Raw genomic sequence first — 72,089 nt, 5'->3', positions numbered from 1 at the left:
GTCACTTCAGCCAGGTGTGAGTTGTCATGTGTCCATGCCCTTCTATGCAAGTTGACTTCTTGATCCATTAAGTACATCAGGGTCCATGCTGTAAGCAGCAGGGCCAAGGTGGTAAGCAGAATAATCTTCATGGTGACCAGACACACCGATTTACTCTGGTGAGTAGACTACAGGCGAGAAGTAGAAGGCGGGATGTACCCAATCAGCCCTCCCTTCACCTTATAGATCACCAAAGAGTCGGGGTGGTGGTGTCTTTAGGTTGAGCTATCACTCACTTCCACCTTTTTGCAATGGCTCTGGTGGATCCAAGAGGGCCTCTCAGCGATTTTGCAAGCTGTTGGTGTCGTTAGGAGTACTTGGTATGGACCTTCCCATACCATCGAGACAAGTGGGAGGTCAATCTGTAAAATTTTAAGCCAAACTCTGGCCTGTTTTCTCCCAATTATTATTATTATTATTATTAACCTTTATTTTACCAGGAAAAGTCCCATTGAGATTAAAAACCTCTTTTTCAAGGGAGTCCTGGCCAAGAGGTGACAACATGTTAAAATTACAAAGTTACATACATGTTATAAGTAACAATTACATTTTAAAAAACATTTTTCTCTGGCTTTCTCAATTTGGACTTAAAAGCATTTAATGAAATAAGATCTGCTATCTTCCAGTCTTTTTTGCATCATGTTCCATGTAAAAGGGGCAGCATAAGAAAAAGCCCTCTTTCCCAGTTCAGTTCTGGCAAATGGAACATTGAGCAGAAGAAGATCGCTTGAACGCAGGCTATAAGAAACAGTACTCCTCCATGTGAGCAGATCGCAAATATAGGTGGGCATTTGTCCAAGCAGGGCCTTGTAAATAAAGATGCACCAGTGATCAAACCTCCTGGAGGACAACGAAGGCCATCCCACTCGAGCATACAGATCACAACAATGGGTCAAAGCCCTACAGTTTGTAATAAACCGTAAAGAGGCATGATAAACTGAGTCAATCTTATGAAGACACTGGGCGGAAGCATTCATGTAGAGCAGATCACCATAATCTAAAACAGATAAAAATGTGGCATTTACAAGACGCTTTTTTGTCTCAAAAGAAAAGCAAAATTTGTTTCGAAAGAAAAATCCTAATTTTAGTTTGAGTTTTTTCACAAGATTGTCTATGTGAGATTTAAAGGTCAGAGAATCATCAATTAAAAAGCCAAGATATTTATACGTGTGCACCACTTCTATGAGGTTTCCCTCAAGAATGGACACCAAAGGGACAGTTTGAGGAAGTCTCTTCATGTTTGAAAACAACATTAGCTTTGTCTTTTCAGCATTAAGAACCAATTTCAGCTCCAGAAGTGTGTGCTGAACCACATCAAAAGCTTTCTGCAAAGATTCTATTGCCTTTTCAAGGTTTGAGCCAAAGGAATAAATAAGATAAGATAAGATAAGATAAGATAACCTTTATTAGTCCCACACGTGGGAAATTTGTTTTGTCACAGCAGGAAGTGGACAGTGCAAAAGTTATGACGCAAAAATTAGAATACAATAAGAATAAATACAGTACACAGCTGTACAGAATAGAATCAGAGTCTAATTACTGATACGTTAGTTATAAAAAATTACGAGAAGAAAAGATAAGAAAGAAAGAAACTCAGAATGAGCAGAGCTGCTGTAACAGGCTGCCGCACACGGGGGGCGCCGGAAGTATGCCGGAAGTATGCATTTATTATTAAATAACTGTGTCATCAGCATAAAAATGCATACTAGCATTTGACACATTTTGTCCCAAATCATTTATATACATGATGAACAACAGAGGTCCTAAAATTGAACCCTGTGGCACCCCAGTGTGAATATTCAAAAATTCTGAGTACAGATTTTCACATTTAATGCATTGAGTCCTGTCACTCAAATAGTTAGTGAACCAGGAGACAGCATGTCTAGACAGCCCCAAAGAAAGAAGCCTATGCTTCAAAATAGCGTGATCCACAGTGTCGAAAGCTTTTGACAGGTCGATAAAGAGAGAAGCGCAGTGCTGTTTTTTATCCAGAGCAACAAGTATGTCATTTATCACTTTTGTGGCAGCCGTAACAGCACTATGCTGTTTTCTAAACCCAGACTGCATTTTTGAGAGAACTTCATTAGAGTACAAGAACTCTTTTAATTGCTCACTGATGAGAGACTCAAGGACTTTTGCCAAGACATACAAGTTTGATATTGGCCTGTAATTAGTCAGAATGGCCGGGTCGCCTCCTTTTAATATTGGCGTAACAAAAGCAGACTTCCAAACAAGTGGAATTTCTTTAGTTTGGATTGAAAGATTAAAAAGGATCATAAGAGGTTGTGCAATGTAATCAGCTGCTATTTTCAGAAAATAGGGCTCTATTAAGTCTGGCCCTGGGGGTTTCCTGTGATCTAAGGCTTTAAGAGCTTTATGCACTTCCTGGACAGAAAAAGGAGAAAAATCAAAAAGCTCCCCAAAATATGTTTGGGGTTCTGTACAGGGAGTCATGGGGGCTGCTCCAACAGAGTTAAATAAAAAACCAGTAGCTACGAAGTGCTTGTTAAAGCTATTTAAGACCTCAGTTCTGTCATAAACTGGGACAGAATCTTTTAAAATGAATTTTGGAAGAGCCTGTGATATTTTATTTATAGATAAGGACTTAATTACTTTCCAAAATTTCTGAGGGTTATTGAGGTTTTCTGTAGTAACAGATAAATAGTATTCTGACTTAGCCTTCTTGATAAGTGTCGTGCATTTGTTTCTTATTTTCCTAAAGTCTAACCAGTCAGTCAGGGAATCATTTTTCCTAGCTTTTGCCCATGCCACATTGCGCTGATGGATGGACTCTGATAATTCCGATGAAAACCAAGGGTTCTCCCATCCCTTGACCCTAAATTTTCTGGCAGGTGCATGCTTATTTAAAATCTTCATAAAAATTCCTTTAAAATAAGCCCAAGCCAGATGGATGTCTGGTATCAGACTCAAATTTTCCCAGTTTACCATGGACAAGTCATAATGAAACGCTTGCTCATTAAATGTTTTAAAATTTCTTTTACAAATGATACGCGGTTTACATTTAGGGATTTTAGTGTTCCTACAAGTAGCAACTACACAATGATCGCTTAAATCATTACAGAACACGCCTAGAGACAGGAACTTATGAGGGACATTTGTTAGAATTAGGTCAATCAAAGTAGATTTGTCAGGACTCTTTATATTTGGCCTTGTAGGTAGGTTGACCAACTGGCTAAGATTTACAGAGTCACAGAAGGATTTAAATTCATCAGAAGCTATATTCAGCCAGTCCCAGTTCAAGTCTCCAGCCAATAGAAGTTCATTATAATTTAATTTGGACAGAAGATGCTTTAAAGATAATAAAGTTTCCCTTACAGCAGACGGAGGCCTATAGCATCCAACAACTGTTATAGAGAGAGACTTTACTATTTTAATATTCAAAGCCAAGAATTCCATTTGTTTAGGAATAGATTCAGATAAAGCAATAGATACTTCATATCTTGATTTAACATAAATTGCTACGCCTCCACCTTTCCTAGGCCTATCTGTACGATAAAGATTGTATCCCGTTATGTTGATGTCCTCGTCTGTAATAGATTTGGACAACCAAGTTTCGGAGATAATCACAATATCCGCGTTTGTCGATTTCGCCCAAATTCTGACCAAGTCCATCTTATGTAATAAACTGCGTACGTTTAGATGAATACATTTTAACCCTGGCTGAGATTTAAAGTCGGCAGGGGTCTGAACACTTTTTAACTCAGGTCCAGGATTTGGTTTCACATCTCCGGATATAAGTAAAAGTAAAACAATCATCATTAACCTTCGTTTCATATTACATTTAAAAGCATTTTCGTACTTTGCAGATGTTAACGACAAATACTGCTTTTTCTTAAGTGAAAGTGAAAGATTATACAGAACAAGAGAACCTTGTAGTTTGGGTAATACTTCATATCGGTTTAAGCTTACAACCAAAGCCAAATGAATCGTTGGTGACTCCAGGTGCTCTGCTACAGTTGACCTAGTGCCACTAAAATAAGTCTCACCCATACTCAGCTCATATTTTGCAGTTCTCACCCAGGGAGCACCGCAATGTCCCAAGTCCCAAACCACGAATGCACACAATAAAGCTTCGATAAGTTATGTTATGTTAATCTATGGTTTTGCCACTGTACTCAAAATTCTAGGTTGAGAAAAGTCCACCTTTATTTATTTGTGACCTGTATTGACACACTAAACCATACCATTAATATCATTTTCATTTCTTTTCTTAAAACCTCCATTTGCTTCATCTGTGTACGTGACAAATAAAGATTTGAATTTGAAATTTGAATTTGAATTTGGCTAGAGTCTGTTTCTTCTGTTTTTCTCTCTGGGTGCTCAGTTGTCACAGTGAGTCTCCTTTTATGGGCATGCAAAGTTCCTGTCACACACACTTCCTGTTACTCTCTTTTGTGTTTCTACAGGCTAATCAAACTCATTTTGTATTTACAATCTACAAACCCTCTGTAATTCTACTAACTTTTGATCTAAAATGTAGCATTATTCACACAATAATTTCATAATCCTCTCACACACACTGCCTTTTGAATAAACTAAACTCTTTGCATTTTTATCTATTTCAGGCATTTTCTGAGTCTCTGTTTTATGGTGCCGTTAGCCCTCTCTACTAACCCTGCACTCCGTGGGTGATAAGCACAATGGTTCTTATGCTGAATCCTAGTGCTTCAGAGACCTTACTGATCACATCATTGACAAAATGTGTCCCATTGTCTGATCTTCTCAGAGAAGGGATACCATATGATGGAATAAAATGATTACATAGACATTTTGCAACTGAGATTGCATCTGCTTTTTTCACTGGATAAATCTCTGGTCAGTTTAAAAACACATCTATGATCACTAAGGTATATTTTGATCCTTGACATTCATTCAACTCAATAAAATCCATGTGGATGGTATGGAATGGATGAGGTGGTGTGGGGAACTGGCCTCTCTTAGGTCTTAGGTTTCCTTGTGAGTTGTGTTTCTGACAGATTAGGCATGTTCTTACAAATTCTTTTGCTGAAATTTCAAAATTTATAGTGTAAAAGTGTGTATTGATTATCTATACCATCCCTCCTGTTGACACATGTGTTACTCTATGTGTCACTAAGGCTGCTGTCCTGTGTAACGACTCTGGTAATATTGATTTTCCATCACAGACCATTAAATCATCTTTCAGTTGTGCTCCACATTTCAGCCACCTGTTCTGTTCAGTGGTTGTTGCAGATTTTTTTGTTCGGTTTTTAGTACATCAAGTGGTATTTGTGGACAGTAGTCGGATACTAGTAGCTCTGCCGATTGTTGTGCAGCCTGTTTTGCTGCTTGATCTGCAAAATTATTTCCTTTTGTGACAATAGAGTTGTCTTTTTGATGTGCTGCACATTTGCAAAGTGCCAATTGTTTTGGCAAGGTGATCACTTCCAATAAGGTTTTTAATAAGCTTCCGTGTTGCATTGGGTTACCCGTAGAGGTGACCATACCTCTGTTATGCCAAATTTTTGCAAAGTGGTGCACTGCTGAAAAAACATACTGGCTGTCAGTGTATATATTTATATTTTGGCCTGCGTGCAATTCATATGCACGTATGGCTGCACACGTGCAGCTGACTTTTTTACTGCCTCTGCTGCGGCTACACAGGCTTGCACATGCAGGCAGGCCTGACGCAACAGAGTCTAATTTACACGAGTCTAAGTTTCACTAGGGAGGCTAACGGGCGTTGTTTTTCTCCAAATGCTTGTGTTAACACAGCTTTCACATAACCTGCTCCTCCATCTACACGTAAGTAGAAAGACTTATCATAGTCAGGCAATGCTAAAACTGTATTTGTCTGTAATGCCTATTTTTAAATAACTGAATGCTTCTTCTTTTTTCTTCTCTATAGATGCAACATTACATTTTCACTTAAGGCATTTTTAGATAATTTCTAGTTTTTCAAAGAATTCACACATCTCACACATCTTACATATTTCAAACTTTGAAGTTAGGGTTTCATATATATCTATATATATATATATATATATATATATATATATATATATATATATATATATATATATATAATAATAATAAGAGAACAGCACCACCAAGGCTGGAGATGGAGCAATACTGGAAGAGCATATGGGAGAAGGACGCAACCCATAACGGCAATGCTCAGTGGCTAGTGGATCTGAGGGCAGACCACAGCGACCTCCCTGAACAGGGTCCAGTAACCATCACAGTGGCAGATATCCAAGAAAGGGTCTCCAGTATGAAGAGTTGGACAGCACCAGGGCCCGACATGGTTCACGCCTACTGGCTGAAGAAGCTGACTGCACTCCACGAGCGTCTGGCAGCACAAATGAACCAGCTGCTAGTTAACGAGAGACACCCGGAATGGCTAACTGAAGGCCGGACGGTCCTGATCCCCAAGGACCCCAAGAAGGGACCGGTCCCCTCCAACTACCGACCAATAACCTGCCTCAGTACTACATGGAAGCTCCTGTCAGGCATCATATCGGCTAAGATGAACAGGCACATGGGTCAATACATGAGCGGGACACAGAAAGGAATTGGCAAGAATACCAGAGGTGCAAAACACCAGCTACTGGTAGACAGAACAATCAGCCGAGACTGCAAGACCAGACTGACCAACCTGTGCACTGCCTGGATTGATTACAAGAAGGCCTATGACTCAATGCCCCACAGCTGGATACTGGAATGCCTAGAATTGTACAAGATCAATGGGACCCTAAGAGCCTTCATCAGGAACTCAATGGGGATGTGGCGTACAACACTAGAGGCCAACTCCAAGCCCATAGCACAAGTCACCATCAAGTGCGGGATCTACCAAGGAGATGCTCTGTCCCCACTGCTGTTCTGCATAGGCCTGAACCCCCTCAGTGAGATCATTAACAAGACTGGCTACGGATACCGACTATGGAACGGAGCAGTTGTCAGCCACCTCCTGTACATGGATGACATCAAGCTGTATGCCAAGAGTGAACGAGACATCGATTCACTGATCCACACTACCAGGCTATACAGCAATGACATTGTAATGTCGTTCGGACTGGAGAAGTGTAGTCGGATGGTAACAAAGAGAGGGAAGGTAGTCAGAACTGAGGGGATTGAACTACCAGAAGGCAACATTGCAGACATAGAGGACAGTTACAAGTACCTGGGGATCCCGCAGGCAAATGGGAACCATGAAGAGGCCGCTAGAAAGGCTGCAACCACCAAGTACCTGCAGAGGGTCAGGCAAGTCCTGAGGAGTCAGCTGAATGGTAAGAACAAGATCCGGGCCATCAACACGTACGCCCTGCCCGTGATCAGGTACCCTGCTGGGGTAATAGGCTGGCCAAAGGAGGAGATAGAAGCCACTGACATAAAGACAAGAAAGCTCCTGACCATGCATGGAGGGTTTCACCCCAAGTCCAGCACCCTGAGGCTGTACGCTAAGCGGAAGGAAGGGGGCCGGGGACTGGTGAGTGTCAGCACCACAGTCCAGGATGAGACAAGGAACATCCAAGAATACATTGGGAAGATGGCCCCAACTGACCGAGTGCTCAGTGAATACCTCAGGCAGCAGAAACCCAAGAAAGAGGAGGGAGACGAGGAACCATCATGGAAGGACAGGCCCCTGCACGGTATGTACCACCGGCAGATAGAGGAGGTGGCTGATATCCAGAAATCCTACCAGTGGCTGGACAAAGCTGGACTGAAAGACAGCACAGAGGCACTAATCATGGCAGCACAAGAACAAGCTCTGAGCACAAGATCCATAGAGGCTGGGGTCTATCACACCAGGCAAGACCCCAGGTGCAGGCTGTGTAAAGATGCCCCAGAGACAATCCAGCACATAACAGCAGGGTGCAAGATGCTAGCAGGCAAGGCATACATGGAACGCCATAACCAAGTGGCCGGCATAGTGTACAGGAACATCTGTGCCGAGTATAACCTGGAAGTCCCGAGGTCAAAATGGGAGATGCCCCCAAGGGTGGTGGAGAATGACCGAGCTAAGATCCTGTGGGACTTCCAGATACAGACGGACAAAATGGTGGTGGCTAACCAACCGGACATAGTGGTGGTAGACAAACAGAAGAAGACGGCCGTAATGATCGATGTAGCGGTTCCGAATGACAGCAATATCAGGAAGAAGGAACACGAGAAGCTGGAGAAATACCAAGGGCTCAGAGAAGAGCTGGAGAGGATGTGGAGGGTGAAGGTAACGGTGGTCCCCGTGGTAATCGGAGCACTAGGTGCGGTGACTCCCAAGCTAGGCGAGTGGCTCCAGCAGATCCCGGGAATAACATCGGAGATCTCTGTCCAGAAGAGCGCAGTCCTGGGAACAGCTAAGATACTGCGCAGGACCCTCAAGCTCCCAGGCCTCTGGTAGAGGACCCGAGCTTGAAGGATAAACCGCCCGCAGGGGCGTGCTGGGTGTTTTTTTTTATATATATATATATATATATATATTAAACTTTGCATTACTCACAGCTCATAGCTCACAGCTCTAAAACTAGGCATTTGTAAATCATATGCCTAATCACTATGTGTCACTGTGATCCACAAGTATGGTCACAAATTTGTTTCCAAACCAACAAAATAAAATAATCAAACAAAAACAAAAAACATACATGAGTCAGGACACAAAAAGAAAAAGAAAAAATGCTGCCACTGAAACAAAGCAGAAGTGTGAGGGAAAAAACTGAACTCACAGACAGCTGCATGTGTTGGCTTTTAATAGTATGCAGCTTCTGCTCTAAAAAACAAATATTATCATCTTTTTTCTTTCTCTATAATAACAATAATATATTACAATTGTCATGATCCTGGGTCCTTTTGACCCAGCGTTTTGTGTTTTCTCTTCGCGATTTTGGTTCTGTTCTTCCTCTGGTTAGTGTTTACTCTGTTCTGCCCGTGTGTTCCTGTATCTAGTCCGCGTTTCTTAGTTTGTGTCCTTTCATGTGTAAGTTCCTGTTTTATTGTGAAGGTCTGTGTCTTATGTGAGTGTTTTCAGTTTGCCTCCCTAGTCTCGTCATGTTAATTACTCCCAGCTGTGTCCCCACCTGTATGTAATCCCCCTGTGTTCTCTGAGTGTATTTAAGTTGTGTCTTCTGTCATAGTAGTTGCTGGTTCGTCTGTGTTGTTTCCCCTCGGTCTCCCTGTATGTATTTCCCCGGATCTCCCTGCACCGTCATTCTTGGTTTGTGTTGTTAGTTTACCCAGTTTAGGTTTCAGTTTCATGTTCCTAGCGCCTTTGTTGTTTGCATTTTTGTTGTTAATAAACACTCACCTGCACCAGAGCTGCCGCCTTTTGGTCCTATATATATTCCACACGGCTTGCCCCCGCAAACCGTGACAGAACGAACCAGCCACCATGGACCCAGCGGCAGTAAATCCGTCCGAGGAGCTCCAGGACGACATCACATATAATGTGGAGATCCTTCTCAGCCTATGGCTGGAACATCCCCCGGAAGAGCTTCGCCGCGCAGCAGAAGACCGGCTGCAACGGCTCTTTTCCGGCCTGCCATGGCTATTGGACTCGCTTCCTCCGACCATGCAGGCTTTTCTCCGGCTCACACCGCACCTTCTCTCAGCCACTCCTGCCTCGCTGCCCGACTCGCCGGATGTGATCTTGCCCGGCCCGTCGGAGCCGTCTGCGGGGAGGAGACGCCGATCGCGCCGCAAGCGCGCCACCCCACAGCTGGACGTTCGGACTTCTAATTCGCCGGCTGTGGTGAGTGAGGACTGTTTTCCATTTGCGGACTGTATGACTGTTCATTCAGGGGCGGTGTTCTGTGCGGCAGATGACTTTGTGAACAGCATATCACCTCCCCCGCAGCCTCTCTCAGCTCAGTTAGCTCCCCCGCAGCCTCTCTCAGCTCAGTTTCCAGAGCCTCCCTCAGTTCAGTTTCCAGAGCCTCCCTCAGTTCAGTTTCCAGAGCCTCCCTCAGTTCAGTTTCCAGAGCCTCCCTCAGTTCAGTTTCCAGAGCCTCCCTCAGTTCAGTTTCCAGTGCCGCCCGTAGCGCAGGCCCCAGTAGCTCCAGTGCCGCCTGTAGCGCAGGCCCCAGTAGCTCCAGTGCCGCCTGTAGCGCAGGCCCCAGTAGCTCCAGTGCCGCCTGTAGCGCAGGCCCCAGTAGCTCCAGTGCCGCCTGTAGCGCAGGCCCCAGTAGCTCCAGTGCCGCCTGTAGCGCAGGCCCCAGTAGCATCGGCTTCACTCATTCACTCCGTGCAGGGAGAAAGTTCAATTTCACCTCAAGGTGCTTTTCCTGGTTCAGCCGCCATTGGCACTGTTTGCCGCTCCAGGGCTTCCCCAGAGGCTAGGTCCCAGTCCTCAGCTGATTCTGGACCCCTGGAGTTTAAGCAGCCACCTGGGAAGTGCCCCGGGTCAGTGCTGTCTGAGCAGGGCCAGTGCTCAGCACAGCACCCATTTCCTTCATGTCTGCCAGTGGACTCCATGCCTGCTGGCTTTGTGATGGCTTCTGCTGGAGGGTCCAAGGGGTCCGTCCAGCCTTCGTCTCGTGTCTCCGCTGGAGGATCCGAGGGACTGCTCCAGCCTTCGTCTCGTGTCTCCGCTGGAGGGTCCGACGGACTGCTCCGGTCTTTGTTTCCTGTTTCCGCTGGAGGGTCCAAGGGACCGCTCCGGCCTTTGTCTCCTGTTTCAGCTGGGGGACCCGAGGAGCCCGTCCAGCAGCCTTCCTCATCAGCTGGTGGTTCCGGAGAACCACACCAGCCTCATGCCTCGTCGGCTGGAGGGTCCGAGGGGCCCGTTCAGCCTCCTGTCTCCGCTGGAGGGTCCGAGGGGCCCGTTCAGCAACCTTCCTCGTCAGCTGGGGGTTCAGGAGAACCGCACCAGCACCATGCCACATCAGCTGGAGGGCCCGAGGAGCCCATCCAGCCACCATCTGCTACGCCAGCTCCAGCCTGTGCTTCGTCAGCTGCAGCTCCAGCCTGTGCTTCGTCAGCTGCAGCTCCAGCCTGTGCTTCGTCTGCTGCAGCCTCAGAGCCTTCGTCTGCTGCAGCCTCAGAGCCTTCGTCTGCTGCAGCCTCAGAGCCTTCGTCTGCTGCAGCCTCAGAGCCTTCATCTGCTGCAGCCTCATCGCCTGCTGCAGCCTCATCGCCAGCTGCAGCCTCATCGCCAGCTGCAGCCTCATCGCCAGCTGCAGCCTCATCGCCAGCTGCAGCCTCGTCTGGTCCGGCTTCATCCGAGTCTTCATCCTCGTCTGGTCCGGCCTCTGCCTGTGCTTCTGTTACGCCTGGTCCAGCCTCTGCCTGTGCTTCTGTTACGCCTGGTCCTGCCTCTGCTTCAGCGTCGCCTGGTCCTGTGCCCTCCAAGCCTCGGCCGGTGCGCCTGACACTTGGGCGCCGCCGCTGCCTTCCGCGCGGCCGGCCCCCTGATCGCCATCGCCTGAGTGGCCGCCGTTGCCTTCCGCACGGCCGGCCCCCGGACCACCATCGCCTGAGTGGCCGCCGCTGCCTTCCGCACGGCCGGCCCCCGGACCGCCATCGCCTGAGTGGCCGCCGTTGCCGTCCGCACGGCCGGCCTCCCGAACTGTATCCGCGTCGCCGCCGTTGCCGTCCGCACGGTCGGCCCCCCCGAACTGTTTTGGACTCCTGTGCTGTCGGCCCCCTGGCCGGCCCCCCCGAACTGTTTTGGACTCCTGTGCTGTCGGCCCCCTGAACTCTTCTGTTTTGGACTCTGTTTTTTTTCCTGTGTTTTGGTGTGCTTCGTTTCTTTTGGTTTTGGGCTCGTTTTTTGTTTTTGTCTTTTGGCCTTCTGGTGCTCCGGTTTTGTTTTGCTTCGAGCCCTCCTTCCTGGGCCCCCGCCGCCCGCCCTGGTCGGGTTGTTTTCTGTTTTTTCTGGCTGTTTTGTTTCTTGTTGGGCTGTCTGGAGCCAGCCTTTGAGGGGGGGGTACTGTCATGATCCTGGGTCCTTTTGACCCAGCGTTTTGTGTTTTCTCTTCGCGATTTTGGTTCTGTTCTTCCTCTGGTTAGTGTTTACTCTGTTCTGCCCGTGTGTTCCTGTATCTAGTCCGCGTTTCTTAGTTTGTGTCCTTTCATGTGTAAGTTCCTGTTTTATTGTGAAGGTCTGTGTCTTATGTGAGTGTTTTCAGTTTGCCTCCCTAGTCTCGTCATGTTAATTACTCCCAGCTGTGTCCCCACCTGTATGTAATCCCCCTGTGTTCTCTGAGTGTATTTAAGTTGTGTCTTCTGTCATAGTAGTTGCTGGTTCGTCTGTGTTGTTTCCCCTCGGTCTCCCTGTATGTATTTCCCCGGATCTCCCTGCACCGTCATTCTTGGTTTGTGTTGTTAGTTTACCCAGTTTAGGTTTCAGTTTCATGTTCCTAGCGCCTTTGTTGTTTGCATTTTTGTTGTTAATAAACACTCACCTGCACCAGAGCTGCCGCCTTTTGGTCCTATATATATTCCACACGGCTTGCCCCCGCAAACCGTGACAACAATATTTTATTAGTGTATACCACTATACTACAACTGAGCCAATTTAATAGTTAGGATCATCTTACTCAGCAAAAAGATAATTTAGAATTCATCCAATCTGCACAGATTTGCTTTTTCTCTGAACAGGTTTGTGCCTACTTTTTTAGACTGGTCTTCTGTTTGCCTCATCTCAGATCCAACCTTCGGTCACATTCGTTCTCTCTGTTGCATGGCGAACCAGGCAGTTTATTATAATATATTATTTATATTTTATTTTGTATCCATCAAGGGCTTCGGGTGATCTGCAGTTTCACCATTTCCCAAGTTGGAGACATTTACCTTTTCACACACTTTCCTTGGCTGAACAATGACACAGCCTTAATGTACCTTATGCATCTCTCTGTTTTATTTAATAGGTTTTCGTGTGAATTATTTCCTTTTATTCATTCTATACATTCTGGGCATGGTCGTCATGCCAACTATGTTTCATTGTTAATATCAGTTTACAGGTGGTTATCCTTGCTATTATTAGTTTGAATATGTTAAAGATAAGTTCTAATGTAATTTTGCCTTTGTTTATTTTATTTTTATACTTCTTATATTTATATCTATTCGGTGGGGTCTGTTTCCAACCTTTTTAAACTACTTTAAACTACTTTAAACTACTTTGATCTCTAGTTTTCCCTTAATAAGGGATTTGTCAGTTGCTGCACTGTAGTGTGACCTGATGCTGATTTTACTATTAAAGTATCTTCTGAGAATTGTACTTCCTGTGGTTTTCTGTTCAAAACGGTTTTACATGCTCCTGTGTCACATAACATCTGCACTGGTTGGCCATTAACATATACTGTCAATGTAGGTTTGCCTTCTACTTCAGAAACTAATTGATGGATATTAAATACTTCTGCGTCACTTTTGTCCTTTTCTCATTTAGTCATTCATTTGAATATTGTCGTTTGTCTGTTTTATGTCTGCAATCTCTGGCGAAATGCCCTTCCTTGCCACAGTTCCAGCACTTATTATCTCTTTCTTTACTTCTTTTGCGTAAGTCTGTCTGTCCTACGTATCTCTGGCCCTTTCCTCTAAATCCTCCTCTGTCCCTATCTGTTACCTCTGCCTTTTTATTTTTCTTTTCTTGTTTCTTTTGTTTATTCTCACATCGTCTATCTGCCTCTCGCTTCCATACTTGGAAATATTCTAATTCTTGCGTGCATTTTCCTTTTTTCTTTAAATCTTTTGCTTCTCCTACTTCTTTTAGTAGGGCTTCTTTAAGTTGTGTTAGTGCAGATGGGCTACCACTTTCACTACTGCCTGCGATTGGATCCTCCTTTTTATTTCCACACGGCTCATCTCACTCGCCGTGACAGTTTTTGAGGGTTTCCACTGATATCGCACACAAGGTTTTGGGGGATACTGGGAGTCCCTAACAAGTTATTGTATGGGGTTTAGCACACCGCTAAACCGAGTTCGGGAGAAGCCGGAGGGTTTTTTCAGGAGTTTAACCTGCTTATTTGCCTAAAGGTTGGGTGGGAGCCGCAGTGAGCTTATGCTTGGGGGGATCGCAAGGGTTTGTGAATCAGATTTTGATTCTCATTTTCTTTGTTTGGATTAAACAAATGCAAATAAATTGAAATAAGTTTTCCAACGGGGCATGCAGCCTGTATGTCTCACCATACAGAACGTTACAAAAGCACAAGTTTAACTAAGCACTTTTACTCTGGTTTAAGGCATTTTTACACACACACACACACACACACACACACACACACACACACACACACACACACAGAGAGAGAGAGAAGGGGCCCAGACACAGGCGCACGCACACACGCACTGACCCACCACCAGATGGCGTTTTTTTTTTTTGCCCATAAAAAAAAGTAAACTTTTTTTTGGCTTGAAAATAAAAAATGCTATTTGATATATAAAAACGTTATTTTTTCTTATTTTTGGAAAATTAATGAGTTATGAAATATGATACTTTTATGAATATGATAATTTTATGAGTGTCACTTGTCTTTGAGTGAAGATTTAAGGTGATGGGAAATACAAATAACTGCAATTTGAATCTTTACTGAAGCTCAGTATTTGACACAGAGTTCAAGCTCATTGCTGTAATAACTAATAATGATTAATATAATATTAACTTTAATATCGGCCATATTATATTTACATTACCAAAGTGAGATAACTTTAGTCTCATGAACAATATTATCTAATTGTTATTTACTACCTAATCTTAAAATGACTGTCCAGTACAGAAATGAAGCCCAACAATCATGTTTTTACAGTCCTGTGGTCTCAGTCTCAGATACTTATCAAATCACACAAAGCTCATGTTGACACAAACAAACAAATGAACAAAAGATTTTCTCCTTCATTTCTGTCAAACAATGCTGTTAGAAATGTTTCCAGTGGTTAGTATCATGGTTGCTGGGCAACCTGGGCAGCGCGACGGAGGCTGGACTGTCCCATTTCACAGGCCTCGCACTTCCGGCCTTAGGGGTCTTTGAGTACGCAGCCCTTGTGGACCATTAAGGCTGCGTACTTTAAGGCTGCAGACCCTGAATTGGGATACAGCCACAGAGTGGCATGTGCTGCCAACCCCTGTTCCCAACCCCTGTTTTAATTGAAGAGTGTGTGTGGAAGTGAGGGGAAATCATCTTGCAGGTTTGTGATGGTCTTTAGAATTGCATACACCTGATCTGTCTTAGGCCATTTGTACCTTGCTCAGTTTTTATATTTGCTTTTATACTTTTATGACTGTTTATGTCTAAATGTTATCTTACCATGTCTGATATCTATACATTTTTCTTATGTTTTTAATGGTATTGTTTATGTGTTACTGTAAGGTGACCTTGAGGGCTGAAAGGCACCTATAAATAAAATGTATTATTATTATTATTAGTCCCTAAGGAAATTATGTGGGTTACAGTTGCTCCAAGACAGCAAAAGTAACAGACTAAACTATTTAAACAATACAATATGTTACAATTTTTAGAAATAGCAATAATATATACATACATTTTGGGATGAATATACTGTGTGGCATTATTAGTATGAGGTAATTTTTCCATTTCTGGGCTTACTGCTTTCCATAATATTTAATTTTATATTATAGATTTTATTATCAAAGGAATATAAATGGATGAGGTCAATGACACAATCTATAAGGCTGAAATCTTTATAAACATGCACATTTTTATTCCATTGCAACATCAGATCAATATCACCCCTGAGCCTGGGCATTAGAATAGAATAGAATAGAATAGAATAGAATTCAACTTTATTGTCATTGCACATGCACAGGTACAGGGCAACGAAATGCAGTTTGCATCCATCCAGAAGTGCTTTAGTGATATAGATATATTACAATATATATTAGCAATAGTATAGATATGTAAGTATATTACAGAAATGGGTCTATTATGGTATGTTATAATGTACACGGTATGAAGTATGTTGTGAATGTTCTATAACTATAAGTATGTACAGGCTGTAGTGAGTACAAGCTATGTACAGGCTATGAACAGGATATAAATATGAAAAACTATACAGAATATGAAATAAATAACTTTACAGAAATCTGAGATATACAGCTATACAGAAATGGGAACTATGCAAGTTGTAAACAGTTGTAGGATTAAGTTTCTACAGAGGCTATATAAAGTGCTAGTGGTTGTAAGTGGTGGTTCAGTCCATGTTATTATTGTGTGTTTGAGGGTACAGTTGTCCATTGTGGGTGTGTGTATGTTCAGTCCATGTGTTAACGTGGGTCAGACACAGTTTTAAAGCATGTTTTTAAGATTCAGTGGATTGCTTTCATATTAAAAGGTCTGTCTGCTGCTTTTCAGGTGTGCAACAAGCCAGGCCAGATACTAGTGATGTGCGGATCGATCCTGAAATATCGATTCCTCCAATACCAATCATTTATGTTCTAGAATCGATTCTCACATTAAAATATCGATATTTTAGTAATTTAGAGTAAATTTGTAGTTTATCATTAACAGTAACAGAGTGGAAAGAAACCATAACATTTGGATTGTCTACATTAAAAGGAACTACTTCCTCTTCCACCTTTCATAGTCATGTGCGAAATACGGCTGTATAAATGTCTCGCAGCCCCTTGGCGTGCGCAGCTGAGCGTAATTGGAGTCATGTGCGGACGTATTTTACCTCCACAAACAGCTGAGACGTGGTTTGCGATACATGTGGCAAAAAAGTGAGGTGTTGTGGCCATACTAGAGAGACATTCAAAAGGGCTGTTGGGGGGTGATAAATACATTTTACAGGGTTTATTTAAGGGATAAAATACGTTAAATGTCACCGTTATTATTGGCCGGCTCGGAAACAGCGGGGGTGTCCAAATTCAGAGGCTACTTCCACCTGAGGACCCGGCCTTCGCGGTCTAAAGAAAGCCGGGTAGTACGGCACGAGCTCCCTCGGTGGAGTGAAACTCAGCCGTCTGCTCCTTGCTATCTAAAATATAACTGGGCGCTTGCGTGAACTCTGGACTGTCTCACACTTTGTTTAATTAGTTTTCTGTTTGACGTTTATTCAGCTGTGTGAAAACCCCGGAGGAACCCTCCCGTTAAATTTTATTTAATCTCATAACTTTAATCTCAGCCAAACCGATTTACTCACAAACATATAAAACACCAAAAAGCCAAACAATAACATTTTTAAGTTATCAAAGTGACTTATATATCATGTTTAACCCGAGTAGCGAAATACCGCGGGGGTTTGAAGACGATGTGTCGGTCGGCTCAGATATTTGACGTTTACAGAGCTACATTTTCACCTCAAAATATGTTAAACGTTTTTTTGCGACCCAGAAAGAGAAATAAGAGTAATATTAAAACTAAGTAGGTGCCGTCATTGTTGGAAACTGGAATTGGCTGGGCTGCGCTATGAATTCTGCAATATGGTTTTTCAATTTTGTTGTCCGGTTGGAAAATCGGGAGAAATTCGGGAGAATGGTGGCTCCGGGAGATTTTCAGGAGGGGCACTGAAATTTGGGATTCTCCCGGAAAAATCGGGAGGGTTGGCATGTATGGTTGTGGCAACATCACTAACCTTGTCAAACACCTCAGAGTAAATCATATCACAGAATATGACGAGCATATGTTGAGGCGAACTGAAGAGGAGGAGAGGGACAGGTGCTGCTAGGGCAAGACACACGTCTCTCACAGAGTCCTTTAGTGCTGCAGGCAGGCAAGGTGTTCAAATAGCCACAACTTCAGTTTTTTATTTCTATATGATGAACTCTGCAACAAGTAATCTGATGTCCTGTAATCATTATGATGCTATAATTTGAGATACAATAAATAAAATAAGTTTTTGTACAAAGTATCGGTATCGGATCAGTATCGTCGATACCACCCTGAATATTACTTGGTATCGGATTGGAAAGGAAATCAGTGGTATCACACATCACTACCAGATACTACTCTGGAAAGATGTGTGAGAAGCTTAATATAGATAGAATCTTCCTGGCAGCTGTGACTGGTGGCATAACAGGAACAGTAGTGCTGACCCTGGTTATTGTATTCATTATCAGAAGACCACAGTAACTTTCACTTGAGTGGATGACATTTTCTCTGCATTTGTTCATTAATGAAATCAAAACTGTCATCAGTACTGGAGTGTAATGTAGCTGAAACTTTAACTTTGAAATGTAAATTTGTTATATTAGGGCTCATTTGGGAGGGAGATGGATTGTGAATGTTTCCACCTGCAAAGATTATTGTATCACATAAACCTTTCCATTGATTTTTGAAATAACAAGGACCTTCTATTAGGCATCAGGATTAGAAGCAATATAAGGACCAGGAGTAAATTGAGCCACTCCACTCAAAGGTGATGTCCCAACATAACATTATAAAAACAATGATTTGTCTATTTGTATGTGACAGTGATTTTTTTTAAAGGAAAATGTAAGGTTGGAATTCAATTTCACAACAAAAAAAGAATGTTATTTATTTTTATTTGAACAGATTTCAGATACATACAGTGGCCACACAGGGATAGTATACAGGTTATAGTTCACGCCAAACATAAATTTAAATATACAGTAATTCATCTTAAATACAACCATTAAACAAGTCCGGACTTGTTAAAGCATTTACTTTGTTCTATGCACAGTGAGCACTTGCACTCTTGGTCTACTTAACATCCAAAATCCAGTTAAGTCGAAGATGTACACAGTTAGTTATCTTTAATTTTACTTGGAATGGAAGAAAACAAATGATTGTTGCATCTACAAAGATAACTGACAAAATCTACCAACCTTAGCTAATAATAATAGCAAGAAGAATAGCTAGAAGTACTATGTGTCATGTACAAATATCATCGGAACCTTAGCGCTAATCATTGACAACAATGCTCTATTTAAAGGTATAGTATGCTACATTTTTTGGTTATTGCTAGCAAACACAATTTTCAAACTCACTACCAGATTCACTTCAGCCAAAGACAGTATAAAATATGTTCAATGTTACCCGCTGGTTCCTGAAATCTCATTTGAAGCTTTAAGATAATTCTTTTGAGTGGCATTTTGGTGTTTTGAAACCTGATGTGAAGAGTGAAGGGTAGAACTGACCATGAAACTTGTGTTGATGTAGATATCGTGGGAAATTCTCTTTTCTGGCAAGAAGAATGACCTAGATTTCCAAGATGACTGGAAACGAGTCACTGAAACCCTAACCCTTGCCATTCAGGCTGTCATTTATGTCAAGGACGGCATTTAGTAACGACTGCAAACAAAAGTATAAGACAAGCCTCACTTTTACATCTGGCAGGTACAGCCATGTTTTACACTACCTGTCAATGCAGCTGAAGTGCATTCTTCGTCCTGTTTGCTGTTATTGTCCTGTATATGTGTTACAGTCAAGAAACATCAGTTACATGGCAAAATAAGAATAAATAAGAAAGGCAGGGTCTCTGGAGATAAAGACACTGTCATGCACTTCTAATTGGTCATAAATAATAACTAGACAGGGGTTCTATTGCTTTTTAGGAAAACTACATATAACTATAGATAATGATATGATTATAAACAACATTTAGTTAAATCTCCTTAAACAACGCACTGTAAATGTCAATGAACTACATACTAACTTAATGCTAACTGTATTCTCCAGTAGAGGGGTAGTTGGACAGGCGAGTTGTTAGTTCAGGATTCACAGTCTGAAAAGCAAAAAAATAAAACTTTTAAGACTCAACTTTAATTCACAAAAGATCATTTCTGCTTCCATGTGGTGAAGAAGTAATTAATGCTGACCATATGGGTACTATAACTGTTTGACACGAGAGCCTCGTGAAAAACAGCACAACATTCAAATTGTGATCACAAAACCAGCAGAAAACAAGTATTCATATTGTTTCAACAGGTTCAGTGTGACCATGGTTTAATAACTCATTTTATTCAGTTTGGGTTACCCAGAAATCAAAATGTCAATTTCTGCTGCTTAAAAAAAAGCAAAACCTTGAGAAATGTGTCTTTTCCACACTGTAGATAAAGCAAATAAACAGGGTTCATAACTTTGGCAATCCATGAAATGTTTATCATCCAACATAATCAAGGCAAAATTACAATTTCTTTCTTGGCTAAATTGTTGCAATTATTTGTAATTACCTTATCCCTTATCCCTAAACATGATATCTGCTAAACACCAACGTTATCATTTTAAGCATGCTAGTATGTTGATATTACACAACCTATGCCGTTCCACCGGAGTACAAGTGCAACCCTGCTACTCAGCCTTGTTATAGATTACTTTGTAAACACAAAACAACTTGTATTTGTGTGGTGGTTTACAGCAGCCATCAACAGTTAATAGATATAACCCTGAAAATGCGAGTTTAGTTACTGAAGGATCTCTCATCACTCAGGATTGATCAGTTCAGTGGGCTACCAAGTTTCAAGATAGAAATTTGGCATTATTAAAGGAATATTGTTAAGGACAATAGATAGAACTGACCTACATCTTCAGTGGTCTTTTGTGTACGTAGTTGAAGTGAATTTCTTTGTGCTGTCATTTCCTTTTGATTTTCCCTGAGGGAAGAGACCAGAAGTATTATCAACCATGTTTCTATCACTTTATCAGGCAATTCTGTATGTATCTCATTGTTGTGCTTACAGTTATGAGCTTGAACAGTTCCTCTCTGACCTGATAGTAACAATGTAGACAAATTGTTTAATACATTAAGTACATGGCAAATACTAAACACTTTCTTCTAACCATCAATTTTTTTTTTTTTATAAATATATCTAGAGTGATATCTGTTCCACTAAAATGATTAAACCTACCTTCTGCTCTGCAAAACACCCTGTGATCAAAATAAAAAAACCCTGGAAGAGAGAAAAAATACGTAACATGTCTAAAAAGACACAATGGTTTTCCTTTTGAATCAGGTTTGCAGTTTTTTATCAGCAGAGACAAGAGTTTAAGGGAGTTATATGCCAATGGGAAAGTTAGATCTGTGCATTGCCATTGAATGAAGTTTTCTGATCATCATCAGAAACTTGGATATTGATAATTAACTCAACTTTAATACATGGCTTTATTTTTACTTTTAAACAATGAAATAATGAATGTTTTAAAATATGTTACTTCTACAATTGATCAACAATGAAAAGCAAAAAAATATAACTTTTAAAGAAAAAGAATTATAAAAAAAGACAATTATAATTTATAAACTATAATAGAGGGAAATGGAGATTTGTCCATTGTTGATTTTCTTATTCATATTTGTGAATGTTTTAGATCATCAAATACATTTTTTGAAATAATTATTACCTAAATTTGCTTGGTATGTGCTAACTGTGCATTCAAATTACCTGGAAGGTATTAAGGATGGTGAAAATGTAGGTGATAACGTTATAGATGGGGCTATCAGACATGATGAGTTGAATGAAGCCAACAATCCATGTCACTCCAAAGACAGGTGTTAGAACAATCACCACTTTGAGGATGCCTTTTGCCGTTTCCTTGTCATCGGCCTTGCTGCTGTCAGGGACTGAGGTCTTCATCAGTGTAACGATGACAACAATCATGGAAAAGAGATTTGCCAAAACAATGGTTCCCACAGGCAGGAGAAAAGCATGCATGGAGCCAACCAAGAGTTTTACATAAACTAGCCAGCATGTTTTGCTGTCGTAGTAGTCCTGGTTGGTGTATTTGCAGTACACATAGCTGGATCCCACCATTAGGATTGGGCAAACATAGCCTAAAATGCTGGAGAGGAACATGAAAACTCTTTTCCTCAGTGGGCTGAAGACAAAGATGAGCTGGTGGACAAGCATGATGCTCAGGCACAGCATCCAGCAGAACATAGCCAAGAAAAAGAGGTGTTTGCATATGGTCAGTACTAGACACCAGCTGTCAGTTAAAGTCTTGGGATTGCTAGAAGCCAAGAAACTGCAATATGCAAGCAAGAGGAATGTGGCAATGTTCACTATAGCTGTGTGCCGAAAATGAGAAAGGTTAGTCTTGACCACAGCTGACCACACCAGAGATTCAATGATGAGAAAGATCACCAAGGAGCAAATGGACACACCAAGGCCAATATTTGAAATAAGTTCAAGGATAGGATCTTGTTTTCCTCCATCACCCTTGGACATTAGGACAGAGAATGCAGTTAGGTGGTTGCACTCACATATTGTGTGGTTTTTATCAGAAATGCTGATATTGCATCCTTCATCTGACCATTGATTCCTTGTGGTGTTCCAGAAGACACAGTGAGGTTGAGTGGGGTTGGTTTTCCCACTGGGGAAGTCCAGTCTAATTTGTATAGTTGAATCACTATTATTGTCCAGTGTGGCTGATAATATGAGGTCGGTACGTTCAGGTTGTATGCCATTAAAGCTGTTATTTAATTTACTCATTAGATTTTTCACAGCTACAGTTTTCAGTATTCCATTGGTCTTGTTCATATTCACACCAATGTCAAACACAGACACATCACAGTCATTACTTCGACAGAATGTAAGGTCTAGATTTGTACTGTTGATTCCGTCGCTCTGGTTGACCTTAATGTTCTTCACTAGACCTTCCACAGACTCTAGGTAGTTTGATGACATTTTATAACGAATTGTGTCATTTACCCCACTCCAGGTGCCATTCAACATATTGCTTGCTGCACTAACAAAATCCTGAAAGACAGTAAAATAGAAAATAAACTTAAAAAATTTATTTGACTGAACAGTGACTTTTCACACTTTCTCAGTTGATGCTAGGACCCCTATTCAGGCGTAATCCGCTTGGGTGTACAGTCAAGGATCTTTAAGTACTGCATGGTCTGTTGTTGAAATTTAAAGTGGAAGAGAAACTACATGTATAAAGGGTCATTTCCACTACAGAGCCCTGTTTTGGTTAGTTGTTGCTAATAGACTTACATCATTTATGTTAGCTAATTAGTAACAGAACAAGTAACATGTTTAGAAAGAGTTATATGTTGCTGTATTGACAGTTAGCTGCATCACAGAGTCGTGAAGGACATTATTTTAGCAATTCTTTTGTTATTCTATTATTTCTTAAAGGTCTTACTGTAGATTAAAGAAAATGTAACATATTTAAACTGATGAAACTGATAATCTGCCATATTAATCCATATTATACAGTTGGTGGACATTTTTTCCTGCAGAATAGGTACTTGTACATTTTTATTGACTTATTTCCATTGTGTTGTATTATTGGTATTATTCCTCTAACTATCTTGACATGACATGAGTAGTAGAATGTAGAATGAGTATATGTTGAGGATTATTTGAATTTCTACTTCTAAAATGAAGTCTGAACTTTTATATTCAGAACTATGTATGTATAACAGAAAAGGTAGATGTGCTTACAGGAAAGATATCCTCTCCCAACACAGTTGTGTTTGATGCGTCGGCCATCATATTTAGAACACCGATGGAGGCGCTAATGTCAGCAATACTTTCACCAGATCCAGAACTTAATGTAGAGCTGTTCTTTAGCCCTTCAAATATATTCTTGGCCACCTCCGTGGTGGCCCCTAGTCCCTTCAGGAAGGCCTAGATAAAGGAATTAGTGTGTAAAGAAAAGAAAAATCCTATAATTCTATTTTATAGTTCACAACAGTAAGCACAACAGACACTTTATTTTAAAGTCTTGACATACTTTTACATTTGGATTTGTATGGGTTACATGCAAAACATTAAACAAAGCAGTAGTTTTACATATGCAATATGCTACGCTGTGTAATTGAAATCGCTCCAGATTTTACCATACTCCTTCTAAATGGTATGATCTATATAGCTTAGTTTTGGAGTTTATTAAATTTTACTTATAATGTTGGGTGAAAATGGTAACAAATTGCAACAAAAACCTCTTCGTGATTAGTTGCCAGCAGATATCTGTAGTTTACATGAAAAATGCCAACTTGTCTGTCAAACACTCACCATTTTATTCTCTTAGTCGTAGTGACAGTATGATGCAAACAGTAAACTGAAGACTGAGTTGAAATGTATTGGTTGCATTAGTAAGGAATACTTTATCAGTTTCTGGTTTGTGTAAGTGTATTTGGAGCCAAGTTAGCATCTATTCTGTAAACCACTGGTTATTGTGGGAACCTGCTGGTGACTAAAGCAATTCACTCTAGCTTCCGTCAGCAAACTTCCAGTTACTACTTAATACTGGAATACACTTTTTCCGTAGCAACTAGTGGTCACCGACCAGTCTCTAGGCCTGTGTGACTGAGACCTAGCCTCAGCAGAGAGCTGAGAGTATGAACTTTAAAGTCAAGGTGAACTAAGATGAAAATTTACAAACCTTTATCATTGCAGTTTCAGAAACTAAAAATACTGAAACACATACACAAATGCAAACGAGAGCAAACAAAAACGTATTATTGTAATGACAAATAAAGACACACTCACTTCAGCTGCATTTGAAATTTTGTTCAATTGTTCACTGACGCAGCTTGAGAACACTGCCTGCCAGGCTGGGCCGTTACAAGGTCGGGACTTATAGCCAACCGTGCCTGCTGGGCATGTTCGAATAATCACTGTGTCTCCAGCTGGGGTTTTTGGCCATGTATCTTTATCCAGTAGCTCCTCTTTACAAAATGGCTTCCCAGCTTAATAATAAAATAAAAAAAACATTAGGAAAAAGAAAATAATATTATTAATTATATTTATATCATTAGCTGGTGCAGCATAGGCCTTTGCAAACATATGCAATTCTAAAGCCTGAGAATATGTCATTATACTACACATGAAATTTACAATAAACAGATTAAAGTAGACCCATTATACATTTCAGGCATATATTGCTGAATATTGGGTAGCCAGTCAGTTGACAGTTGGCTTAAAAGAAAGGTGGTATTATTGGAACTGTTTTTCAGACAAGATTGCACCAGCCCCTGGCATAATAGTAGAATAGAAATCTGGAGCTGGACTGAGCATAATAAGGCCCCTTTAAACGTATTTAAAATAATAGACAATTTAAAGAATCCTTACCATAGATAACTGGGATGTTCAATTGTGCACTTTTAATTTGACCGATTACATTCTTAAAACTGATATTAACATATGGTTCAATCGTTTGTTCGCAGAGGATGGCAGGATTGAATGTGTAGTTGACGTAACTGCTTGAAGCTGTAACAGAAGATGACATTTTTTTTAACTGAATAAAGATTTTGTGCAGTAAGCTTTACACATATTTTGCATTACTGATTAATCTGAGTGTTTTTAATGACATAAATAAACAACAACAACAACAAAAAAAAAAACTATGTATTTGTTTCTGTTAGAATACTGAAAATTCAAGGAAAAAATCTTACTTGTCATTTTTACATCAGGAGACACTTTACCATTGTAGCCCCACGAAATGGCATAGGTTGTATTGCTTGCTGGGATTATGGCACTGACGGTAATGCTTACACTTCCCTGATTTTCTGAACAGTCCACAGTAAGAGGCATGCTACTCAGGGTAATTGTATCAGGTAGGAGGGCCACACTCAGATTAGTCCTGCCTATGTGCCTGATTGACCCAATGGTAAATCCACACTCATATGTGCCTGCAGGGAACATAAGACAGTTACAATTATAATGGAGGGTTGGCCCTTTACACATTAATTGACATTTCAGTTAACAACACATGCAGGAAATGACAGGAGCTGAGCCACCAGTTGCCATATTACTGACCATAGTGGAAACAGCGCTGAGAGTATAAACAATATATGTCAAAAATATTACAATGCAAGTTTATAAAAAATCAGATTCTTATTTGTTATGAACAGGTTCAGAGCAGAGCTGATCAAACAGTTTAAATCCATTGTGCCATTGTGCTACCCACACAAAGGATCAAACCAGTTTTTTTGACCTGTCCCCTCATCCCTGTTGAAAATCAATAAAATATCGATCACAAAAAAGAAAATAAATATTCAAACCTGTTCAGAGGAAGTGCTTCACAGGATTAATTCATTATACTATCTTGTTAGTGTGAGTTTATAACTAAGTGTATTTTGTATACTGATTTCATATCAGAGATGTTTTATCTCTAATCAAGAAAAAAGTGTAAACACTTGCCTTCCCAAGTGCCTGTCACCTTGTTGAGGGTAACACCAATACAAGATTGGAAGGTATTTGTGCTACAGGTCTTATTCAGCTGGACCACACTGCCGTCGTTGAGCTCAAAGCGCTGATTCCCTGTGGTTAGATTCCAGCCTGCGCTGTCTGTGGCCTCCTCAAGTTTGCATGCAAGTTGTGGCGTGGACTGATAGCAAACTTGAGTCCCTGGGGCCTCTACAATGACCATTCCTGTGTTAAGATAATACATGGAAATATAAATTATAAAAATGCTAAAAAGGTCACTTTAAACTTATCCAACTTTAAATTTAGCCAACAACATTGTTTTGGAACATTTATGAACATTTATTTTATTCATACTGAATGGTTAGAATAGATAATGTCACAGTTCTGGGTCATTTTGACCCAGCATTTTTTGTTTTTTATATTCTGGTGTTTATCTGTATTATGATTTATGTTCCGATTCTTGGCTGTGGCTCAGGTGGTAGAGCAGATCAGCTACTGATTGGAAGGTTTGTGGTTCGAGTCCTGGCTTCCCCAGTCTGCATGCCAAATATCCTTGGGCAAGTTACTAACCCCAAGTTGCTCTCCGATGCATTCATGAGTGTGAATGTTGGTTAAATTGCACTTGATCTTAGAAGTGATTGTGTGAATGAGGCATGTTGTATGCAGCGCTTTAAGTACTCAATAGCCCTAATTTCACCCAGCTGTCTCCCTCCTGTTTTTCATTCCCTGATTACTATGCCATTTATTTAAACCCTGTATTTGCCTTTGTCGCGTTGTACCCTCTAAATGCTGTGTGTTTGTGTTCCAGCTCCTTTGTTCTGAGTTGAGTTTTGTTTTGCTTTTGTGACTTTTATTTTATGAGGTTTTTCCAGCAATAAAAGCTGTGTTTTGAGTTCCAGTCCCATCGTTGAGTGTCCTGCATTTTGGGTCCTTTTTTTCCTTCCTGCCTGCACACAGCCTATCATGACAGATAAATTGTAATAACCATGCATTAGTGAAAACTAAAATTAATTGGCATGGAGACAAATAATGGGGATATGGTAAGCTAATGTTACTGCAGCTAAATTGGTATGGTTAAATATATGTGGGCATAATATTTCATTTTGTTTTGTTTTTCCAATTTTTTCACATGTAGTTTTATTGATTCTGAAAAGACAGATCGACATATTTGACATTACTGGAATTAACTGAAGAACTCAAACATTTTATAGACAATAAAGAGTGTGCAGTTGGAATACCTCTATCTAGGGATTGAGAGTAACGAAGTTTCTATTCTCTGTATGTCCTGTACATGTGGCAGAATTGACAATAAAGTTGACTTTGACTTTGACTCTAGATCTCAAAATGCTTTTGACACAATATATTATTAAACAAACTGGAAAAGTGTGGTATTAGATAGTTTGTGCTGAATTGGGTGATGAGACAGCAATTTGTAGATATAAATGAATACAAATCAACCTGCATGGATATACAATCTGGAGTTCCTCAAGGTCCGGTGCTAGGCCCGAAACATAAAATATTCATATGACATATGAGTCTCAAAAATAATAAAATGTTTAAGACTCATGCTACGTGTTCTCACTTTGTTGCACTTGTGGAAATATATGTTTTTCAGTGAGAGTTTACAGCAGCTTTGCTGAATGGTAAATGGCCTGTATTTGTAAAGCGCTTTACTAGTCCCTAATCAATCAATCAATCAATCTTTATTTATAAAGCACTTTTCATACAAAAAAAATGTAGCACAAAGTGCTTTACATAGTTAAAAGCAGCCCACCCCACCCTCCAACTCACTCCCCACACTCTCATTAACATAAATGATGTGAATACACACATATCCCCCCCCCCCCCCCCCCCGCACACACACACACATACACACACGCGCACACTTAAAGAGTAAAAATTGGGCTGGGCTCGCATGAGCCAAGTGAGGAAACACTATAACAGGGAGCCGTCTGCACCGGGAGCCGGTCACAGACCGCAGCCTCCAGGCTGGGCACACAGCAGGAGGGAGGCCAAGGAGCCCCCCAGCCAGGCTGAGAGGACCCCCAGAAACCCAGCAGCCACAGTCGATCACAGCCCCGGTGCAGAGAGCGCCCTCTGAGGAAATATGACACAATAGGATATATACAGGGTAAAATGATATATACAGGGTAAAATGATAAAATAAATAAGAACAGGATACAATATAAATATAAATATAAATAGAGTAAGAAGATTAAAAAATGAATAAGAATAAAATCAATAAATATTAGGTAAAGTCTAAATTAATAATAGAATAACAGGATAGAATAAATAAGCATAAAATAAATAAACGTTAGGTGAAAGCTAAATTAAAAAGGTGGGTCTTGAGCCTGTTCTTAAAAACATGTACGTTCTGTGCGGCCCTGAGCTCCTCCGGCAGGCTGTTCCACAGACGAGGACCATACCACTGAAAAGCTGCCTCTCCGTGAGTATGTGTCCTGACTTTAGGGACAGTCAAAAGGCCAGTACCAGAGGACCTCAGGGTCCGCGAGGGTTCATACGGTAAAAGCAGATCTGAGAGATAAGAAGGCCCAAGACCATTAAGACATTTAAAAACCAATAAAAGAACTTTAAAATCGATCCTGAAACACACGGGGAGCCAGTGCAGCGATTCTAAAACCGGTGTAATGTGGGCCCGCCCTCTGGTCTTCGTCAGCACACGAGCTGCCGAGTTTTGCAAAAGTTGTAAAGTTGAAATATTCTTCTTAGGAAGACCAGAGAGCAGGGCATTACAGTAATCAATGCGACTGGTAATAAAAGCATGCATCAGCATCTCCGTGTTGGCCCGAGAGAGAATTGGGCGGACTCTGGCTATATTTTTTAGATGATAAAATCCAATTTTGGTTACATGTTTAACATGTGGGATAAAACCAAGCTCAGAGTCAAAAATAACACCCAGGTTTTTCACTTGTAGCGAAGGACATAGTGAAAATGCCTCTAATTTAGACAAGAGTTTCTCTCTCTGAGCCTCAGGACCGACAATTAAAACTTCAGTCTTGTCCTGGTTAAGCTGTAAAAAGTTTTCTGCCATCCAAGGACCTTAAAGCGCTTTACACATTCAGTCATCCACCCATTCACACAAACATTCACACACTGTTAATTAAAAAAAGAAGTGAGTAAATTTGGCTTGATATGAAAACTTTATGTAGCCCTGGCTATATAAATAGGTCATTTATTTAGATAGTTCATTTATATTGATAGTTAAATGCAAATGTTCACTGTGTTCAATAATGTGTATACAAATGCCTGTAAGGTATGTGATGTGTGTCACTTAAATGCACAGCCTTTTTATTTGTATTTTGAGGTTTATGTCATTATTTTTGAAATGTTATTGATATGTACTACAGCTCCAGTGAACCCTGAAGTAGTCTCTGGTAGATGGGTGGGAGTAAGTGGGGAGTGCACTCTGCAGGAAGCGAGAGAGATGAGAGCTGAACAACAGTGTCGAGTGAACGCAGAGTTCATAGAAGGGCGACAGACGTATTTTCGGGTTGACGGGTAGTTAACTGTAGTGGAAAACTGTTGTACTCTACTGTGAGTAGGAGACGGACGTCTTGCTGGTGTGTCAGAGAGGTCCCTTCTGCTGGTGTGCTGAAGTTATGTGTTCACATGATAGCACGTGGAGACGACGACTGTGAGTGCTGCTGCCGCGGCCTGCTGGTAGCCTTGACCCAGTTTCCTCCACTATCCCCTTGAACTGCCTGGAGGTGTGAGTACTGTTGTTTGCACGTGCTTTTTATTTTACTACTTGGCAACAAGTGAAGCGACCATATTGTTTTAGGTCCCAAAGCACCCGAGCCACGACTCAGGCCTGCAACGAGGGGTTTGCTAGCAGAAAGACTGTAGCACTTGAGGTGTGTGTGTGTCGGTGAGAGTGCGTGTGGGCCCACAATATTATTTGATTATTTTGTTTCTGTTCAGGTAGACGGCTTACCATTGTTTATCAAACTTTATTAATTTTACTTATTTTCCTTTGTGTTGTTGTTAACCAATTATTCACTAAAGTGGAGTTAACTTTATAATTGACCTGCTTGTGTGTGGTTTATTTCCATATAGTGTAGTTTTATTGCATATTTTATACCATAAGCATTAAAAAGGGAGTATCAGTAGAAAAGTAACAACAGGAACCCAGGGCCCCTCTCAATAGAATGTGGGATGGGTGTTACATTTAACTTTGCATTAAATGTAAGCAAAACAAAGATCATGTGCTTTGGAAAATGAAAACTAACTCATTAAGCATTGTTGCTAATGTATGGATAGAAAATACACTTGGGGTGTGAACAAAAACAGCTGGACGGCTCATTTTAGACATAAAAGCAAAAGAGCAAAGACTGTTGCATTGTTGGAAACACAACATTCTGAACCATACTGCTTACTTATTTTGTCATAGTTGAATTAGTGTGTGGAAATATGGGGTAACATATACAAAAACACAATACCCATAATGCACATTCCAAAAAAAAGAGGTATGATACTTAATATAACTCCATATCTGGAGCACACAAACTCTATATTTTTAGGTCCAAACAAATGTCATAAATCTCTGGTACAGAGAAATATATAGATTAGAAGATCAAGTTGTACAGGAATTGAAAGAATAGTAAAAATAATTTTTTACTGACCTAAAGTGTCCACAAATATAGCTGTAGGTGTAAGCAGACTTGTAAGATTATTGACTATGTCTTGAAGTTTACTAGTCAGCACTCTGACACTGACAGCTACCTGAAAGTCAACATACTGCAGCGATGGGGATGTGGAGATGGTTCTGTAGAGAATGATGGAAAAATAACTTGTTATCGACATAAAAAAAACATTACAGTACAAACAGTAAGTTTTATTTACTGTGCATATCTAATAAATTACATATTGCAAGGTCTCCAAAAAGTATTTGGACAGTCTCTTTGGAATCCTAAGATTAATCTTTTTCGCAATCACTTTTGTGCACCATGAAATGCAGAAAAGAAAATTAATGAATGCAGTTTTCAAGTGCTGTCCCCTCTATTGCCAGGGAACAGCTATTGACACTAGTCATCAGGTATGCACAGAGTTACTGAAATGATGAGAGTTTTACATAGAATTCTTTGGCATGGTTTCAGGGTTTCCCATCTACCAATCAGCTTTGAAGCTCAGGTCTCTGAAACAGCCCTGAAGACATTAGCTAACTCAGGTAGAATCATTTACAAAAAACTCACCTATAATAACTAACAGTTTAGTTGGTGACTATAAGTGGTGTCACAATAATAAGTGATGTTGTTTAAAAAAAAATAACATTGACGAAAAACAAACACAAAACCAAAAAGGTAACTTATATAACATATTTCTTTGTAAAATACAGTACCTTGGACCAGTAACGTTCACATACTGAATAGCATTCAGTTTTTGAAATTGGTTTTGAAGCTAAGAAAAGAAAAAGCATGACATCGTTGATATTTTTGTACTATGTAACAATAGAAAACATATTTATATTTATAGTTTATTTATAGAATAGTACAAACGTGAGGATGAGACATACCGTTGTGGTCTTGGTTGAATCCCATGCTGCAGTCTGTACTGATCCATTGATGAAAACTGTGTTCATTGTAAATATTACAGTTTGTTATTACTTTGGGTTTTATTTTGGTTGTCAAAGACAAGCATGCATATCAGCATGGGGACTGCTTTGAATGCACAGACTGGGATATGTTTAGAGAAGCTGCTACATACTCAGACACCGTGGACCTGGAGGAGTACACAATCTCAGTGACCAGCTACATCAGCAAATGCATTGAGGATGTCACTGTCTCCAAGACCGTGATCTGCAAACTATAAACCCTGATTCTCTGCAAAGCCACGCAACCTGATGAAAATCAGAGACTCTGCCTTTAGGTCCAAAAATAGAGGAACTTACACTACAGCCAGAGCAGATGTATCACGGGCCATCAAAGACGCAAAGCGGCAGTATGCAGACAAGATCAACACACATTTCACAAGTACAAAGGACACTCGGCGAATGTGGCAGGGCATCCAAACAATCATGGGCTACAAGCCAACACCTCCAGCATGCAGCAGGGATCCCTCTCTGCCAGACCAACTAAATGACTTCTTTGCATGTTTTGAGGCAGAGAACAAAGAGCCAGAATAACAACCTGTCTCGCATTAGTCTTCTGAACATTTAGATGGTTGTTAACTTCAGGAAGACCTCAATGGCTCACACTCCACTGCACATCAACGGATCTGCTGTTGAGATGGTCAACAGTGTGAAGTTCCTCGGTGTGCACATCTCAGCTGACCTCTCCTGGAACCTGAACACCACCACCATCATGAAGAAAGCCCAACAACGTCTTCACTTTCTTAGGAAACTGAAGAAGGCCGGTCTCCTTCCTCCTATCCTCACATCATTTTACTGGGGAACCATTGAGAGCATCCTCTGCTGCTACATCACTATCTGGTACGGGAAATGCACCCTCGCTGAAAAGAAGTCTCAGCAGCAAATAGTGAGGAGAGCAGAGAGGATCATTGGAAGCCCTCTCACATCCATCTCCCAACTCTATGACAGACACATCATTCGACGTGCGAACAGCATAGTGAAGGACACTTTCCACTCCTCACATGCACTGTTCTCCCTCCTTCCATCTGGCAGACGGTTTCGCAGCATTAAAACTGTAATGACCAGACACTGCAAGAGCTTCTTCCCCCATTCAGTCATAGCCCTCAACTCACTACCACAAAAGGACTGATATAAACATACACCTCTACAAACACCTTACAATAATCATCAAAAGACTCAAAAACAACAAAAACTACCACAAATCCACTACAAACTGGTCCTGGGAACAATATTCTCATTTGCACACTCAGTCACATACTTCTGAACACACACCTAAATTCTTTAGGTGAAATCTTTACATTTTTGCATTTCGTACACGTCTTTGTCATGTCTCATCAATAATATCCTGACAATAGCTTGAAACTGGTATTCAATACCTACTGCACATTCTCTCAGTCCTGTCTTTGTTTATCTTTGTTTATCGTACAGGTAATATTGTATAGTTACCATTATAGTATTGTATAGAATTGTATAGTTAGTAATTAGCACCTTTTTATCCCTTAATTTTTAGCATTTCAGTACACTGTATACTGTGAATACTACTGTATTGACAATAAAGCTCTTGAATCTTGAAAAAGTAAAAGAGTGAAAAGCAAAGGATAAACATAGCTGTATTCAACAGATTTGTACACCACACTTATTATAGTTTATATTAATTTAGTTTCAACTGGAATCCAAGTACATTTTCTCATTTTAATTTAGGTGTAATTGTTCAAAATGTTCAAGTTGTTACATTACTTTCAGTGTATGCTTTGTTTTTGATTAATTTATTTGTAACATAGGTGCTTTTTTCATGGCAATATTTTGGAAATTCAAAACAGTATCTTAATACTATTCAACAAAACAGACACTGTTGTCAAATTTGACCAAAGACATGTTTGACTATTGTTATATATATTTTTTTAAATAAATAATATTGTTTATTTGCAAAAAAAGTACTTCTATTTTTAAGTACTTTTAATGCTTTCAACACTCATTTTAATGCAAATAGTTTAATTTTGCATTAGTTCTCTATAACACTGGTATACACTAAAACTTATTCCATATCATTAATCAACAGAATAGAAAAAATAAAATAAAAATAATAAACAAAAAAACAAACAAAAAAAGAGTTACACATTTCAGGAGATCTACCTTGAACTTTAGGAGAACAGAGGGGTGTGATGTAGGATACATTTTGTTTGCAAGTAGCATCCCCGCAGCAGCTGTAGTTGTAGCACACTTCATTGCTCCAAAGATAATTTGTAGAGCAGTTGCAGTTCGTGTCAGTTCCAACAATGAGGCATTCTAGAAATAAAAGAAAACATTCTTAATTCTCTGAGTTTTTTCTTTTTAGTTTTTTTATTTGAGGGTTAGGGCCACTCTGGATCATCAGAACTGTATGGGAAAATTTGACTGACACCTGCTTTCCTTCATAGTACAACAGTAGACAACATGTAATGTAAAAATATCTTGTCATGGTCCGTGGTCCTGTGTCTAAGGTGTCTGTGTGTGTGTGTGTTGGATGCCCTGGTGGCCACACCCCTGGGCTGGGCCATTACCGGCACACCTGCTTTCCATCCGGGGCGATTACCTTTTTTTTTTTATAAATTAGTGTGAAAATGAAAATCACTAAAATGACCATTTAAAGGTAATTTTTTAAACACACATCTACATCCCACTTCTGGTTTGGCAGAATCTGCAGATGCAGCTTGTAGCAATGCTCATGCAAATTCAGACCACACACCATTACTTCCACAGGCATGCTGAAATGATCTGTATGTAAACATGCCATGTTTTTTCTTGCAGTTTCAGTACAAAACTATCCAAGGCCTAAAAACTCTGTTTGCATTAGGAGTGTGTGTGTTATTTTGATAGTCTTGTGTTTCCTGTGCTTTGTATCGGCTTTTACTTCCCCTGTCTCATTTCCTGATTTGTTGCAGCTGTCTTCCTTGGTGTTTCCCATCTTCCTAATTATCTGGTGTGTATTTAAATTCTCAGCTTCCATATGCTCTTTGTTATGTCCTCTCTTGCAGTTTTTTTTTTGTTGAGTAGTTGTTGATTTGGTTTCCTTGTTCCTGTACCTGCATTATTTTGTATTATGATTAAAGGACATGGGAAGTAAGTAATGAAACTGCTTGCAAGTTTATTTCTTACTTTCCAAGTCCTGTGTTCCTGCCTGCTTGCCAGAATGGCAGGCAGGAGTCTGACCTCATAATTAGTTTGTGGGTTACTATGTTTTTTTTTCTGTTGTTTTTTCTGTTGTTGTTGTTTTTTTGTTGTTGTTTTTTTAACCCTGCAGTAGTTTTATGATTTAAGCTTTTTTTGTGTATTAAAGTCACCAGTGACCATCAAAAAAAAAAAAAAAAAAAAGATTCTAGCCAATCATTTTACGTTTCCGAGGATAATAGGCGGGGCCAGGTACGTGCGTTCTTTTAGAGCAGAGCTACAGATTAAAAATGGCCAAGGCGAAGCGGTCAAAAGTCTGGCTGTACTTCACAGCAAAATATGCAGACTCAGCAGCCTGCAACAAGTGCTTTAAGGTGATACTGTCAAAGGAGGTAACACCTGAAATCCGATGAAACACCTGGCGACGCATAGCGTTTTCTTTTAAAAGCCCAGAAATGCGCCGTATGATAGCTTGCTGCGAGACCTCACACCGAGCACATCTACTGTGCGTGGGTTGCCTGTTATCGGACCCGGAGTTAGCAATATCCCCCAAAAACCCCGAAGAGGAGAGTCCTGGCCCCTAGCCCTGCCAGTGTAGCAGAAATGATGATGGCAGCAGCAGCCGTTCTTCTCTGGGTGAGTAGCTTAATGTTGTTCATGTGTAATTTACGTTGCGTAGGCTAACCACGTTATTACATTAATGCATGTGAGGTGAACTAGCAAACACTATCATAGCTACATGCGGCTGTCTTCTTGTTTGATGGCAGATACTCCCTTCACCCTGGCCAAAAAGGCTAAAATGACCAAAGAAAAAGAGGGAAACAGATAAACATGAGAGTTTTTTGGACAAAGTGTTTTTTCCATTGATTAAGCACTGCTTCCAGCTAAGAGTGATACCATATATGCCCCATAGCTGCAGAAAAGGCTAACTTTGTTATCTTTTTACTCACCAGTGTGTGAATGTGTGTGTGAATGGGTGGATGACAGGTTGTGTAAAGCGCTTTGGGGTCCTTAGGGACTAGAAAGCGCTATATAAATACAGGCCATTTACCATTTTTACAAAAAACAAGCTGAACATGAGAGATTTTGGGACCAATTTTGTGTTCTCCATTCTTTAAGCACCGGTTTGAGCACCGTTTGAGCACCGGCACCGTTTCAAAAGTACCGGTTTGGCACTGGTATCGGATAAAACCTAAACGATACCCATCCCTAGTCTCCAAAGACGTTTCAGAGAATTTGGCAGTACATCCAACTGGCCTCACAACTGCAGATCATGTGTAACCACACCAGGCCAGGACCTTCACATCCAGCATGTTCACCTCCAGGATTGCCTGAGACCAGCCACACGGACAGCTGCAGCAACAATCGGTTTGCATAACCAAAGAATTTCTGCACAAACTGTCAGAAACCATCTCAGGGAAGCTTATCTGCATGTTTGTCGTGCTCATTGGGGTTTGAACCTCACTGCAGTTCGTCGTTGTAACTGACTTGAGTGGACAAACACTCAAATTCAGTGGCATCTGGCACGTTGGAGAGGTGTTTTGTTCACAGATGAGTCCTGGTTTTTACTGTTTAGGGCAGATGGCAGACAGCGTGTGTGGGTGAGCGGTTTGCTGATGTCAACATTGTGGATCAGGTGGCCCATGGTGGTGGTGGGGTTCTGGTATGGGCAGGCGTATGTTATGGACAATGAACACAGGTGCATTTTATTGATGGCATTTTGAATGCACAGAGGTACCGTGACGAGATCCTGAGGCCTATTGTTGTGCCACTCATCCACGACCATCACCTCATGTTGCAGCATGATAACGCATGGCCCCATATTGCAAGGATCTGTACACAATTGCTGGAAGCTGAAAACATCCCAGTTCTTGCATGACCAGCATACTCACTGGACATGTCACCCATTGAGCATGTTTGGGATGCTCTGGATTGGTGTATACGACAGCGTGTTCCAGTTTCTACCAATATTCAGCAACTTCACACAGCTATCGAAGAGGAGTGGATCAACATTCCACAGGCCATGATCAACAACCTGATCAACTCTATGCGACGAAGATGTGTTGCCCTGCATAAGGCAAATGGTGGGCACACCAGACGCTGACTGATTTCCCCCCCCCCCATAAAGCAAAACTGTGCACGTTTCAGAGTGGCCTGTTATTGTGGGCAGTCTAAGGCACAACTGAACATTATTTACGCTGTCTAATCAGTAGTGATGTGTGGATCGATCCTGAAATATCGATTCCTCCGATACCAGTCATTTATGTTCTAGAATCGATTCTCACATTAAAATATTGATATTTTAGTAATTTAGAGTAAATTTGTAGTTTATCATTAACAGTAACAGAGTGGAAAGAAACTATAACATTCGGATTGTCTACATCCAAAGGAACTACTTCCTCTTCCGCCTTTCATAGTCATGTGCGAAATACGGCTGTATAAATGTCTCGCAGCCCCTTGGCGTGCGCAGCTGAGCGTAATTGGAGTCATGTGCGGACGTATTTTACCTCCACAAACAGCTGAGACGTGGTTTGCGATACATGTGGCAAAAAAGTGAGGTGTTGTGGCCATACTAGAGAGACATTCAAAAGGGCTGTTGGGGGGTGATAAATACATTTTACAGGGTTTATTTATCGGATAAAGTACATTAAATGTCATCGTTTTTATTATCGGGTTGGAAACAGCGGTGGTGTCCAAATTCAGAGGCTGCTTCGCGGTCTAAAGAAAGCCGGGTAGTATGTCATGAGCTCCCTCGGTGGAGTGAAACTCTGCTGTCTGCTCCTTGCTATCTGAAATATAACCGGGTGCTTGCATAAACTCTGGACTGTCTCACACTTTGTTTAATTAGTTTTCTTTTTCGACGTTTATTTAGCTGTGTGAAAACCCCGGAGGAACCCTCCCGTTAAATTTTATTTAATCTAATAACTTTAATCTCAGCCAATTTACTCACAAATAAAACACTGAAAAAGCCAAACAATAACATTTTTAAGTTATCAAAGTGACTTATATATCATGTTTAACCCGAGTAGTGAAAGACCGCAGGGGTTTGAAGACGATGTGTCGGTCGGCTCAGATATTTGACGTTTACAGAGCTACATTCTCATTCTTGAGGCGAACTGAAGAGGAGGAGAGGGACAGGTGCTGCTAGGGCGAGACACACGTCTCTCACAGAGTCCTTTAGTGCTGCAGGCAGGCAAGGTGTTCAAATAGCACAACTTCAGTTTTTTTTATTTCTATATGATGAACTCTGCATTATTAAGTGATAAGAACAAGTAATCTGATGTCCTGTAATCATTATGATGCTATAATTTGAGATACAATAAATAAAATAAGTTTTTGTACAAAGTATCGGTATCGGATCAGTATCGTCGATACCACCCTGAATATTACTTGGTATCGGATCGGAAAGGAAATCAGTGGTATTGCACATCACTACTAATCAGCCCCTTGATATGCCACACCTGTGAGGTGGGATGGATTATCTTTGTAAAGGAAAAGTGCTCACTAACACATATTTATAAAGATTTGAGAACAATATTTGAGAGTCATGGGTCTTTTGTGTATGTAGAATAATTTTCAGATGTTTGCGTTCGGCTCGTGAAAAATGTGAGCAAAAACAAGTGTTGCGCTTATATATTTTTCCGTGCATTTATTCATCAATCTAAACTAGTAATCTCACATGAGTTTAGTAGAACTGACAAATGAGCACTTCCTGACAAAACCTGAAACAGTGCACATTGGTAATATTCTTTTATTAAAACAGAGTCCAGTCCAATAATTTTGACTCTTGTAAGAAAAACATCAGTTATAGACAAATTGCAGTTAATATTACTGCAGCTCTGTTATGTTGAAGATAATGTTTAAGTAATCACAGCCTGATGATCCTTTTTTTTTAAAGGTTAGATTACACAATTTTATTTACTTGGGGATGCAATAATAACAGCTCTTCACACAACCCTCACACACCTGGACATTAGTAACTCCTATGTTGGAATGCTATTGGTGGACTTCAGATCTGCCTTCAATGCAGTTCAACCCCACAAACTGGTTAAAAAACTAAGCAACCCATGACTCAGCAGCTCACTGTGCAGCTGGATATTGGACTTTCTGAGCAACAGACCCCAGAACATCAGAATGGGAGAACACACCTCCTCCACCCTCATTCTGAATGTAGGTGTCCCACAGTGGTGTGTCCTCAATCGCCTCTTATACTCACTTTTCACCCATGACTGTTCTCCAATCCACACCAGTAACACCATCATATAATTTGCTGACGACACCACCATCATAGGACTACAACAACGATGATTCAGCCTACAGAGAGGAGGTTCAGCATCTGAAGCAATGGTGTGACGACAACAACCTGCATCTGAACACAGCCAAGACCAGGGAGATGGTAATCGAGTTCAGAAGAACAAAGCGATCGGGGCACTCTACCCTCTACATTGATGGGGAGGAGGTAGAAAGGGTAGAAAGCTTTAAGTTCCTCGGAGTCCACATCTCGGCCAACCTTACCTGGTCCATAAACATTTCCCACCAGGCAGGAAAAGCACAACAAAGGCTATACTTCCTCAGGGAACTACGTCAGGCCCAATTACCCCAGAGACTGCTAGTAAACTTCTACTGCTCCACCATCGAGAGCCTTCTGACCTACTTCTGCACACTCTGTTTCAACTGCTGCACCGCAGAGGACAAGAGGAAACTGCAGCGGGTGGTGAGGGCAGCAGGCAATCGGCACTTCACTAACCCCCCTCAGAGACATTTATACTGGCAGACTTCAGCAGAAAGCCAGCATCGTCATCAAAGACCCCATGCATCCTGGACACTCACTTTTCCCCCCTTCCCTCTGGTAAATGCTACAGGTCCATCAGGTCGAAGACAAACAGACTCAACAGAAGTTTTACCCACATGCTGTCCAACATGCCCTACCTCCACCCTGATTGGAGGATAACTGCACTGCCAACGCTCATGGACATTATCGGGGCGATTGTGGCTCAAGAGATGGGAGTTCGCCGGTTCCAGCCCCGGCTTGGACAGTCTCGGTCGTTGTGTCCTTGGGCAAGACACTTCACCCGCTGCCTACTGGTGGTTGTCAGAGGGCCCGGTGGCGCCAGTGTTCGGCAGCCTCGCCTCTGTCAGTGCGCCCCAGGGTGGCTGTGGCTACAATGTAGCTTGCGATCACCAGTGTGTGAATGTATGCATGAATGGGTGGATGACTGGATATGTAAAGCGCTTTGGGATCCTTAGGGACTAGTAAAGCGCTATATAAATACAGGCCATTTACCATTACACCTTATTTATAAACCGTATTTCTATTTATACTTCGATGCAACCAACATCCCTACCTCTCTAAACTGTATTTATTATAACCTTATTTATTATAGTTGCAACAGCACCCCCCACTCGATGTGCAATATCACTGATCACACTGCACCTCTCAATGCACCTGCTCCTCAGATTATTCATTTATATATATATATATATATATATATATATATATATATATATATACCGCTTTACTAGTCCCTACATGAATAGGATGAGGGACCTATGGATTCTTCGATACCCAACATCCACAATGACGGCGAAACAACTAGTAGTTCAGTGTTCCAACATTCGAAAGAAGGGACTGCTCTCACAGCTAGAGATTGACGAGGTACAACACAAATGCTACGGCAAGGAGGAGTCAGGACGCCAGGTCAGGGAGGCGATATCATCACCCCCACCCGAGATTGGGTACATAGCCCCAAGTGCGATAGGAGAAGGATCGTTGAGTGCGAGAGGAACTGACCTGAAAAATAGGATCATGGCCAAGCTTGAAACCTGGATCCCCCGTAGCCGGTTACCAAGATTACGTGAAGTACCCTCAGAAGGTCTGCTAGATGATGTTAATGCAGCACTACGGGCAATACCTACAACCACGATTACCGACACTAACAAGCTGATCTACAATACGGCAGCAGTGATCAGTGAGATGCTTGGCTACAAGTTGAACAGCCACAAGGGGCAGTACCCTCCATGGAGAAGGAGGCTAGAGGGCAAGATCAAAGTAGCACGGAGGGAGGTTAGCCAACTAACGGAGTTGCAGCAAGGTGCGACAAATAAGGTGCCTAAGAAATACAGCAAGCTGTCCATACCTGAGGCCTTGGAAACTGCCAAGCAAAGACTCAGAGCCTTGGCCAGCCGCTTGAGGAGGTACACCAGAGAGATAGAAGGCAGGAGAATAAACCAGCTGTTCTCCACAGAACCAGCAAAGGTGTACTCTCAGTGGCAAGGGAACAATAAGAGAACAGCACCACCAAGGCTGGAGACGGAGCAATACTGGAAGCGCATATGGGAGAAGGATGCAACCCATAACGGCAATGCTCAGTGGCTAGAGGATCTGAGGGCAGACCACAGCGACCTCCCTGAACAGGGTCCAGTAACCATCACAGTGGCAGATATCCAAGAAAGGGTCTCCAGTATGAAGAGTTGGACAGCACCAGGGCCCGACATGGTTCACGCCTACTGGCTGAAGAAGCTGACTGCACTCCACGAGCGTCTGGCAGCACAAATGAACCAGCTGCTAGTTAACGAGAGACACCCGGAATGGCTAACCGAAGGTCGGACGGTCCTGATCCCCAAGGACCCCAAGAAGGGACCGGTCCCCTCCAACTACCGACCAATAACCTGCCTCAGTACTACATGGAAGCTCCTGTCAGGCATCATATCGGCTAAGATGAACAGGCACATGGGTCAATACATGAGCGGGACACAGAAAGGAATTGGCAAGAATACCAGAGGCGCAAAACACCAGCTACTGGTAGACAGAACAATCAGCCGAGACTGCAAGACCAGACTGACCAACCTGTGCACTGCCTGGATTGATTACAAGAAGGCCTATGACTCAATGCCCCACAGCTGGATACTGGAATGCCTAGAATTGTACAAGATAAATGGGACCCTAAGAGCCTTCATCAGGAACTCAATGGGGATGTGGCGTACAACACTAGAGGCCAACTCCAAGCCCATAGCACAAGTCACCATCAAGTGCGGGATCTACCAAGGAGATGCTCTGTCCCCACTGCTGTTCTGCATAGGCCTGAACCCCCTCAGTGAGATCATTAACAAGACTGGCTACGGATACCGACTACGGAACGGAGCAGTTGTCAGCCACCTCCTGTACATGGATGACATCAAGCTGTATGCCAAGAGTGAACGAGACATCGATTCACTGATCCACACTACCAGGCTATACAGCAATGACATTGTAATGTCGTTCGGACTGGAGAAGTGTAGTCGGATGGTATCAAAGAGAGGGAAGGTAGTCAGAACTGAGGGGATTGAACTACCAGAAGGCAACATTGCAGACATAGAGGACAGTTACAAGTACCTGGGGATCCCGCAGGCAAATGGGAACCATGAAGAGGCCGCTAGAAAGGCTGCAACCACCAAGTACCTGCAGAGGGTCAGGCAAGTCCTGAGGAGTCAGCTGAATGGTAAGAACAAGATCCGGGCCATCAACACGTACGCCCTGCCCGTGATCAGGTACCCTGCTGGGGTAATAGGCTGGCCAAAGGAGGAGATAGAAGCCACTGACATAAAGACAAGAAAGATCCTTACCATGCATGGAGGGTTTCACCCCAAGTCCAGCACCCTGAGGCTGTACGCTAAGCGGAAGGAAGGGGGCCGGGGACTGGTGAGTGTCAGCACCACAGTCCAGGATGAGACAAGGAACATCCAAGAATACATTGGGAAGATGGCCCCAACTGACCGAGTGCTCAGTGAATACCTCAGGCAGCAGAAACCCAAGAAAGAGGAGGGAGACGAGGAACCATCATGGAAGGACAGGCCCCTGCACGGTATGTACCACCGGCATATAGAGGAGGTGGCTGATATCCAGAAATCCTACCAGTGGCTGGACAAAGCTGGACTGAAAGACAGCACAGAGGCACTAATCATGGCAGCACAAGAACAAGCTCTGAGTACAAGATCCATAGAGGCTGGGGTCTATCACACCAGGCAAGACCCCAGGTGCAGGCTGTGTAAAGATGCCCCAGAGACAATCCAGCACATAACAGCAGGGTGCAAGATGCTAGCAGGCAAGGCATACATGGAACGCCATAACCAAGTGGCCGGCATAGTGTACAGGAACATCTGTGCCGAGTATAACCTGGAAGTCCCGAGGTCAAAATGGGAGATGCCCCCAAGGGTGGTGGAGAATGACCGAGCTAAGATCCTGTGGGACTTCCAAATACAGACGGACAAAATGGTGGTGGCTAACCAACCGGACATAGTGGTGGTAGACAAACAGAAGAAGACGGCCGTAGTGATCGATGTAGCGGTTCCGAATGACAGCAATATCAGGAAGAAGGAACACGAGAAGCTGGAGAAATACCAAGGGCTCAGAATAGAGCTCGAGAGGATGTGGAGGGTGAAGGTAATGGTGGTCCCCGTGGTAATCGGAGCACTAGGTGCGGTGACTCCCAAGCTAGGCGAGTGGCTCCAGCAGATCCCGGGAATAACATCGGAGATCTCTGTCCAGAAGAGCGCAGTCCTGGGAACAGCTAAGATACTGCGCAGGACCCTCAAGCTCCCAGGCCTCTGGTAGAGGACCCGAGCTTGAAGGATAAACCGCCCGCAGGGGCGTGCTGGGTGTTTTATATATATATAAACCTCATGTATGTATGAGGTACATATATATATATATATATATATATATATATATATACATACATATATATATATATATATATATATATATATATGTTTGTATATATGTGTGTGTGTGTATATATATATATGTATATATATGTGTGTGTATGTATGGTATGTACGCATGCATACATGTGTATAGATATATGTATGTTTGTGCGTGTATGGGTGTATCCGTATATTTGCAGGTGTATGTATAACTTGTACATATCTTTCTTGTGTAAATGTAAATTTGTCTGTTATTGTGTAAATACTTACGCTATTGTGTACTTCACATACATGGAAAAATGCCAAACAGCCTTTCACTATTCTTGTAACAGTGACTATAAAAGCTATTCTATTCTACTTCAAAAAAATTACAACTTAACAACAAATTCAAGAAAATGTTCCAGAAACATACCTGCTACCAGTTCAGTGTTTATGATTTGTACTGTTTGTTTGCTCAGTGGGAGGTTTGTTGAATTGATAGCTGACAGGACAGTTTGGGCATCCAGTGTGACATTACTCTCCACCATTATCTCAGCGCTGTAGATATCTTAAATAGGAATAAGATTTGATATATGTTATTATTTTGTGTGATTAGCAACTTATTTGAATAGAAGAGGTATTTGAGAAATAGAATAAATGTAAAAATTATATTAACTACATGATGAATTATTGTGTTCAATTTAGGAATTCAGATTTATTGGGATAGTAAAAGGTAGATTTTGGTTCTCATCATTACTTGTGAAATACCTAAGGCTTACTAATAAAATAAACTAAAATACATTATTAAATAAACTTAGCTTAATCAATGTGATCACCTTCAACTCCTCCTTTTTACCTTACTGGCTTACCTTGTGCAAGGACCTGCAATGGCAAAACCAGAAAAATGACAAAATAACGCATTCTCAAAAACTAACAATTCAATGTTAAGATAAATTAAAGTACACAAATCATATCTCTGTCCATAAACGTGAATATATGGATATACTGTGGAGTTGAGATTTGGAATAAAACAGGTTGAATTTTCTACATTAAACTAGTATATAACACACAAGAGTAAAATATAATTAACATTTAACTTGAACCTTGATTGGTAAACTGTACTCCTATACAAAAAAGTACCCCATTAGACTGAAGACGGTTCTCTACCTGGTAGTAGATGTACACAGCTCCGGTCAGAAAAATGAAAACCTTGGAATACATTTTCATCACCTGGAAAAAAACACAAGTTATGACAAGCTGAGAAGAGAGATACTCAATGAAGAACATACATAAAGTACACAATTTATCCAAGGTACAGCACATGGATGCATAAAGAAATACTGGTCCTATTTGTAAGGACATTAACACTCTCACAACTATTATTGTGATTTGCTATTATAAATAAAATGGAACTCAATTGAAAGTGTCAGAACTTAAAGTGTCGGGAAGTATAATCACTAAGCTAGAACTCTGTTTTCTGAAGCCAGTAAAAGCACCGGATTCAAAAGTGTGCAAAGGTAGAGGTTTTAAAACCAAAATACTGAGCTGAAATGCAGTATAAGACTTCACCTGTTTCTATTCCTACATGTGCTTATTGAAATCTCACTATAAAGTTTTGTCTTTTTATTAACTGTGTCAGCACTGGGTCTCCCATATATTTAACTATGAGTCTCAAACTATCTTGAACTATTTTTGTCTTTAGCTTCCATAATACTCTTATCAGCTGCTATCTGCTTTCCATTCCAAAGTACAGGAAGCTTGTATTTAGCTAGGAAAAACCTGTTTGCATCATTTTGCATGTTGGCTATGAATACAAACAACAAGTTGGTGGTTTTTCTTTTAACAGTGCACTGTTCATTCCTGTCCACACCAACGGTAGGATAGCACCACTGTGTACACAAAGCCCGGTGATGCGGTATAGCTTATGCCCACATTATTTTCTTGTTGAGTCAAAGACACGGCCGATGTGTTTGGTTCAGCAATCGTAATGTATCATAAATATTGATAATTTAAAAACACATTTTTTTTAAATCCAGAAACAGAAACGTATGCACCAAACCATGTTATAAACTAAAAAAAAAAAACCTAAACTAATCAGTGAACTGAATAGATATAAAACACAACTTGTTCACCTACTGTGATTCTACTCAACTTGATGAAATCACAAAGTATTTTCAGTTCTGTTATTTGGCTTGTGGAAGGGAAGATCCTGTTAACAAAACAGAGGTTAAAGGGTTTCTTATCATAGGAATAGCATATTGTGATACTGAATGGTAATGTATCTCATGACAGCCATAGCATGCTGGGGGCTTCTATAGCAGAAACATAAAGAGATTCACATTTAAAGGTTTAACTATTACAGGATTTATGACTTTTTAGATTATGTTAAACTATGATTATTTAACATCTTAAGAACCACAAAGGTCAGGGATAGTGTTTTGGTAATATGCATTTTTTAAAACTGATATATCCAGATGGAGACATTGAAAACATAAAACCTGAAAGGCTACAATATATGAAACTTAATTTGAAATGTCAGAAACTTTTAACTCCAATAATTTAATACAAGAGGCAGACTTGTGTGTAGTTCAGTCAGGTGGTAGTGAGAGCTCACCTCTGTTATTTTCCTTAAAAAGATACAACAATCTAAAGAAATACACAAATAAAACATTCTTACCTTTGCTGCACTCTACACAAAAATGATTGTTAACCCATTAACTTTGCTTCAATTAACAAACAACACTCCATGTCTATCAGACACCGATCAGATTTCCAGTCAAAGTGAGTGAGCAAATTGCTTATGAACACTAAGTTACACTGAACAGAGGGTGTGTGTTAAGGGTAGTGCGTATGCGTTTGGTTGGGAGGGGATGTGTTACGGGACACATTCCCTCACAGATAGTGCTGTTCTGGCTTTGGTTTTGAAAGACCATTTGCATTGATGGCATCTCTCCATATGTGTCGAGCCTTTTGACTTTCCATGAATATTTGTCTAACAAATCGAGCATTCTCCTTCAGGAGGTCAGAGCGCAACTGCCTGCCTCATAAAAAAGCTCAGTGTGTGTGTGTGTGTGTTGTGTGACAGGGGTGATTCTAATGTATATAATATAAAACAAGCATTGAACAAACTAATAAATGCTGTAGTGAGAAATGTCTTTTTTCAGCTATCTAGAGTTAAGCCTTTGATCTTTTGCCTTTGGCAAGAGATCAAAGAGATTTTTGCAATGCACTTTATGTTGGTGTTGATTCAAGCCACCACTTTAATGCTGCTCCCTATTTGATGCAGGGACACAGAAACATTACAGTGGTTTCCTGTATGGAGTACCATAATGTGAAAACAATATGTTAGAATATTACACAGTAGCACATTCTTTTGGGTTGTAAGAGACATAGTTCAGTTTTGGAGGATGGTTAATTTTGTCACCAATATCCATCGATTTACTCATCCATCCATCCTTCACTTATCCAGTTTTACATTGGTAAAAGATGTAAAGATATCACTCACAGACTGTGGTGTTATGGCAGCAGCAAAGTTTACTTACACTAAAAGGAAACTAGACTCACCAAACCCAAAAGGCTAACCCTTGAATGCAAAAACCCCCAGTATCATAGAAACATTTCAAAAATTGTACTATTGTATTATCCAGCTAGGGTTTACAAAGTTATCTATGTATTTAAAATCTATAAATGTTCACATTTATGGTTTTCTTCATTAAAAATCATTTAAATACATCTATTAAGCTTTTGCAGGGCAACAAACCATTTTACGTCATACCTGAAGAAGTGGGTGAAATTCATGGAAAGTTTCTTTTCAAGTGTGCACACAAGGTGCGTGCATACAGTCACACATCTGCTTTTTGCATTTTGTTAAGACTTCCTCACTTATTTAAATATTTCAAATTAAGTGGGAGCATCCATCATGCCAAGGGCGAGCCAGAGGATGATACACAAATTAAAGGTGATGATGTATCCAAAACAGGAAATACCTCTGATCTTATATCAAAAGCGTAAAGACCAGTCATAATCTGTCTTTTTCACTTTTTATATTTTCCCTGCTGTTCTTCAGGATTGCAAACTAATGCATATTGCGTATTTGCACATCAGCAAACATGATGTAATGAGCTTTGAGTCCCTTTTAGCACATTTGGGACAATTCCCAAAGAGATCCTAGCCTAAATCTTGCCAGAAAGAAATGACAGGAGTGTTTACATCATTTGCAGGAGATGAACCATGAATGAAAATCATGTGGTTGTGAAAATGCCATCTCCAAAGAAGGGAAACAGAGAGAAAAGACTAAGGCATGAAACATTTTAAAAAGAACTGCAGTATGGCCTTATGGACTGATTAAACCAAATTTGAAAATTTTGGAGTCTTTCTCAGTAAGTACAGTGGTGGTCAGGAGAACAGTAAGCCTAACTAAAGGCATCTGCTATGATGCTCACACCTCTGATAAGGTTTCACATGTATCAGTACTGATAAATGATCAGAATTATAATATTTCTGACTGTCTGAGGCAAAATTGAATCGAATCGGGACCTTGTGAATCGGAATCGAATGGCTTGTAGAAATCAGTGATGATACCCAGCCCTAGTGAGCAGCCTAGGCCCAACAGAAGTGGATATAGCTGTGGTTAATAAGAAAAGATGAAAAGGACTATTGATAAATTTTTTGATCCTTCTGAAATTCATAGCCAGTGCTCTGACACGGAGCCATCAATCGTTGAACGCTGAAAAAGCAGTGTATCCAGAAAATACATTATATGCTGCAATAAACGCACTGCCCAAGTGTCCCCTCTCTCCACTGACTTTAAGCGGCAGGCAGCAGCAGCAAACAGGTCATCAGAGGAGGCTGATGTGATGATTAAGTATAACATTGCCTTACAATATTGTCAAAGAGTGCCAACGCACTTTAAGCACAAGCAGTTTTTCAGTAACTTATCTTTCTGGTAGAAATGTGCTCCAATTTTGCATTGAAAAGATTGTTAGGTTAATCATTTACAAATTAATAGTGTCTGGATGGACAGCAATTTCTCCCCCTTAAATGTGCACACGTAAAACTGGGCACAAAACGTGTTAAGCAATCGTGCTGAAAAATGTTGGTGCACCTAACCATTGTGCTGGTGGGCCTAAGGAAAAAAGTTAGGCACACCAGTCCAACCATGGCAAAAAGTTAGTCTAGAACCCTGACTTATGTAATACAATCTGAAAAGCATCTGATTGGCAATAGATAATGGTAGGTGCTACATTTCTTATCATATTGGCATTAAAGCAATTAACATTAAGACAGACAACAACACTGGTGAAAGGTACGGGTCTGATCAGTGCTGTATGCCACAAGAAGTATTTGACATTCAGTGAAGCACTGGGATGAGTAGAAATGGCTGTTTTTTCAATTTCTGATCATTAAGGAGGGCAATTCCTTATTTTACATGCTGGGGTTCAATTTCACTGGTAGGCCCACCCAAGTCTGTTTGTCATTGTGATGTTAACCCTTGAATAAATAAGTTCACTGATCCTTTTCAGAAAAGCTTTGCCAACTGATTTGTTTTGCAAAGCAAAACAAAAGAAGATCAGTTTTGCATGTACTTCAAGGACAATGTTGTTTTAGAGTTACATAACGAAGAACATTATCTGTAACATGCATTTAAAAACAGAAGAGTGTTTGTGATACTATGAGTATGAGAGCGTTTGTTTGAAAATGCATCGCTTTCTCTCTGTTCTGTCCTCCCGTCTACACTGAGATGTCGTTTTCCCCAAGGAAAAATGCAGTGTTTTGAAAACGCATCATGTGATGCAGTCATGTGACCAATTTCTTCAAATTCTTTAATACTCACTGCCTTTTGCATATGCGCAGGACTGGAACGTAAGAGTTTTTGGCTGGTTCGATGTGGACGCACAACTGTGTGAAAACGACTGAAAATACTAGTGTGGACCTGGAGCGTTTTCAGACGAAAACACCATTTTCGGGGACATTACAGTGTAAACTTGGTTCTTTTAGTGAAAGACTATCTCTCCACACTGTTACATATTCCATATGTACGGGGGTACGGGCCGGTTAGGGGAAATCAAATTTGGGGTTAGGGGGGGATCTCAAATTTGGGAGCACGGACCCCGAAGGGGGCCGGGCTCCGATGCACAGACCGTACCTGCTCCCGTCTCAGGTGTCCAGGATTCCCGAAGCATGACCCAAATTTGGGAGCACGGACCCCGAAGGGGGCCGTGCTCCGATGCACAGACCGTACCTGCTCCCGTCTCAGGTGTCCAGGATTCCCGAAGCATGACCCAAATTTGGGAGCACGGACCCCGAAGGGGGCCGGGCTCCGATGCACAGACCGTACCTGCTCCCGTCTCAGGTGTCCAGGATTCCCGAAGCATGACCCAGAGGAAATTTAAAGTAGAATCCCGTGGATGGGGGGAGGAGAGGTAAAGAGGAGCAGGGAAAGGATAGGGGGAGGGGACTGAGCCTGCCACCTCTGTGAGGCAGGAAATGCACGGGCCATCCCTCCCGAAGGAAACCCACCCTGCTGGTTGTCACGATTACGGGAAAGCCTCCACCTTTTCCCGTATCGGATGACGGTCCAACCTGCGGAGGTCATCCGGTCCTCAGTCTTTGGCTACTTTTTGCATTTGTGTTGTTGTGTTGTATGTTTTGTATATTGTTATAGTTTTTGTGATGTCGGTTCGCCTTTGTTATCTAAATAATTATAACTCTTATATGAGCTTTTATGAGGCGAGATACAAATGCAGAAAATGAAAGGGAAAAAAAGGAAAAGAATAAAGAAAAATTAAAACAAAAGCTTTTATTAATTAAAAACGTTCAAAAAAATAGTGTGCCATATGCGCAACGTTTCGACCCCTCAATGGTCTTCTTCAGGTGCTTGGCACACAAAAAAACTGCTGCGAAAATGTGGCTGTAATGCACAGTGCTGCGGCTGGTAAGAGATGTTCACTCTTCAATGCTCCAAATCCGAATGAGCTCCTGGCTGACTCCACCTCCCTTTATACCCTTCTGTCTGTGAATGTTTTTTCTTTTGTCAATCCCTTTCCAATTCTGTTTTGTAAAATTTGTATTAACCTTCTGTATGTGAATCCTTTTCACCATTGCCATTAAATATGAACTGGAAACATTGTACAATAAACTTTTTAATATTTAATATTTTTAACTGTATTTGGTTTTTGAGTAAGAAACAGACCACCAGCAAGCTGGTAGATTGGCGTGCACGGACCATCGATGGGGCTGGTGTCCCTGCCCTGGTTCAAAAAATTACCCATTTCTAGTGTTTAGTGCACTTCATTGGGCCTTCGCTGTCACGGTATGGCATGGCAAACCGTGGAAGGAGTGGGGAAGGAGGACCCAGGCGCGGTGCTCTATGTATAAACAGTGTGTTTATTTACAGTGTGCAACAAAGTAACAATAAATCCCCGTGTTTTCCCAGACTCCCGTGTCGTGTCTCTCCGTGAATAGTCCGTGTCTCTGTGCTCTCCGCTCCCGTGTCAGCATCCCCCGGTGCTCGCTGCTCTCGTGTCTTCCACGCTCCTCCTGCGGGAAACAATAGACGCAGGCGTCAGGACACATACAACTGCGGGCATACACACACACTAACTCAATCAACGGGACGACTAATGTGGAGCCTCAAGGAAATGATCCCGCGTCGGTGGGAGCTCCAACTCTCTCCTAAGTAGCTCCCCCGACGAGGCCTGATCAGCAGCAGGTGTGTGACTTCGGGTGTGGCCAGTCCCTCCGCAGGGCCACACCCCTCAGGCCTGCAGGTGGCCGAGCTCCATCCTCCAGGCACACCCGCAGACATACACACCCATACCTCGCCCAGTCCCAGGACCCTGACATTCGCGACGTTTCGGCGTAGTTTCGCCTTCCTCAGGCTGGCCCAATGTGTTTCTGACTGGGGTTAGGGAATGAAGACTGACTCCTCCCCCCTCTTTCGAAGGCAGAAGGACGTGCACGGTCCATCCCCCAGGTGACCAGTTGCTGCTGGAAGTTGGACCGCCCAGGACGCCGCTGGCGCCTCCCGCGATGGACCACCATCCAACAATCCTCATTATCAAAAAACGCCATCGAGCCCGATAGACTTTTTAATGTCTTTTTGTTTTTGTTTAGTTATGTAGTGTGTTGACTTTTATTATTGTGGTATCACCTTTGTTATATATTAATAATGTCGCCTTTGGTATCTAAGTAATCAAAAAGTAAGAATGGTAAAGAAGAAAATAAAATGAAATAAAAGCTTTTTGTTTTTCTGTTATTTATTAGTTTTGTATTTATGAATTTAAAAAAAAATGAATTAAATTAAATTAAATTAAATCAAATTTCAGTTTGTGCCGCCGCGACGTTTCGGCCCTGAAAAGGGCCTTCTTCAGGCTATGGCACAAAAAACAAGCAAAACAAACTTCTGTGTGTTTGTCTAGTCTCTGTGATGTTGCTCCTTCTGTGTCTCAAGGCAAAATGCCCTTTCTGTGTGTGTCAGCTCCTTTTATACCCTCTGCTCCAGTTAGATTTTTCATTCATCTTTTTTATCCAAATTTCCTTTCTGTGTAAATAGCCCTTTCCCATTAGTTTTTAAAAATGCTTACTCCATGAATTATGATATTTCCCAGTATGTACTTAATTATTGTAGGCCCAAATCATATGTGCACCCATTATTAAAAGTCCAATTTAACATGAAATTTCTAATAATTTTTAATCCCAAAATTTATGTTAAATGTTATTACATATGAATGTAATAACAGAGAGAACCCCTAACCCTAACCCCAACACCACACCCCAAGGCGGCGCCGGACTAGGCACTCCCCGCCACCTGAAACCCGCCCCCACCCCCAAACACAAGGGGGAGGCCAAAGAAGACAGAGGAAGGAGGACACCCACAGGCACGCATGCCAATGAAAAAAACCCCCGAGAAACCAAAACCCAACGCAGGACGCCCAACCCCAACCCACTACGATTACGGAAAGGGCAAAACCCGCGATCGGGGCGAAAACGAAATCCCGACGAGGGCACCCCACGGTTAGGGTGTTGAAAAAAGATCAGGGAACCAGCAATCGCCGGTTCCCTGAGATGCACTCTCCACCGTGGGACAGGATGGTGGTACCCCTGCCCCAGTTCAAAAAATTGCCCATCTTGGGTTTATGCGCATCTACTGAGCTCTTCGCGACGTTTCGGCGTTCCTTCGCCTTCTTCAGGCCGAGCTCAGTGTGTCTGTGTTGTGTGCCGTCTTGGCTTTTATACTGTTGCTTTGCTCTTCCCACTTCTTGGGTTCTCTCTTTTGCTTTTTAAGTGACTTACTTGTCTTTTCACTTTGCTTTCTATCGGTGTTTCCTTTTTTCCTTGACTTGTTTTCTCTTTGTCTTAGGTGTTAGAAAAGAATCAGGCCACCAGCAAGCTGGTAGCCTGAGGTGCACGGGCCATTGATGGGGCCGGGTGGTGGTGTCCCTGCCCTGGTTCAAAAAATTGCCCTTATCTAGGGTTTTAGTGCACATTTAGCATTCACTGGGCCGTTCGCGACGTTTCGGCATGTTTTTGCCTTCTTCAGGCCGACCCAGTGTGTCTTGTCTGTCTTTCTGTTTTCTGTTTGCCTCCCTTGGCCTTTTATACTTTTGTTAGCTCCTCCCACTTGGGTTTTTTAAGTTGACTTCTTGTCTTTTTCTTTTTCTGTTTATCTTTCTTTCTTGTACGTGACTACTTGTCTTTTTCTTTTTCTGACTTCTTGTCTTTTTCTTTTTCTGCTTGTCTTTCTGTTTTACGTGACTTCTTGTCTTTCATATCTTTAGTTTTCTTACTATTTTTCTCTTTGTTTTCCACTTGTTTTTTCTTGTTTTTCTGTGTTTCTCTTTATCTTTTTATGGCACCCCCTGTCTTTTTTGACATCCCGTCCTTTGTTCACTGTATTTTTGTTTATGGCACCCCCTTCCTTTAAATCCTTTCCGTGTATTTGTTTACATTATTCTCTTTGTTTTATCTTACTCGGTTTCTTTACCTTTCTCTCTTGTACGTGACTTCTTGTCTTTTTCTGTTTCTGCTTATTTTTCTTTCTTGTACGTGACTTCTTATCTTTTTCTTTTTCTGCTTATCTTTCTTTCTTGTACGTGACTACTTGTCTTTTTCTTTTTCTGACTTCTTGTCTTTTTCTTTTTCTACTTGTTTTTCTGTTTTACGTGACTTCTTGTCTTCGTTTTTTGTTTCAGGGACCCCCCCGTGGTTAGGGGAAGATAAAGTTGGGAGACCGGCCCTGTCAGGTTCAATCACCTTTTAGAGAGCTAATGAGGCCCTATTTGGGTTCATGGCAATCTAACGTATGTCCGTGACTTTGAAAATTTCACTCAAGAGCCACCCCGGGCGGTCTGCGCTTGGGGGGACGAAGGCAGTGCCCGAAGGTCGCCTGCGACTGCCCAGCCGCGGAGACGCGGAGGTCTCCGATTGATTGCATGTCTGCGCTTGGGGGGACGAAGGCAGTGCCCGAAGGTCGCCTGCGACTGCCCCAGTCGAGGAGACGCGGAGGTCTCCGATTGATTGCATGATCCATATGTCCTGCTTAACTCACAATTATTAGCTTTTAGCTTCTGCAAGTTTAAAGTATTAATATCATCAGGTTTAATCGCATTTTAGAGAGCTAATGAAGCCCTATTTGGGTTCATGGAAATCTAACGTATGTCCGTGACTTTGAAAATTTCACTCATTAACTCACATTTATTGACTTTTAGCTTCTGCAAGTTTAGAGTATTAATATCATCATATAAATGCTTCTCCTTCAGTCGTTTCCTATATTTGTTATCATGTATTCCCACATACCTGCACCTTGTTCTTCGAATGAGGTTTCCTCCCTGGTTTGTCTGCCACCTGCTCCCTGTGCTCCATGTGCTCTGCCTGGTCTGACTTCCTGGTTCCCATCATGCACTTGGTAGATCTCCAGGGCAACCACTGTTGTGTCCTTGAACTGCCATCATTAGCTTTAGCCATAGCATAATGTTAGCTTCCATATTAGCATCCACGAAACTCAATATAAAGTTGACTAGTCCCATGTACAAATTGTACTTTATCATGTGTCACTGTCATACAATTGTTAGCATTAGCTTAGCACCTTGGCTTTCTTGTTAGCATTAGCTTAGCACTTTAGCTTTCTTTGTTTTTATTGTTTTAATGGCACCCCCTTCTCACATTCCTTTTTTGGTTTTCTTTGTTTTTATTGTTTTAATGGCACCCCCTTCTCACATTTCCTTTCCAGTATTTGTCTTTCTTTGTTTTTATTGTTTTAATGGCACCCCCTTCTCACATTCCTTTTTTGGTTTTCTTTGTTTTTATTGTTTTAATGGCACCCCCTTCTCACATTTCCTTTCCAGTATTTGTCTTTCTTTGTTGTTATTGTTTTAATGGCACCCCCTTCTCACATTCCTTTTTTTGGTTTTCTTTGTTTTTATTGTTTTAATGGCACCCCCTTCTCACATTTCCTTTCCAGTATTTGTCTTTCTTTGGGGTTAGGTGTTAGAAAAGAATCAGGCCACCAGCAAGCTGGTAGCCTGAGGTGCACGGGCCATCGATGGGGCCGGGTGGTGGTGTCCCTGCCCTGGTTCAAAAAATTGCCCTTATCTAGGGTGATAGTGCACATTTAGCATTCACTGGGCCGTTCGCGACGTTTCGGCATGTTTTTGCCTTCTTCAGGCCGACCCAGTGTGTCTTGTCTGTCTTTCTGTTTTCTGTTTGCCTCCCTTGGCCTTTTATACTTTTGTTAGCTCCTCCCACTTGGGTTTTTTAAGTTGACTTCTTGTCTTTTTCTTTTTCTGCTTATCTTTCTTTCTTGTACGTGACTACTTTGTCTTTTTCTTTTTCTGACTTCTTGTCTTTTTCTTTTTCTGCTTGTCTTTCTGTTTTACGTGACTTCTTGTCTTTCATATCTTTAGTTTTCTTACTATTTTTCTCTTTGTTTTCCACTTGTTTTTTCTTGTTTTTCTGTGTTTCTCTTTATCTTTTTATGGCACCCCCTGTCTTTTTTAACATCCCGTCCTTTGTTCACTGTACTTTTGTTTATGGCACCCCCTTCCTTTAAATCCTTTCCGTGTGTTTGTTTACATTATTCTCTTTGTTTTATCTTACGTGACTTCTTGTCTTTTTCTGTCTCTGCTTATCTTTCTTTCTTGTACGTGACTTCTTGTCTTTTTCTTTTTCTGCTTATCTTTCTTTCTTGTACGTGACTACTTGTCTTTTTCTCTTGTACGTGACTTCTTGTCTTTTGCTTTTTCTGCTTATCTTTCTTTCTTATACGTGACTTCTTGTCTTTTTTCTTTTTCTACTTGTTTTTCTGTCTTACGTGACTTGTCTTCGTTCTTTGTGTTAGGGACCCCCCTATGGTTAGGGTTAGGGTAAGATAGAGGGCAGGGGCACCCCCAACCCCACGAGGCACTGGCTGGTTAGGTGTTAGAAGGGTTAGGGTGGGTTAGGTGTTAGGAAACTATAGCTTAGATGTTTTTTAATTCAAACTTTGGTGCACGGTCCTAGGAATTACTGAAACATCCCATCTCCACTTACTCCGCTCTTCTCCTTCTCTCCAGCATACTCCTCTTCTTCTTGGGTGCGTCTTGTACCTTCTTCCATATGTTGTCAAATCATAAAACCGTCCCCCAATGTCTTTATTCCTCCCAGGCCATAAGGCAGACTCATTGAAAGTTCCAGCACTGTCACCAATACTAAAAAAGGTCCCAAAGCCATATTTCTCCCATGACTCCCTGGAGGGGATGTGACCTCCAAGAGAAAGGGTTTTTTTCGTTTTTGATTTTCTTATTCATTTTCAACAATAATCACACTCCATGCAGTTAGTAATTATAACAAATCCTCACACTGTTAGTGTTACACTCTGTTCAAAACAACCTCCATGCAGTTCTGTCATGGGGGCTTATGGCAATCAGGGAAATATACTCCATATTGACAAGTAGTCTTTGTATTTTTTTTTTTTTTTTTTTTTTTTTTTTTCGGTGACATTTTGCTTAGAAATACAAATATGATCTGTTCACAAAACTTCTATGTTATAAAACAAACAACAGGTTTCCAGACCATTTTTTCTTTTTGAACTTTCTTTATTTCTCACCATACTTTCACAGCCTGACCTGTAATTCTAAGGATTCTCCCTCCCTCAGACATTGGAGTCTTAATTGATTATTCCAAACCATATACTGCATATACTTAATATTGACAACATCAAAGAAATACCAAATACTAAAAATTCTACACCCAAAACAAATTATTCAAAATAACCATCAACCGGAGAGTCTGTAGTTGTTTCTCAGACAGGCACATTCAGGCCTGTTGGTCTGTAAGTTTTCAACCTGTCAGTCCATATCCTCTCCATTCTCCTCCGCTGACCGACTGACCAGCCTGGATTGGCCTGTAGGCCCATGATGCTCAGGGCATCCTCTGTATGTTCCCTGAAGTGAATTGCCACTGTGGAGCGCGGTTGATCCGCCCGTATAGCATACAGGTGTTGCTGCAGGCGTGCTCTCAAACAGGCCCCAGTTTCCCCCACATACATTAATCCACAACGCCTACACCGTATCACATAAATCACATTTTTTACTTCAAGAGAAAATCTACCTGTGGTCGCCCAAGTGGCCCCACTGTGTGGATTGCTAACCATATGGCTATATGTTAAATAGCCTTTGAGTATATCAGGTGGTTCTTTTTCTCTCCCCCCCAGTTTGGCCCTAACCAAAAGGTCACCCAAGCTGGGATTCTTCCTAAAGGCCTTAATAAACCGGACCTCGAACGTACGGCCCCGAGCTTTCATATCATCAAGGTTTTGTTGTATACCGTCAAGAAAGGATTTGGAGCTCACGTGGAACGTGCTGACAAAGGGCAAGATGTTCTCCCCTTCAGCTTCATCCCTGATGGCGTTTGGCTCGAAGGGAGTGCCTTCATCATCCTCCCTGCGTGCTCTCTGAGAGCAGAGGTTCGAGAGGGTATTCTTATATACTCTTCTCAACATTGACCGTGAGTATCCCCTCCCTTTCAGGCTCTTGAACAATATGCGGGTAGCATTATTGAAATCCTCCCTTCTACTACATATTCTATGAAACCTCAATATTTGTGACTTTACAATTCCTCGGAACGTATGAGGTGGATGGTAACTTGATTTATGTAAAAGCGCATGCGTGTCGGTGGGCTTGAAGTAAACTCTCGTATGTAACCTCCTCCCTTCTTCCCCCACCTCCCCGAAAAAAACCGTCGTGTCTAAAAAGTTAATCTCAACATGGCTGTATTCATATTTTAGCTTTATTGATGGGTGATGTGTATTTAATATCTGTACAAACTGCTGGAAAGCATCCTCCCCGTGCGTCCACGCACCCACAATGTCGTCTAGGAAACGCAAATAAAATACCGGCTGTAGCGGGCATTTGGCCAGAGCCTCTCTCTCCCATTCGCTCATGTAAATGTTCGCATAAGAAGGGGCATATCTTTGGCCCATCGCCGTGCCCTCCATCTGCAAATAGATTTTATCTTCAAACTGAAAGTCATTATTAACGAGGCATATTTCTAGCAGCTTTAAGATCTCCGCGTCCGGACGCGCAGCCTCTGGATATCGGCGGAAGATATTGCTGACTGCCCTCAGACCCATTTCCGTATTGATGTTTGTATATAAACTGTCAATATCTATGGTAAATAAAAATGCATTGGCGGGCACCGGCATAGAGCGGATAATATCCAAAAAGTGGTACGTATCCTTAAGATAGCTCGGGTGTTTATTAGACAGCGGTCCGAGAAACGAGTCAATATACTGCGACACATTGTACGTAGCGCTACTACAATCCGACACGATCGGCCTCCCAGGTGGGACTTCAAATTTAACGGTCCAGGTGTCAGGGCTCTTATGGATTTTAGGCAGAAGGTAGAATAAGCGCGGGCGTGGATCATCAGGGCCCAATAAATAGTCCCGTTGTTTAGCAGAGATATGTTTATTATGATACAATGAATAAACGATCTTTCTGATGTTCCGTTGCACTTCGGGTTGAATGGAATATGGGATACATTTATAATATTTTGTATTGTCAAGTTGTCTTTGGGCCTCTAGCCTGTACTGCTGTTTATCCATGATAATTATTTTGGACCCTTTATCTGCCGGTTTTATTACAATGTTCTCATTCTCTTTCAGGTCCTTCAGCGCCTGTCGTTCCTCCCTCGAGAGCCCACCTACCCCACCCACCTGCGGACAGAAGGAATGAAATGACCGAATGTCCCTCCTTATCAGATCTCTAAGCGAGTCACTCAAAGCGCCCCACTCTGGTTCCCAAACAGACGGCTGAATAAAGGGCTCTCTGCAAAAGTCATCATTGTCAAAATAATCTCTCAATTTTAAGCGTCTATGGTAATTATGTAAGTCACGTCGGAGTAGCTCCCGGGAGAAGCTGAATGGTTTTGGGCTGAAAGTGAGGCCCTTCTCCAATAAACCTAATTGTGCTGGTGATGGGACAAAAAGCCTAGAGAGGTTCAACACATTAGAGGGAGAGGACCAATCTAAATCTGGCAGGGGAACAGGAGTCTTTTCCTCAATCCGCTGCTCCGTGCGCGGCTCTGTCACTCCTCTAAACCCACGTTCAGTCGCAGGCTTTCACACCAGCAGTCAAAGATTTTTTTAGCAGTCTCACTTGTCCAATGAATACCATCAGCTATGGTATGGAAGTGTTGTTGTGCTATACAAGGTAAATAATTATAATGTGTACTGATAAAGTTATTGATCATAGTGAGATTTGTCTGTTGGAGTTTGGACAGTGATTTGGAAAAGTGGATGTGGGCTACAAAAATGTCCGCATTCGGAAAAACGGCTTTCGCCCCATTCACTACCTTACGTAGTTGTTTAATTGATGTCTTCTGGGGATCCTGGTCCTTATTGTTAAGGCCTACAGACAAAATCACCATTGCCGTACTTTCACACACCGGTGTCATTTCCAACAGGTTAAAAAAGTGATAAAAATTCGCACCCGGGTAGCTCTCTACCTGAATCTGATCATTCTGGAAGGGGGGTATCCTATTTAAATTGGAGTCGCCCAAGAAAACTACAGGTTTGTCAATTTTAATTCTCCAATCCTGCAGTTTCCTACTAGGCCTCGCCCGATGGTAAGTAGGTGTATGGTAACCCCCCTCTGCGCTCCCCGTCTCCCCCCCCGCCTCGACCAGATCTCCCTTTCCCGTAATCCCGCGTCCACTATGAGACTCCCTCTGCTTTATTTGCCGCACGGTTTTGAACTCTGCCACCGAGCCCTCGCTCTCATTATCCTCCTCGCTAAGGTGGAAATTACTCTTAATATTATAATAGTGGGGATCAGCGCGGTCCAATGAGTCACTGCTCAGATTTCCCGCCGGCTCCTGCTGTTGCAGGGCCTCAATCGTCATTTCACCCACTACCTTATCACCTGTTTCAGCAGAGGTTTGGATTTTTACTCGCTTTTGTTGTTGTTTCATTATAGGGTCCGGACCATTCGTCCGGTCTCCTGCGCGAGACGTGGAGCAAGAAACTGAAGGGGTGGCAGACTCAGATGGCAACCTGTTCGCGGCCGTTAAGGGCAAGTCACGGCGCACAGTATTTCTGGGACACATAGGGGGAGAGCACAAAGAGGCAGGCAGAATGTCATCGGTTTCATCTAAATCAACCACCACGTTTGATCTAATTCTGGCTGTTGTCTCCACCCTACTCCCACCCTCTCCCGTCTTCCCCCCATCTACATTTCTCCCCTTCGGGAGAGCTCCCGCGGTGGCCGGCGCACGGGCATTAACAGTCTGAAGCTCATTCAGCTCTTCTACAATAGTTTTCCTTTTTCCCAACGATAGATTTTTCTGATGGGAAACATTTTGTGTATTACTGCTACTAGCAGTCTGATTTTTAACCACTGTAGGTAAGGGCGGAAATTCATTATCATCTCTCAGATCAATCGGCATTACCCCCGATCTTCCCCCCCTCTGTACTGTATTCTGTTCCCGTGTGTGGCCGGCCTCCGAACGGGCCCCCCCTCCACCCTCTTCCCCTGACGATTTAAGCAGAGTTTCAACTGTTGACATTGTAGAAACACGTAAGCGAGTCCCGTATCTTTTAAAAGCCCACGTCTTTGCCACCTGAAATGACACCTCAGTCTTTCTAGTTTCTTTTAAAGATTCAATGACAGTGGCATAATGATCATAAAGAATATCTAAATTTTTAGACATCCAAGAGTCTGTGTTTTGATCAAGTTGCCTCCTAACTTGTTCTGTGGGCACAGCCGGTTTTATAAAACTAGAGAGCCTGAACACCTGTTTTATCATACCCCTGGGGTATAAGCCCGTGTCGCGTGCTTCTTCAATCACACTTTTATGGTGTACTGTCTGTATTAATTTAAATATATTCTTCGCACTCTTCCTTGTGTCGGCATCAAGTGCACTCTTTAGTGCGGGAGCATCTTGTCCTCCTTGTTGTCTGACACGTCTCCTGTTCGGGCGACCCCATCCCTCCCCGTGCCTCGTCCCCTCCCGACCCCCAGCATGCGTAGCCAGACCGTCACCAGACAAACTTTCACCTAAGGTTTCAAAGTTATTGTTTTGTACCTTATATTTGTCAGTGGGGAGCTCACCTGAGTTTCTTTGTGTTTGTTGGACCACTCGATTCAGGCTCAGTGATCTCTGCCTCCTCCGTGCTCTTCGCTGGTGGCGTGGAAACGTCCATCCGCCATCCTGCATGTCGTTTTCTGGCAGTCGTGGCGTTTCCGACCGGTGTGCCTCCATCCTGGACCCGAAAAATATGGTAGTCCCACCGACCACGGGCGTCCCCGCGTCAGTGTCTGTTGGTCGGTGAAGACTCAAAAGACAAGAGGGTTTAGGTGCACAAACCGATGCCTCGCTCAGATCCAACGCCACCTCTCACTACCCGTTTAGAGTTCACGGTCACTTTGCTACAGGTGAATAAAAACTCCCCACTTTACAGTTGTAAAAAGTTTGTCAGTTAAAATAGTCTTTCATGTGACTGGGCTAAACAAAGTTACTTGTCGCCCATCTCTGGAAGGGCTAAAAAAGTCGCCTTTCTTCCAATAAGTTTGGTCTAGCGTCCCTGACGTTTCGCGGAGTTACCGCTTCTTCAGAGGGATACATGCTACTAGGTGTCCGGAAGGAGCGAGGCATTTAAACACATTTCCTGGGAGATGCCCAAGTCCTGGGCCCCTCCCAGGATTGGTAATCATAGGTCACATGGGTTTCATGTCACCAAATCCCTCCCCAATAATAAAAGGTGTCCAGGCCTCTCTCTAAAAAAACAACAACAAGATTAAAAAATGAGAATAAAGAAACCCATTTAAAATATCATATGAAATTGATAAAAAAAGATAAAATTATCCATAAAAAAATGTAAAAAAATAAAAACAAACCCATGACAATACAATTCAAAACCATAAAATTATTATCAATAATTTTTATGATTAACACATCCTCCTGCTGAGGATAGTTTAATAAAATATATGTATACATATATAAAAAAAGACCTTATTTTTTAAGAAAGAAGGTGAACACAAAAAAATATCTCTGAAAAGCAAGGGGGATGAAAAAGAACAAAGCTAAAGTTAAGACAAATATAATCAAATGGGGATGGAAAGGAAAATTATAATAAAAAACTAGGTAAGGGAGTGGGGTCCGGAGGGAGTCTTAGGGCTGTCACGGACCAGGGGGAGAACCCGACAACGGGTAACATCCGGAGCAGGAACGTGAAAAACAGGGAAAGAAAGGAAAAAGAAAATACATAAAAAAATCTGCAAAAACTAAATAAACAATCAACCCATATTCACCTTCATTCCAAAACTAAAAAGGCTATGTAAGGCAACCCATAATGATAAGAATCCAATATTAAGAATGGCTTTTTAAGAGTAATTGAACAAGCAATCAACGAAAACCACAACTTGAAAGGCTGCTTTTTCCTATTGCACTAGGACAGTCATTACACTCCCCAGTAAATGATGGGGGGAAGACATCAATATAACGAAATCAGGTAAACGGTCAGTCGGTCAGCAGAGGCCTCAACATAAATAAGAGGACAAATTAAGTCTTATTTCATGGCCACCTCAACCCAAATGCTTGGCATTTTTAGATATTAACTTCCCACTTAGGGTTTAAGTTTCCCAAATACAGTTATCAACTGTTAATATTTCCCCCAAGATGTTAATTATAGGGTCATGCGGCCTGGGCAGGGTCATCTTCCCTTTTAATTCTCCATTTCTAATAATATCTGCCAAGCCAAAGTGGTTAGGTTTAGGGCCATGTGTCTAGTTAAGACCAGGGTTAGGGGGGTGTTGGGTAAAGACCAGGCCCGGCTATTGCCGGAACCTGAATGCACGGTCCATCAAATGGGACTGGGAACGGTGCCCCCTGTTCAAAAAATTACCCTTAGCGGGTGTAGTGCACTGCCGTTGGGCCATCGCGACGTTTCGGCTGGGTGCAGCCTTCTTCAGGCTGGCCCAACGTCTTTCTGTTCTCTATGTTGCCACTCGGGGCCTTTTATACTGGGCTGTCTCCGCCCCTTTTGTTTCTTTTGAGATTTCTTTTTCTAAGCTTTTTCTGTTTCTCAGCTTTTACGTGATTCTCCCTTTGTCTGTCTTTCTTTACGTTTTGTCTTTCAACCTCAACCCTTTTGTTTACTTGTTTTTTTCTCTATGTTTTCTTCTTTTTGTTTACATGGCACCCCCTGCATTATAGACATCCCGTCCTGTGTTCTTTATATTCTCTTTAATGGCACCCCCTTCCTTTATATCCTTTCCATTTTTTCTGTTTGTGTCACTTATTCCTCCTTTGTTTGTCTTATCTTTCTTTGTGTCTTTAACGTGACTTTCTTATTATTAACTTGTGTCTTTTACGTGACTTCCTTTCGCTCTTTCTTGAGTTTTCTTATCTTTCTTTGTGTCCTTTACGTGACTTTCTTAGTTTCTCTTTTCTTTGTTTGTGTCACTTTTTCCTCTTTGTTTGTCTTATCTTTCTTTGTGTCTTTTACGTGACTTTCTTCTTCCTTTTCTTAGGCTTTATGTGTCTTATACGTGACTTCCTTATGCTCTTTCTTGAGTTTTCTTATCTTTCTTTGTGTTCTTTACGTGACTTTCTTAGTTTCTCTTTTCTTTGTTTGTGTCACTTTTTCCCTCTTTGTTTGTCTTATCTTTCTTTGTGTCTTTTACGTGACTTTCTGCTTCCTTTTCTTAGGTTTTATATTGTTCCCTTAGGTGAGGGATAAGAGGGGGGAGGAGGGGAGGGGGGTCAAAGGGGTTAGGGTTAGGGAAAGTTAGTGGGTGGGGGGATTCCCATTCTTAGGGAGAGAGTTATTAGGCAGGGGCACCACCAATCCCATGAGGCACAGGCTGGTTAGGTGTTGGGTAAAGACCAGGCCCGGCTATTGCCGGAACCTGAATGCACGGTCCATCAAATGGGACTGGGAACGGTGCCCCCTGTTCAAAAAATTACCCTTAGCGGGTGTAGTGCACTGCCGTTGGGCCATCGCGACGTTTCGGCTGGGTGCAGCCTTCTTCAGGCTGGCCCAACGTCTTTCTGTTCTCTATGTTGCCACTCGGGGCCTTTTATACTGGGCTGTCTCCGCCCCTTTTGTTTCTTTTGAGATTTCTTTTTCTAAGCTTTTTCTGTTTCTCAGCTTTTACGTGATTCTCCCTTTGTCTGTCTTTCTTTACGTTTTGTCTTTCAACCTCAACCCTTTTGTTTACTTGTTTTTTTCTCTATGTTTTCTTCTTTTTGTTTACATGGCACCCCCTGCATTATAGACATCCCGTCCTGTGTTCTTTATATTCTCTTTAATGGCACCCCCTTCCTTTATATCCTTTCCATTTTTTCTGTTTGTGTCACTTATTCCTCCTTTGTTTGTCTTATCTTTCTTTGTGTCTTTAACGTGACTTTCTTATTATTAACTTGTGTCTTTTACGTGACTTCCTTTCGCTCTTTCTTGAGTTTTCTTATCTTTCTTTGTGTCCTTTACGTGACTTTCTTAGTTTCTCTTTTCTTTGTTTGTGTCACTTTTTCCTCTTTGTTTGTCTTATCTTTCTTTGTGTCTTTTACGTGACTTTCTTCTTCCTTTTCTTAGGCTTTATGTGTCTTATACGTGACTTCCTTATGCTCTTTCTTGAGTTTTCTTATCTTTCTTTGTGTTCTTTACGTGACTTTCTTAGTTTCTCTTTTCTTTGTTTGTGTCACTTTTTCCCTCTTTGTTTGTCTTATCTTTCTTTGTGTCTTTTACGTGACTTTCTGCTTCCTTTTCTTAGGTTTTATATTGTTCCCTTAGGTGAGGGATAAGAGGGGGGAGGAGGGGAGGGGGGTCAAAGGGGTTAGGGTTAGGGAAAGTTAGTGGGTGGGGGGATTCCCATTCTTAGGGAGAGAGTTATTAGGCAGGGGCACCACCAATCCCATGAGGCACAGGCTGGTTAGGTGTTGGGTAAAGACCAGGCCCGGCTATTGCCGGAACCTGAATGCACGGTCCATCAAATGGGACTGGGAACGGTGCCCCCTGTTCAAAAAATTACCCTTAGCGGGTGTAGTGCACTGCCGTTGGGCCATCGCGACGTTTCGGCTGGGTGCAGCCTTCTTCAGGCTGGCCCAACGTCTTTCTGTTCTCTATGTTGCCACTCGGGGCCTTTTATACTGGGCTGTCTCCGCCCCTTTTGTTTCTTTTGAGATTTCTTTTTCTAAGCTTTTTCTGTTTCTCAGCTTTTACGTGATTCTCCCTTTGTCTGTCTTTCTTTACGTTTTGTCTTTCAACCTCAACCCTTTTGTTTACTTGTTTTTTTCTCTATGTTTTCTTCTTTTTGTTTACATGGCACCCCCTGCATTATAGACATCCCGTCCTGTGTTCTTTATATTCTCTTTAATGGCACCCCCTTCCTTTATATCCTTTCCATTTTTTCTGTTTGTGTCACTTATTCCTCCTTTGTTTGTCTTATCTTTCTTTGTGTCTTTAACGTGACTTTCTTATTATTAACTTGTGTCTTTTACGTGACTTCCTTTCGCTCTTTCTTGAGTTTTCTTATCTTTCTTTGTGTCCTTTACGTGACTTTCTTAGTTTCTCTTTTCTTTGTTTGTGTCACTTTTTCCTCTTTGTTTGTCTTATCTTTCTTTGTGTCTTTTACGTGACTTTCTTCTTCCTTTTCTTAGGCTTTATGTGTCTTATACGTGACTTCCTTATGCTCTTTCTTGAGTTTTCTTATCTTTCTTTGTGTTCTTTACGTGACTTTCTTAGTTTCTCTTTTCTTTGTTTGTGTCACTTTTTCCCTCTTTGTTTGTCTTATCTTTCTTTGTGTCTTTTACGTGACTTTCTGCTTCCTTTTCTTAGGTTTTATATTGTTCCCTTAGGTGAGGGATAAGAGGGGGGAGGAGGGGAGGGGGGTCAAAGGGGTTAGGGTTAGGGAAAGTTAGTGGGTGGGGGGATTCCCATTCTTAGGGAGAGAGTTATTAGGCAGGGGCACCACCAATCCCATGAGGCACAGGCTGGTTAGGTGTTGGGTAAAGACCAGGCCCGGCTATTGCCGGAACCTGAATGCACGGTCCATCAAATGGGACTGGGAACGGTGCCCCCTGTTCAAAAAATTACCCTTAGCGGGTGTAGTGCACTGCCGTTGGGCCATCGCGACGTTTCGGCTGGGTGCAGCCTTCTTCAGGCTGGCCCAACGTCTTTCTGTTCTCTATGTTGCCACTCGGGGCCTTTTATACTGGGCTGTCTCCGCCCCTTTTGTTTCTTTTGAGATTTCTTTTTCTAAGCTTTTTCTGTTTCTCAGCTTTTACGTGATTCTCCCTTTGTCTGTCTTTCTTTACGTTTTGTCTTTCAACCTCAACCCTTTTGTTTACTTGTTTTTTTCTCTATGTTTTCTTCTTTTTGTTTACATGGCACCCCCTGCATTATAGACATCCCGTCCTGTGTTCTTTATATTCTCTTTAATGGCACCCCCTTCCTTTATATCCTTTCCATTTTTTCTGTTTGTGTCACTTATTCCTCCTTTGTTTGTCTTATCTTTCTTTGTGTCTTTAACGTGACTTTCTTATTATTAACTTGTGTCTTTTACGTGACTTCCTTTCGCTCTTTCTTGAGTTTTCTTATCTTTCTTTGTGTCCTTTACGTGACTTTCTTAGTTTCTCTTTTCTTTGTTTGTGTCACTTTTTCCTCTTTGTTTGTCTTATCTTTCTTTGTGTCTTTTACGTGACTTTCTTCTTCCTTTTCTTAGGCTTTATGTGTCTTATACGTGACTTCCTTATGCTCTTTCTTGAGTTTTCTTATCTTTCTTTGTGTTCTTTACGTGACTTTCTTAGTTTCTCTTTTCTTTGTTTGTGTCACTTTTTCCCTCTTTGTTTGTCTTATCTTTCTTTGTGTCTTTTACGTGACTTTCTGCTTCCTTTTCTTAGGTTTTATATTGTTCCCTTAGGTGAGGGATAAGAGGGGGGAGGAGGGGAGGGGGGTCAAAGGGGTTAGGGTTAGGGAAAGTTAGTGGGTGGGGGGATTCCCATTCTTAGGGAGAGAGTTATTAGGCAGGGGCACCACCAATCCCATGAGGCACAGGCTGGTTAGGTGTTGGGTAAAGACCAGGCCCGGCTATTGCCGGAACCTGAATGCACGGTCCATCAAATGGGACTGGGAACGGTGCCCCCTGTTCAAAAAATTACCCTTAGCGGGTGTAGTGCACTGCCGTTGGGCCATCGCGACGTTTCGGCTGGGTGCAGCCTTCTTCAGGCTGGCCCAACGTCTTTCTGTTCTCTATGTTGCCACTCGGGGCCTTTTATACTGGGCTGTCTCCGCCCCTTTTGTTTCTTTTGAGATTTCTTTTTCTAAGCTTTTTCTGTTTCTCAGCTTTTACGTGATTCTCCCTTTGTCTGTCTTTCTTTACGTTTTGTCTTTCAACCTCAACCCTTTTGTTTACTTGTTTTTTTCTCTATGTTTTCTTCTTTTTGTTTACATGGCACCCCCTGCATTATAGACATCCCGTCCTGTGTTCTTTATATTCTCTTTAATGGCACCCCCTTCCTTTATATCCTTTCCATTTTTTCTGTTTGTGTCACTTATTCCTCCTTTGTTTGTCTTATCTTTCTTTGTGTCTTTAACGTGACTTTCTTATTATTAACTTGTGTCTTTTACGTGACTTCCTTTCGCTCTTTCTTGAGTTTTCTTATCTTTCTTTGTGTCCTTTACGTGACTTTCTTAGTTTCTCTTTTCTTTGTTTGTGTCACTTTTTCCTCTTTGTTTGTCTTATCTTTCTTTGTGTCTTTTACGTGACTTTCTTCTTCCTTTTCTTAGGCTTTATGTGTCTTATACGTGACTTCCTTATGCTCTTTCTTGAGTTTTCTTATCTTTCTTTGTGTTCTTTACGTGACTTTCTTAGTTTCTCTTTTCTTTGTTTGTGTCACTTTTTCCCTCTTTGTTTGTCTTATCTTTCTTTGTGTCTTTTACGTGACTTTCTGCTTCCTTTTCTTAGGTTTTATATTGTTCCCTTAGGTGAGGGATAAGAGGGGGGAGGAGGGGAGGGGGGTCAAAGGGGTTAGGGTTAGGGAAAGTTAGTGGGTGGGGGGATTCCCATTCTTAGGGAGAGAGTTATTAGGCAGGGGCACCACCAATCCCATGAGGCACAGGCTGGTTAGGTGTTGGGTAAAGACCAGGCCCGGCTATTGCCGGAACCTGAATGCACGGTCCATCAAATGGGACTGGGAACGGTGCCCCCTGTTCAAAAAATTACCCTTAGCGGGTGTAGTGCACTGCCGTTGGGCCATCGCGACGTTTCGGCTGGGTGCAGCCTTCTTCAGGCTGGCCCAACGTCTTTCTGTTCTCTATGTTGCCACTCGGGGCCTTTTATACTGGGCTGTCTCCGCCCCTTTTGTTTCTTTTGAGATTTCTTTTTCTAAGCTTTTTCTGTTTCTCAGCTTTTACGTGATTCTCCCTTTGTCTGTCTTTCTTTACGTTTTGTCTTTCAACCTCAACCCTTTTGTTTACTTGTTTTTTTCTCTATGTTTTCTTCTTTTTGTTTACATGGCACCCCCTGCATTATAGACATCCCGTCCTGTGTTCTTTATATTCTCTTTAATGGCACCCCCTTCCTTTATATCCTTTCCATTTTTTCTGTTTGTGTCACTTATTCCTCCTTTGTTTGTCTTATCTTTCTTTGTGTCTTTAACGTGACTTTCTTATTATTAACTTGTGTCTTTTACGTGACTTCCTTTCGCTCTTTCTTGAGTTTTCTTATCTTTCTTTGTGTCCTTTACGTGACTTTCTTAGTTTCTCTTTTCTTTGTTTGTGTCACTTTTTCCTCTTTGTTTGTCTTATCTTTCTTTGTGTCTTTTACGTGACTTTCTTCTTCCTTTTCTTAGGCTTTATGTGTCTTATACGTGACTTCCTTATGCTCTTTCTTGAGTTTTCTTATCTTTCTTTGTGTTCTTTACGTGACTTTCTTAGTTTCTCTTTTCTTTGTTTGTGTCACTTTTTCCCTCTTTGTTTGTCTTATCTTTCTTTGTGTCTTTTACGTGACTTTCTGCTTCCTTTTCTTAGGTTTTATATTGTTCCCTTAGGTGAGGGATAAGAGGGGGGAGGAGGGGAGGGGGGTCAAAGGGGTTAGGGTTAGGGAAAGTTAGTGGGTGGGGGGATTCCCATTCTTAGGGAGAGAGTTATTAGGCAGGGGCACCACCAATCCCATGAGGCACAGGCTGGTTAGGTGTTGGGTAAAGACCAGGCCCGGCTATTGCCGGAACCTGAATGCACGGTCCATCAAATGGGACTGGGAACGGTGCCCCCTGTTCAAAAAATTACCCTTAGCGGGTGTAGTGCACTGCCGTTGGGCCATCGCGACGTTTCGGCTGGGTGCAGCCTTCTTCAGGCTGGCCCAACGTCTTTCTGTTCTCTATGTTGCCACTCGGGGCCTTTTATACTGGGCTGTCTCCGCCCCTTTTGTTTCTTTTGAGATTTCTTTTTCTAAGCTTTTTCTGTTTCTCAGCTTTTACGTGATTCTCCCTTTGTCTGTCTTTCTTTACGTTTTGTCTTTCAACCTCAACCCTTTTGTTTACTTGTTTTTTTCTCTATGTTTTCTTCTTTTTGTTTACATGGCACCCCCTGCATTATAGACATCCCGTCCTGTGTTCTTTATATTCTCTTTAATGGCACCCCCTTCCTTTATATCCTTTCCATTTTTTCTGTTTGTGTCACTTATTCCTCCTTTGTTTGTCTTATCTTTCTTTGTGTCTTTAACGTGACTTTCTTATTATTAACTTGTGTCTTTTACGTGACTTCCTTTCGCTCTTTCTTGAGTTTTCTTATCTTTCTTTGTGTCCTTTACGTGACTTTCTTAGTTTCTCTTTTCTTTGTTTGTGTCACTTTTTCCTCTTTGTTTGTCTTATCTTTCTTTGTGTCTTTTACGTGACTTTCTTCTTCCTTTTCTTAGGCTTTATGTGTCTTATACGTGACTTCCTTATGCTCTTTCTTGAGTTTTCTTATCTTTCTTTGTGTTCTTTACGTGACTTTCTTAGTTTCTCTTTTCTTTGTTTGTGTCACTTTTTCCCTCTTTGTTTGTCTTATCTTTCTTTGTGTCTTTTACGTGACTTTCTGCTTCCTTTTCTTAGGTTTTATATAGGGTTAGGGGTTAGGGTTAGGGGTTAGGGAATGAAGACTGACTCCTCCCCCCTCTTTCGAAGGCAGGAGGACGTGCACGGTCCATCCCCCAGGTGACCCGTTGCTGCTGGAAGTTGGACCGCCCAGGACGCCGCTGGCGCCTCCCGCGACGGACCACCGTCCACCCATCCTCATCATCAAAAAAAGCCATCGAGGCCGATGGTCTTTTTAATGTCTGGTTGTTTTTGTTGATTTATGTAGTGTGTTGATTTTTATTATTGTGGTATCGCCTTTGTTATATAGTAATAATGTCGCCTTTGGTATCTAATTAATCAAAAAGTAAGAGTGGTAATGAAGGAAATAAAATAAAATGAAATAAAATGAAATAAAAAAAATTTTTTGTTCTTTTGTTAGGTATTAGTTTTGTATATATGAATTAAAAATAAAATGAATTAAATCAAATTAAATCAAATTTTTATATGTGCCGCCGCGACGTTTCGGCCCTGAAAAGGGCCTTCTTCAGGCTATGGCACAAAAGACAAGCAAAATAAACTTCTGTGTGTTTGTCTAGTCTCTGTGATGTTGCTCCTTCTGTGTCTCAAGGCGAAATGCCCTTTCTGTGTGTGTCAGCTCCTTTTATACCCTCTGTTCCAGTTAGATTTTCCATTCGTCTTTTTTATCCAAATTGCCTTTCTACTTAAATAGCCCTTTCCCATTAGTTTTTAAAAATGCTTACTCCATGAATTATGATAATCCCCAGCATGTACTTAATTAATGTAGGCCCAAATCATTTTTACACTAAATATTAAAAGTCCAATTTAGCATGAAATGTTTAACAATAATTTTTAATCCCAAAATTCATGCTAAATGTTATTACATATGAATTTTTTACTTGTAAATTTTTAGACCCCCAAATTCTGCATGCCCCTTGCACTTAGACTACAAATATGAAATTTTTAATCCAATAAACCCCCAAATTATTCAAATTATCCAAAATAAATTATGAAGTGTTGCAATTTCCCCATGAATTTGTATAATTCCAATGATCCATTTTAAATATTGAACCCCTCCCTCTTCCCATCTTCCCAATAAGGGTTAGTATGGGGGGTGGGGGGTGAAATTGGGTAGGGGGAATATGGTTAGGGTTAGGGCTGGGTGTGGGGGGTGGTTAGGGTTAGGGCCAGATATAAGGGTGGGGTTAGGGTTAGGGCCAGTTGTCAGGGTTGGGCTGTCATAAAATACATATGGGTAGGGCTCAGATTGGGGATGGGGTTCAAACCAAGGTGGAATGGTTGAGGTTAGGGCCTAAGTTCAGGTCAGGGGTCGGTAAGACAGGAAGTCCCGCCCGATCACACCAAACCCGGCCACACCAAACCACTAATCATCGTCTCCCCATCAACGTTATTCTACCAACATCCAAATTACCGGAATCTAATGTTTAACCCATCTGGTTCTTTAGTATCCAACCAATAAATCCATCTTCTTTCAACCTTCTTTCTCTCCCAATCTGTCCATAGGGCATTCCTTTCCAAACCAGCAACTCTCAGAGACTTATAGCTATGACTAATAAAGTGTTCTACTATTGGAGTTTGCCTTTCTCTACGATTTTTAATATTATAACGATGTTGTGTCATCCTCAATGAAATCGAATTCTTAGTCTCTCCTACATATTGCATGCCACATTTCACACAAAAGATCAAATAAACACAATTTGTGGATTGTGGCGTAAATCTTTGCCGTACAGGAAAAATTGACCTCTTGACCCTGTTTTTGACAAAGGTCAAGGAACAGAAAGTGCCGAACAACACTGTTGGCTTCAAAAATTGCTGACTCGTCAGCCTTGCTCTGACCAAGTAGTCTTTTAAGTTTTTATTCCTCCTGTACGCTGAAATTACTGTCCTATTTGGCAAAACTCCTGTGTTTATCATTAGAGAATCAAAATTTTCCTTCAACTTTTTATGCATTTGAACATTAAATAACGAATACGTGGTTATAAGTGGGATGCGATCCCCTTCCAGTGCTTCCTTCCGGTCCAAAAAGGATCTCAAGCACTGTCTTAAAAATTGACGAGAGTATCCTCTCTTCCT

General features: G+C 41.7%; 1 protein-coding gene and 1 long non-coding RNA gene across 3 annotated transcripts; both read right to left on the bottom strand.

Moving 5' to 3' along the window:
- Positions 1–18,434: 18,434 nt before the first annotated feature.
- Positions 18,435–46,272, bottom strand: adgrf3b (adhesion G protein-coupled receptor F3b). 2 transcript variants are annotated; one of them, XM_080289627.1, is made up of 19 exons: positions 46,120–46,272; positions 45,579–45,651; positions 44,610–44,672; positions 44,312–44,324; positions 43,876–44,010; positions 33,768–33,920; positions 31,560–31,615; positions 31,386–31,444; positions 30,670–30,812; positions 26,021–26,251; positions 25,273–25,509; positions 24,950–25,087; positions 24,368–24,567; positions 23,318–23,503; positions 21,308–22,621; positions 20,777–20,818; positions 20,607–20,636; positions 20,452–20,521; positions 18,435–19,653 (listed from the first exon to the last, which is right to left on the bottom strand). In XM_080289627.1, exons 3-18 carry the CDS (start codon positions 44,667–44,669, stop codon positions 20,456–20,458), a joined length of 3,063 nt encoding a protein of 1,020 aa, XP_080145753.1. In that variant the 5' UTR covers positions 44,670–44,672; positions 45,579–45,651; positions 46,120–46,272; the 3' UTR covers positions 18,435–19,653; positions 20,452–20,455. The 2 variants fall into 2 exon arrangements, with proteins under 2 accessions (XP_080145753.1, XP_025999219.1); XM_026143434.2 differs by having other exon boundaries at positions 20,448–20,521; positions 46,120–46,271.
- Positions 46,273–59,895: 13,623 nt separating this feature from the next.
- On the bottom strand, positions 59,896–62,711 carry LOC145420367 (uncharacterized). The gene is made up of 2 exons (XR_013901673.1): positions 61,031–62,711; positions 59,896–60,015 (listed from the first exon to the last, which is right to left on the bottom strand). It is a non-coding gene; the product is annotated as an uncharacterized LOC145420367 (long non-coding RNA).
- Between the last annotated feature and the right edge of the window lie 9,378 nt (positions 62,712–72,089).

The sequence above is a fragment of the Astatotilapia calliptera genome, chromosome 15, assembly GCF_964374335.1.
Source record: "Astatotilapia calliptera chromosome 15, fAstCal68.1, whole genome shotgun sequence".
Classification (NCBI taxonomy): Eukaryota; Metazoa; Chordata; class Actinopteri; order Cichliformes; family Cichlidae; genus Astatotilapia; species Astatotilapia calliptera.
Note: the sequence above shows the minus strand (reverse complement) of the source record. Positions and strands in the feature narration are given on the sequence as shown.

What these genes read in the sequence shown, in the direction of transcription:
- adgrf3b (XM_080289627.1), bottom strand. Translation starts at nt 44,669, where the DNA reads ATGAAAATGTATTCCAAGGTTTTCATTTTTCTGACCGGAGCTGTGTAC. An exon ending in TATATTTGTGGACACTTTAG is followed by an intron (nt 26,252 to 30,669) that starts GTCAGTAAAAAA and finishes ATCTTAACACAG; the next exon opens with GAATGGTCATTGTAGAGGCC. An exon ending in CCATCCTTAATACCTTCCAG is followed by an intron (nt 20,819 to 21,307) that starts GTAATTTGAATG and finishes TCTCTCTTCCAG; the next exon opens with GGTTTTTTTATTTTGATCAC.